The sequence below is a fragment of the Procambarus clarkii genome, chromosome 93 (assembly GCF_040958095.1).
Source record: "Procambarus clarkii isolate CNS0578487 chromosome 93, FALCON_Pclarkii_2.0, whole genome shotgun sequence".
In the NCBI taxonomy this organism is placed as follows: domain Eukaryota; kingdom Metazoa; phylum Arthropoda; class Malacostraca; order Decapoda; family Cambaridae; genus Procambarus; species Procambarus clarkii.
The window spans coordinates 4,557,799-4,627,450 of NC_091242.1; the positions used below are offsets into that span (position 1 = coordinate 4,557,799).

Sequence of the window (69,652 nt, forward strand, 5' to 3'; positions counted from 1 at the left end):
AATACATATGTGTATATATATGTGCTACCTCACTCCCTCTGTTTTGTGTGTAAATAATGAAAATTCTATACACAATCATAATTCATACACTGATCTGATGAGTTTTATAATATGGGACAATGTTTGAGGGATTGGAATGCTATTGATAAGATCTAATTGCCAGTTATGACATCGGGAGGTTGACGCTCTCTTGGGTAACAACACGAAATAATTTTTGCCAAATTAGCATCAAGATAGAGGAATGTTCCCAATTTTTGCGGGGGAGTGAATATTGGATGTGGATAAATATGGATATATAGGTAACTATATAATATAATATTGTTTTGTTAGCTATAGTGGGTGAATAAAGTGAATAGCAATATATGTAAACAGACGAGCAGATTTTCTAGCATTCCAGATCAAACAGGATCAGGTGATGTGATTAGTACAGAGTTGAGGCAATGATACGGACGAGGGTCACCGCCCCCTCCCACGCCTCAGCCACAAAGGTTCATACTGTCCGACAACTTTGGTGGATTCCTTCATAAGGTAGTCGTTGGTAGTAACCAAGCAGCACGTGACAAATTGTACAGGAGACCGGGACACCTCGAGCGTAGCTCTCGTCTTGTAACCACAGTTTGGTAATGAAAGGAGTTACTCCAATAAGGCTATCTCATCTCTCACAGCGCCAGCAGGAGGGCTTCAGCCTCCAGACAGCCGCTGTGGATCCCCTTCCGTAGGATCAACCTTCATGCCGTTACCAGCAGTTAGCTGAGAGACTGGGGCCAGATTCACGAAGCAGTTACGCACGAACTTACGAACCTGTACATCTTTTCTTGAACTTTGGTGGCTTTGTTTACAATTATTAAACAGTTAATGAGCTCCGAAGCACCAGGAGGCTGTTTATAACAATAACAAAAGTTGATTGGGAAGTTTTCATGCTTGTAAACTGTTTAATAAATGTAACCAAAGCCGTCAAAGACTGAGGAAAGATGTACACGTTCGTAAGTACTTGCGCAACTCCTTCGTGAATCCAGGTCCTTGTGTCTGGCGGGTACAGACCTGCGCAGACAAGACGGCCTCCAAGTGGCAAACTAGAGGCGACGATTGGGTTCCCTGAAAGAACATTATTTGGCTTCGTTTTATTTTTTTTAAGGGGAACCAACACGTGAATCGCTAACACTTCCCCAAGTGGCCTCCACGGAAGCATTCCCAGTATCTGGCACAACCATCAGCTTAACACTTCCCCAAGTGGCCTCCACGGAAGCATTCCCAGTATCTGGCACAACCATCAGCTTAACACTTCCCCAAGTGGCCTCCACGGAAGCATTCCCAGTATCTGGCACAACCATCAGCTTAACACTTCCCCAAGTGGCCTCCACGGAAGCATTCCCAGTATCTGGCACAACCATCAGCTTAACACTTCCCCAAGTGGCCTCCACGGAAGCATTCCCAGTATCTGGCACAACCATCAGCTTAACACTTCCCCAAGTGGCCTCCACGGAAGCATTCCCAGTATCTGGCACAACCATCAGCTTAAAACCAGTTATTAGCGTCTCATCAGATCTCTCTCATCAGATCTACTATCGTGATATTTTGTGTATTAAACTGTTTGGACATTCAGTGACTGACACTGAGTGTTTTCAGGGGCTGTAGAGGCTGGTGTTTGCTCACTTCCCCACAGTCTAGCTCCGGCACTCCTGCTAAACGGTGCCTCGGTTAACAGACTCCTGAAGGTACAAGTATAAGCCTTCGAGCCATCACAGCTTCCCCGCCATAATGAGGAATAAGGTAAACAAGTGCCTGTAGCTTTTTTCATGCCACAATAAAAAATTACCGGTAATTGACGACAGGTTGAACGTAGCTTTATTAACAATAAATTCGATGAGCAAGAATATGGGACCAGGATCTGGGTTCTCTGGAGAATATATCGCATAATATTTTGATATTGTTGGCTTAATGATAATTTTCAAGGATTTTTTTTAGGCTTTTAATATTTATATTTTAATTAAGATGATTATGGTATTGTGAACTATGTTGCTATAAGGCCGATTCATTGCATAGTTTCTTGCTAGCAAAAGAACTACATTTCATATAAAGTCAAGTAAGTCCTGTATACATTACTTAAATATATACAGAGAGAGGTATACCCGGCTTCTCGGTGTATATACACTAAAAGTTTACTTCAGTCCTGAACTATGTTCAGGACTAAATTATACTTGCTGGTTGGTTACTAAGGACTAGTGGAGGTCTGAATAACCCTCCAGAGGTTGATAGGCCTTACGCCCAACACCAAAGAATGTGATGCTGACAATACAATCTTTGTTGATTATTTCTCTCTGTCTCTCTCTCTCCTGTTGTAAGTAGTATGAGTGATAATACTTGTACTATTTTCTTAACCAAAAAAAAAAAAAATTATATATATATATATATATATATATATATATATATATATATATATATATATATATATATATATATATATATATATATATATTTATTCACACAGGTGTGGCCAGGAGGCTTGGTGGTGGTGCTGGCAGGTGAGCTGGTCACTAAAACTTCAACATCTTCACCAAAAACAAAGTTGAGAATAGAAACCCATTAATGAAAGACATGAATGTAAACCGATTGTTAAGGGGAAAACAAAATGTGGTTGCGGGATGTAAACATTACTTTTAAACGTTATAAGTTTAAATAACTTTTAAACCTTATATATGTTTAAATCTAAACATAGTCAAATTAGTTTTATGGGAAATAAGACAAAACTGAAATAAAATAAGGTACTTGAGTTGCCAGTCAACTGATCCTTGTGTCCCACTGTTAGCTTAATTATTCTACTGAGAACTCCCCCCTTCCCATACCCATGCTGTAAGGGGGAAAGTTACTGGACCCCAATGAACATTAAGTCAGGCAATTTACATTTGTGGTGAACGTGTAACATGTAATTTAAAATTTGGGTGTCGCAGCAATGTTTGGGACAGTGTTGACGGCCGACCAGCAGTCCAGCAGTGGTGACGGAGACCTGGTGGCTGACCAACTGGATATTCTTACTGAGTAAGCACACCCAGTAGATATATTCTCACTGTGGGGAACGACAGTGTAACACCTCATCTCAACTCATCCTATATGGTGTACAGAATGTAAACTTTGTTCTTGTTATTGACTTTCCTTTGCTTAGCCACGACAAAAAAACACACATAGACAGCTATACATATACTTACAGTATACCAAGAATATACTTGCATTATCAGAGATAGCAAAATCACCATTGTAAGCTCCTAAAGACCGCAAAAATACGTCAAATACAGGAGTGAAATTGATTTAAAAGTTATACAACCATACACTAATACAAGGGTATACCTTCCCACTCGTCGGACAGGAGACTTCATGGCCAAGAATCTCCTTCTGTCCAACTCACACTGGACAAAACAAATGTCTTCGTCGGGGAACAGTTTACTGCCAAGATCAAGGTGGGTCCTAGTCTTCATTCGTGCTTTGTGGGCATGACAGATATGGGCATGACACATGTGGGTATGACAGGTGTTGCTATGACAGATGTAGGCACGTTGGCACTACTGATGCCAACGTCTGATGTAGAGCCTTAAGCTTTAGCCAGTTTTAGACTTAAGTCTGAAGCTTAAGTCAATAGGAAGCTGATTCTGTTGTGTTTCAGATTCGAGGGGCAACGCCCAAAGGAATAGTATGGAAACTTAACTTCAGTGATGGGTCCAAGGAACTCAGGGGAGAGTTCGACGGTGAGTGTACCTACTCACCTGTTCATTCTGACCTGCATTTACTCATCTGTACTTACTCACCTACACTTACTCACATGTACTTACTCACCTGAACTTACTCGCCTGTACTTACTCACCTACACTTACTCACATGTACTTACTCACCTGTACATACTCACCTGCACATACCTACACTTACTCACCTGCACATACGCACCTACACTTACTCACCTGTACATACTCACCTGCACATACTCACCTACACTTACATGTACTTACTCACCTGCACTTACTCACCTGAAGTTATCTGCACTTATCCACCTACACTTACCTACACTCACTCACCTGTACATACTCACCTGCATATACATTAGCTTCTATACCTGCCTTCTGAACATATGGTAGTTCAAGAAAGTAACTCGGTTCTCTGTTCTTATACTTATCGTATTAACATATAATACTGTGCCCTGAGTTCAACCAATTGTTTAACCCATTCCACTTAATGACACACTAACACTTAAGTTGTATCTCACAATTATGTATCTCATTTGTTGCCAATTTCAATCCACTCCCCCTATCGTTCTACTGTGCCTCCCTTTGCACTTGGTTTATTTACCAATTTCTCTTGGAATCTTGCATGTCGTTGTCATGTCCCTCCTTAATTCCCCCCATGTCCCCCAGTATGGTGAGAACCAGTTTCCCCGGTATTGTGGCTTATTATTATTACTTGTATTAGTATTATTTCTAGTATTATTGCCCTGGTTTTCCCTGGTAGATAAGCGGAGCGTTACCCGTAGCCACCGGTACTCGGCCGCGGGTGTGTACCAGGTAGAGGCTCGGGTACAGGGACTCGGCAAGCCTCACCAGTACAGGCAGACCATCCACGTCTCCAAGCAGGAGTCGCCTGGAAATACACCGGCTGGTCAGGGGTCGACTGAGGCATCATCAGCGGATGACGACTGTAAGTCTCTCAGTGTGTTCGCTGGGCTTATAGGGTAAATAACTTTTCAAGAGACAGAGAGACAGAGAGAGAGAGACAGAGAGAGAGAGAGACAGAGAGAGAGAGACAGAGAGAGAGAGACAGAGAGAGAGACAGAGAGAGAGAGACAGAGAGAGAGACAGAGAGAGAGAGACAGAGAGAGAGAGACAGAGAGAGAGACAGAGAGAGAGAGACAGAGAGAGAGACAGAGAGAGAGAGAGACAGAGACAGAAAGAGAGACAGGCAGGCAGGCAGATAAGGTGGGTTGGAATGGAGAGACTAATACATCCTTATTTATTCTCGAAGCACTGACCCTTTGCTCTTCCTCAACAGGAGAGAGACCTTAACCCCAGGGGATAAAATTACATGTAATATACAATCTTTAACATCTTTTTTTTTTATCTTTAAAAGAAAGTCTTAATGAGCCGTTGCTTCTTTAATGTCGGTAAGCCTTTGTCCACCTTATGTTCTTATGTTCTTATTTGTCTTTTTTGTCTTTTGCCAAAAGCTAATTAAAATCCAATCATATTATTAGAAAAAATAACATTGACTGTTTCAAAACTTCAGCAATTTTTTTGAATATTTACTGTCATTCTTGGATTAAAAAAACAAAAGAAAGCTTTAATTTTCTTTGCCTCACGATTCAGTATACTCTGGCTTGTGTATACATATATGTGTATGTATATTATCTGCCTTGTGTATATCTTAGCCTTCCGTCCTGTAGTCAAGAAATGGGATTGTCTGCGATTGTTTCAGTGTTGACCATTGTTTGATATACACTATAAACAAGTAACGCTCCCACAGGTCAGGAGGACAGGAGGCAGCTGAAGCATTACTACATTGGCCTGTTGGCGTTAGTGTCGTTGGTGGCCGTCCAGTGCATGGCGTTTGCTTGGTTCATACACGCCGTTACCACCAAAATACGCAGATTCACCTGTCAGTAGAAGTTGTGTCATCACCTGCCTCCCCTAAATACTAGTAAATTACCTTTCCTCGAATTATGGGGAAAGGTAATTTATTGGGGTGTGTGTATCGAATTGTAGGTAATTATTCCCTAATCCCCCACCCAACCACTTGGGCTGGACGGTAGAGCGACGGTCTCGCTTCATGCAGGTCGCCGTTCAATCCCCGACCGTCCAAGTGGTTGGGCACCATTCCTTCCCTCCCGTCCCATCCCAAATCCTTATCCTGACCCCTTCCCAGTTGCTATATAGTTGTAATGGCTTGGCGGTTTCTCCTCATAATTTCCTCCTCCTCCTTCCTAACCCCCCCACCCCCACCCCCAGGAGTCAGTCATTTGTCTGCAGTTATGTAAACCTGGCATCTTGTCTCTGGATTTTATCGTAACTAGAAACCCTGTTATCTACTGCCAATTACCTTGCACCTAGTTACTATTCCTAGTTATTTACGTCTAGATGCCTTACTCTAGAGTCGTAGATCCTTTGTCACTAGTAAATGTAGGTGCTCCTGGAGTCATAGTCACGCGAGCCAAATGTGCTGCTGTAGTTCAGTAGTTATATACAAGTATTGTTAACATCTGATACGTGATTGGGAGATATATCTCCCAGGATACATAACATGAGTGTAAATGTTACTTGTAAATGTGTACGAGTTTATAGTGAATAAAGCTTGTAAACAACATGACTGTTTCCCTGTTGATTTCTTTACCTCAAAGTAGACTGCAATATTACCAGAAAAGTTTATTAAATAATTAGATCTTAATGTTAAAAAAATAATGTTTATAAAACTTGTAATAATAATAACGAAGATGAAGGGAAGACCCAGGAAATGTAAGTGTATTAAAAACTATTTTATTGGATGTAACCTACATACTTTCTGAAGAACAAATCCACAAGGGCCGTGACGAGGATTCGAACCTGCGACCGGGAGCATCCCAGACACTGCCTTAATCGACTGAGTTACGACAGGGTAAAAGGGTTGAAACCGAAGTTCTACTGAACTACTGAACTACATTCTCAAGGTCCTATATACAATGTTGTGAGCATTATATAGAGTACCTTGAGAAAGGATATAATAATAATAATATCAACAATCTAGGATAAAAACCTATTATAGTTTTATCACTCCTATAATAGACTATTATTTTATCAACCCTATAAGGGGCCTGACAGCTGAGTGAACAGCGCTCGGGATTCGCAGTCCTGAGGTTCCGAGTTCGATTCCCGGTAGAGACGTAAATAAATGGGCAGAGTTTGTTTCACCCTAATGGGCCTGTTCACCTAGCAGTAAATAGGTACCTGGGAGTTAGACAGCTGCTACAGGCTGCTTCCTGGGAATGTGTAACAAAAAGGTAGCCTGGTCGAGGACCGGGCCTCGAACAGGTAATTATGAACAACGGGTAATTATGAACAACGGGTAATTATGAACATTATAACGGGTATAATGGATAATAACATTATCGGGTAATTATAACGGGTAATTATGAACATACCCGGGGATGCTAAGACCCGAAATCATCTCAAGATAACCTCAAGATAGACACAAACTTATATATTCATTTTTTCTCATATTATTCTAATTCAGTTGACCAGACCACACACTAGAAGGTGAAGGGACGACGACGTTTCGACTTGAGAATGGTCCAGGACGGACCGAAACGTCGTCGTCCCTTCACCTTCTAGTGTATGGTCTGGTCAACTTACTTTAGCCACGTTATTGTGACTCATCGCCTGCATATTCTAATTCAGTTAAGCAAAATGTACTCACCGGTCGTTATCTACGAGCATACATGATTTGTGACCCGTCTTACCGAGAAGATGATCTTACATATATAAGAGTTTCATGGATTTAGGTTATCCTTCTTGGTTCATATGAACAAAATATAATACCGTAAAGCTAAAGGCATCCTTAATACTAAAACTGAAAGACACCTTTGAAATCCTGAAAAAAATACTGTTTAAATTGCCATAAAACCCTCTTTTAAGTAAACTGACTCGTAGCATAGCAGATACAAGACATAAAATCGTTTTCAATTATCCAAATACAATTAGGGAAAGGGTTTGTAGGAATAAAGTAGGAGAGGATAGTAATCCGGGAGGCGTTTTTATATATTATCTTGTTGAGAGTGTAAAGAAGTTTATGGGGGGGGGGGGAACAGGTCGAAAACTTGAGATAAGAACTGAAGAACATAAGAAAGCATGTAGAATCATGGCTGGTAACAGTGCTGTAGCTAACCATAGTTAGTACCATTTAGGGAAAATGGGTACCATTTAGGTACCAGTTAGTACCATTTAGGTTAGAACCATTTAGTGAAAATGATCACAATGTTATTTTCAAATAGTGTGAAATAAACTATAAAAGAAATAATATTAGAACTAGAAATGTAGTGGAAGGCGTTTTAATAAATACTCTGGATACTTCCGCTGGCAACAAAAGCTTTACTTCGGAGGACAGTTTTACTAGGAAAATGATTCTTAGTGAATTGAAAAAAGATCTCAATAAATGGATGAATTAAAGCAGTCCTATTAGCTGCGTTTCTTTGGGTATGGAGAGAGTTACGAGGGATAACATCCAGATGAACACCTCTATTAATACCAACTCCAGTTCTCAGAATAGCTGGATTACAGAAAGGACACCTGACCATAATTCCGTAGAAGACATGACCGCAGGTACATCGGCATTCGGGAATAGAGGTGACCTGGCCAGGGGGTCAAGAAGGATAACAGGACTATACCCAGGATAGCAGCTGACTTCCGGGCTCACCATAGCCCGTGCTACTTGCAAATTTTGTTCCAGTAGCTGAATCTAAAACAACAACAAGGGATAGCAGCTCTGGTATCAGCTATTTTTACTGGCAATGACTCGAAAGAGCCTTACGGGATCACCATAGCCCGTGCTACATGGACACCTCGTCCTGAGTAGCTAAATCTGAAACAACAACAATCGAAAGAACAAATCTACAAGGGCCGTGACGAGGATTCGAACCTGCGTCCGAAAGAGCCTCCACTTACAGCCTCTTCATGCCCGGGCCACCTTAAGGGAGGCTTAATCTTCATCCATCCTCATCTGCAGTTCTGCTCTTGGGTTGGATTGGCGAGTTCAAGGACCCCATTCCTAGATCTCCAGAATCAGCTATTGATACAGATAATGGCTCCAAAGAGCCTCCACTTACGGGCTCACCATAGCCCGTGCTACTTGGAACGTTTTGTTCTGAGTAGCTGTATCTAAAACAACAATAACAACAACAACATGACAGCCTCTTTAGACGTTGAGATGCGAGTCTCGCCCTAATCACACACTCAAACCTTGACAAGGCACTCAGGAGAGTGCGAAAGACTTGGTGTAAATGCTTTACACCAATTTCACATGGTTAAAACTAACGTAGAAATATAACCATACCTAACTTATCTTAACCTAATTCCTGAACATAACTAAGTCAGTAAGTCATGATCACTAAGAACTCTATATGACCCGACCAGGATTCGAACCCATGACGTCCAGGATCACCCCCAAACGTACACAGTACCTTAACCATCGCACTTATGGTCGTTTAAAAAATAGAGAATCAATAGTGTGGTGTAAAAACCAGACACATATATCCTCTCTCCACCCATTAGTGTAATTATGTTCCCTGTACTCTCTCAATCATCGCTAACCAAAAGGTTGAGCCCAGGATGCAAGTGTGTCATCTGAACATACGATTCAAATGTCAATATCTGTATGCTCCTTTTTTTATTAGCACAGTTAGGTTCATGTGCATTTGTGCAGCTGCCCTAGACTATATGCAGGGGAGTACAGAGTGTGTCAAAAAACTAGCTACGCGATGCTAAAATCCTCATCACACAGGATGGTTAGTCACACAGAGGCATGTGATCAGTTGTCAGTACTGGGAAACTCTGGGTACATTATGAGGATATCATCATGAACACAAGAGGGAATAAGTTACATAAAGCTAGCTAAAGTCGTCCCTTCAACTTCTAGTGTGTGGTCTGGTCAACTTACATAAAGCTTCGTTAACGTCTACAGACTCGTGGCAGAACATTTCACATCCACCAACTTCTTGAAAAGGGGTGTGCATAGGGGTCGACTTCCCTATGACACTCCCCATAAAATCACTAGTAATCCTACAAAATTCAATGAACGTGATTAGCTCCCGTGAATACATTCTTGAAACATATACTACTGTATTCTCAAACATATATTTATTTAAACTTCATAGAGACTTTGCGGCAGACCGACTGCGATATCAAATATCCATCACAACAAATATCAGTTCAAAATCCTGGCGTGTATTGGAGTCTTATTTGCATAAACTGTGGGAGAAATAGGATCAGCTTATCTTTGATCCGTCGCCGACCTGTGGTACACGAGGCTAACTGGTGCTGATTGTATCGTAGGTGTCCCAGTAGCTCAATAACATGGATTGATGAAGATAAAGCCACTCAAGAGGTGACCCTTTTGAGCCATTACCAGTATCAAAAGATGATACTGGAGATCTGTGGAGGCGCAACTGCACCCTGCGTGACGGAAGATGTCTCCCGGACCAAATGGTGACCAAATGGTCTCAATAACATGGGTCGAGCATCATTATGAGGGGTAGGTGGCAAGGGGAGGTAGAGATGAGGTGATAACGAAGTAGGTGGTGGGAGGGAAGGGTGATGGAGAGGGGGGGGGGGAGAGAAAGGTAGGAGGAGGAGAGGTAGGATGAGGGAGTGAGGGAAGGGGAAGCGTGATCAGTATGCCTGCAGAGTGCCTCCCTCCAGGTGTGTCTGTAGCTCGCAGAGAGTGCCAATTTGAGTGCCAACTGGTAGAGCTATCAGTACCTCTCAGTGAAAGGAAGAGGAGCAAGAGAAAGGAAGTAAAGGAAGATAAAAAAAAAGTGAAATAAGTAAAAGCACAAGCAACTGAAAGGTGGAAAGTACATCAAAATGGACAAGGTAATTATGAACACTAAAGTATTTACGATAAACTCAGATATTCAGAGTAAACTCAGATACTTGGAGTAATCTCAGATATTTGGCGTAAACTCAGTATTTTGAATTAAACTCAAAGTAAAGTGAACTCAGCTCTGTAAAATAAAGCTTTTACAAACTAGAATTAATCCCCCCTGTGATAAATTTGTTACTGATTAATGTTTACCTGTCTGACGTCTATCACACTCGTGTCACATTTATTTTCTGTTTCCAGGTGTGGAGATTAATGCTGTTTGCAGGTGAGTCTCATTTTGTTTATTGTGGTTGGAGTGCATGTCAATATTTACATGGTCTTATAGTCTGTTCTTTCACTCATTCTTGTAAGTTGTATTTCTTAGCTGTATATTCTCTTCAGATTCCTAACCCCGAGTCTCTTAGTGTGAGGTGTATATACATATTAAACCAGAGTTTTCATTCCATTTCCTCTTGTGGTATTATACTCTCTGAGGAATACTGTGTGTTGGAGAAGCTCTGTCATTTGTTATTCTATCACTGTGTTTTTGGATCGGGATTCCTCTCGGCTCTCTATATAAATTATATGGTGTAATGGATGTTTCCTCGGCGCCAGCGTATCGGACATTGAGATTTTTTTTGGTTATTCTGTTAAATTTTATATTAAGGTGTTGGAAGGGGTCAGGAGGATAAAAAGAAGGACGAGGACTCTGGCACATGATGAAGAGGAGGAGGAGAAGGGGAAGGCAGTAGAATAGAGAGTAGGAGAATGATGAAAGAAGAAGTAGAAGGGTTGGTTAGGAGACATGAACACTGGGTTGGCTTTGGGAGTGAATGAAGTAACTAAACACGGGGCTAGATTATAACAGTAGAAAGTGTGTGTGTGTGTGTGTGTGTGTGTGTGTGTGTGTGTGTGTGTGTGTGTGTGTGTGTGTGTGTGTGTGTGTGGGTGTGTGTGTGTGTGTGTGTGTGTGTGGGTGTGTGTGAATATGTGCGCTTGTATGCAGTTGTAGCCACATGTGAATATGTAGTGTCAAATACATAACTGTTTTCTACACCGTGTCTCACATTTCTACCAACAAAGCACATTGTCTCTAACCCAGCGGTCGGCTTTTGCAGGAGTATTGTGGCTGGTTGTTGGGATCAGTGATAGCGCCACGACTCTAACAAAACCCAATGGAAGCACCACTGCTTCTACAAAACCCGGAGAAAGTATCACTACAACAAAATCCAGTGAAAGTATCAATGCTTCTACAAAACCCGGAGAAAGTATCACTACAACAAAATCCAGTGAAAGTATCAATGCTTCTACAAAACCCAGAGAAAGTATCTCTGCTTCTACAAAACCCAGAGAAAGTATCTCTGCTTCTACAAAACCCAGAGAAAGTATCACTACAACAAAACCCAGAGAAAGTATCAATGCTTCTACAAAACCCAGAGAAAGTATCTCTGCTTCTACAAAACCCAGAGAAAGTATCTCTGCTTCTACAAAACCCAGAGAAAGTATCAATGCTTCTACAAAACCAAGAGAAAGTATCTCTGCTTCTACAAAACCAAGAGAAAGTATCACTACAACAAAACCCAGAGAAAGTGTCAATGCTTCTACAAAATCCAGAGAAAGTATCACTACAACAAAACCCAGAGAAAGTGTCAATGCTTCTACAAAATCCAGAGAAAGTATCACTACAACAAAACCCAGAGAAAGTGTCAATGCTTCTACAAAATCCAGAGAAAGTATCACTACAACAAAACCTAGTGAAAGAACGACTGCGTCTAGAAAACCAAGAGAAAGTATCAATGCTTCTACAAAACCAAGAGAAAGTATCACTACAACAAAACCCAGAGAAAGTATCTCTGCTTCTACAAAACTCAGAGAAAGTATCTCTGCTTCTACAAAACCCAGAGAAAGTATCAGTGCTTCAACAAAACCCAGTGAAAGCACCACTGCTTCTAGAAAACCCAGTGAAAGCACCACTGCTTCTAGAAAACCCAGTGAAAGCTCCACTGCTTCTAGAAAACCCAGTGAAAGCACCACTGCTTCTAGAAAACCCAGTGAAAGCACCACTGCTTCTACAAAGCCCAGTGAAAGCACCACTGCTTCAACAAAACCCAGCGATAATAAAAGAAGGGATTCCTTAGATGTGTCGGCGGCGCTGCCCAAGAAAGACACTGTGTCAGGAGAAAGCACTGTGCCAGAGAAAGGCACTACATTCGAGTCTGTGGCACTGGTGTTTCGAGAAGGGTAAGTATTGCCCTAAAAGTCTTTTAGTGATGACGATAATGGCCTTCAATGTGATAATAATATTATTAGTAGAGTGACAAAGATCAACAATGATTAAAAATAATTGTTAAACAAAATATATAATAGATAAAACGTTAACAAAAGGGTAGATTAAAACATGTTAATAAATCTTTTTCTTGGGCCTCTTCAAACAAGTCATTAAACTTGAGTAATATAGAATTGTCACGCGATTTATGGACCCTTTTTTCCAGCAAAAATCTAATTTTGGGGTAAAGTTTGGCATTATCGTGACTCTAGTTATTCAGATTTAAACGAGATCATATCATGCTTGTGTACGTTACTGTGGAGAGCGATGTACGATACCCTCCAAGCAACGGACGCTTGCTCAAATAATAATTATTGGTTATACTATGTTCTTATAAATTGTGGCAACTATTTCAACGTTATTAATATATGTACTACAGATGATAAGGTATTGATCTATTTCACTAACGATTGATCCTTTTTCCTTTTGATCGACATTTCTCTTACTTTGCCCCCCTGTGTGTGTGTGTGTGTGTGTGTGTGTGTGTGTGTGTGTGTGTGTGTGTGTGTGTGTGTGTGTGTGTGTGTGGGTGTGTGTGTGTGTGTGTGTGGCAGCGAGGAGGAGAGGGCAGCGCCCCTGGGGCTCCGGGTTCACCCTCGTCAAGCCACCGTGGGGGAGGAGGTCCTGGTCACCCTTAAGGTAACTCCTGCCAGATTTCTGTTGAACTTATTGATATGTAACATTTACCTGTGTACGTGAATACTTTATTTTTTACTGTTTACAGCATTAAAAACAGTTTTACTATATTCACAATATGTTTACTGTTTCAGTTTTCTTTTGTTAATACTTTTTTAGCTTTCTCGCTATAAAAGCTTAAAAAAGATAGGTGCTTTAAGTTATAAAATATATATTGATGTTCAAAGTTTTTTGATATGGAAATATTTATGCTATAATACTTACATGTTAAGGAACATATATATTTTAAACCTCTGATTTTGAGTTAAATATATTTTGCTAATATCTAATTTACTTTCTCCAATTTCTTTGTTATTCAAGTGAGCTTAACATTTTTTGGGGTTGATTTTTGTGAAGCGAGTATGAGGTTATATTGAGAATGAGGGAGGGAAGTGAGGTAGGAGACAAGGAGAGGGGGAAGGGGGGGGGTTGTGGATCTGGGGGGAGGTAAGTAGATATTATAGAAGGGTAAGATATCTGCTTACCTTTCCTCCTGTATTCCTCGTGGTTATATTTCAGTAAGTTAACAGCTCTTAACTTACAATTTCTCTCAATCAACAGTAGATTCTTAACTTTTCAAGTTTGGGCAAAAATACAGATACGTTTCTTATCAGGTAAAGTTTCCTTGCAAGCCAAGTATCGTTCAACTGCACTAGTGTTTTGTTTTTGTGTTTCCCTTCCATGGTGTCTCGCTTAATATCTGCGTGTTTTTGTAACTGCAAATTGCCAAACTGTGTAGTTGTTCTTTTCATTTAACTGTATGATTTTGACGTGTTTGTCTGTAGAGGGCTTTCGTTGCCATACTTTTGTAGGTTTTCATACTTGCGGAAGTTGTCATACTTGCGAAAGTTGCCATACTTGGGAAAGTTGCCATACTTGGGAAAATTGCCATACTTGGGAAAGTTGCCATACTTGGGAAAGTTGCCATACTTGGGAAAGTTGCCATACTTGGGAAAGTTGCCATACTTGGGAAAGTTGCCATACTTGGGAAAGTTGCCATACTTGGGAAAGTTGCCATACTTGGGAAAGTTGCCATACTTGGGAAAGTTGCCATACTTGGGAAAGTTGTCATACTTGGGAAAGTTTCTATACAACTTCAAGCTTGTCCAAGTTGCCATACTTGGGAAAGTTGTCATATTTGTGTGTTTGGTGTTCCAGGAAGCGAGTGAAACAGGCGCAGGAGGCCGATGGCAACTGGAATTCGGTGATGGATCTCCCAAGGTTACTGGCGTGTTCTGTGAGTTGATTGACATGTTCTGTGAGTTGATTGACATGTTCTGTGAGTTGATTGACGTGTTTGGTGAGTTGATTGACATGTTCTGTGAGTTGAATCACATGTTCTGCATGTTAACTGACATATTCTGTAAGTTGAGTGATGTGTTCTGTAAGTTAAGTGACGTGTTCAATAAAATGAGTGACGTGTTCAACAAAATGAGTGACGTGTTCAACATAATGAGTGACGTGTTCTATAAAATGAGTGACGTGTTCTCTTGTTTGGTTCCTCCTCATCTTGATGATCTTCTCATTAATTCAATCAATATGAATAATTTCGAATTTCTTCACCTCATATTTGCACTTTTTTTGCTTTGCAAGAATTGTCGTATGTGGGTTCTAAGCCTCTGGCTGTCCCACTGAGTGTTACTCATCTCTCATGTGTTACTCAGGCTGTGGATGAGTATTTATAACTTGTCTTGGCTTCAAGAAGAGTGCAGGTTTCAGTAGGACGGTGACTTGTAAAAAAAGGACTTGTTTACAAGTCCACTGTTGTAAACAGACTTCTTTTGTCCTGTTTACTCTCACTGGGATCTTATTTAGTTTGCAAGTCTGTTCTGTTTTAACAAATGTTCCAAAGGTCTATTTTCTGGCGTTGCTAGGCAATGGTAACATTTTCTCTCTTCTTCTGGTAGCTGTAGAACTTATTTCCGTGTACATGGGTACACCAAGCTTGATGCGGCCTAAGTACACTTTTGTTCTTCTATTGTTCCCTTTCAACAAGTTGTTCATAGTTGGTTACATCATTGTACCAACCCACAGACGCTGCCGCTGCTGCTGTGTTGTGGTTGCTGTAAACCTTCTGCATTCCTGAGTCTGTAATTATTTTCTTAATTCCTGTAAAATCCTCTTAATTGTTTGCGTTTGTGTGTTTACTGTTGTGTGGATGTGTGCATCCTTGGATATACTCGTTGTGTCAATACATGTGTTTTAGTATGAGTGTGAGTACGTGTGTTTTAGTATGAGTGTAAGTACGTGCGTTTTAGTATGAGAGTGTGTGAGTACGAGCGTTTTAGTATGAGAGTGTGAGTGTGTTTAGTATGAGAGTGTGAGTGTGTTTAGTATGAGAGTGTGAGTGTGTTTAGTATGAGAGTGTGAGTATACATGGGTCACGCAGGCTCTAGGGTTCCCTGGTGTTGTTACAGCCTCCAGCGTGGTGACCCGGGGTCACACCTACTCACAGGAGGGCGTGTACGAGGTCAAGGCGGCGGTCAGAGACCAATATGGATGGAAGACGTCTTCCAAGACGGTGACTGTCGTGTCAGGCACCTCCTCCAGGGGCAACACACGCTGTAAGGCCCACTGGAGCCCCTAAAGGCTTTATTCAATTACTTGCGAAACCTGTACATCTCTCATTATTCATAGCGGTTTTGTTTGCATTTAATAAACAGTTGACAAGCTTGGGAACTTCACAACTTAAAGTTACTATTGATATTATAATCGTCGTGGTATGTAAACTATTTAATAAATGTAAACAAAGCCGCAATGATTAGCGAAAGATGTACAGGTTTCGTATGTGACTGAGCAAATGAGGATTGAGTCTCACACTTGAAATAGTACTCATGAGCATTGAACTGTATTGAAATACTGGTAACATGTATAATAAAATCATATTAGCTTGAACTATTTATGAAACAATCTGATGAAGCAATGAGATGGACTCGAACTTGCGTCCCGAGTCACCTAGAAGAGTGACCCCGAGACGTGAGTTCGGATCCATCACATTTCTCCAGAAGATGGTAAAGTGTATTTGCGGCATATTCTAACTAGAGAACATTGCTATTCTCTCTGCCTAGTACCCAAGGGCGCCTACGTATTCCTGCTGGTGTTCCTGGCGATCACCGCCGCCTCCTGCCTCCTCCTGCCGTTCCCTATGTACATGACGGTCACAGCCTTGTCCGAGGCGAGAAATAAGTCGAAGCAGAATTGGACTTCAGACCTGGAGAAGACTGGACGTCCTACTGAAGCAGAGATTCCTAAACCTGCTAGAGTTGGTCAGATAACGAAACCGACGCATCTTGTTCTTCCCGGAATGCCTATAGTTAATATGTAGTGTGTCGGTGTTAATGGTGCCTAGGGCGATAATGACTGCCATGAAATGGTGCCACCATGGCAGAGGCAACATTAGGGAGGCACCACCATGGGAGGAGCAAGATGAGGGAGGCTGCACCATGGGATGTAGCCAGTTAATAATATTTAACATTTAACATCTAATTCCTCAACTTTCTTTTAATTTCTCTTCCTCACTACTGTGTGAAGAAATGTGTTTTGCATTGATAATTCTTAAAAACTATTTGAATATATATATTTTATGCCCATACAAGATTTTTTTTAGAGCATATAGCATATTAATTCCTGAGTATAAGCACCTTGTATCAGTGTTGTGATCTCAATAAGCATTGCAAGATGCATCCCACAACAGCATGTTATGCCATAAGACAAGGATGAAAGGGTACCCATACCTCCAGACACCTTAGTGGTACTCCATGGAAAGTTTTTTAAAGTCTCAGTTGGGTACCAGTTAGGTACTTCCGAGATTCTTCCTTATTATTAGCATCAATGGCACGATTGGTAGTACAATGGGTTCGAGTCCACGAGGACTCTAGTGAATTTAATTAGTCATGGTACTCCTTTAACCCATTTTGTTATAATGATTTTAAAATATATCCCTGTAAAGCCTGCGACCAAGTGGTCGACAGTGGTTTGAATAATATGATAAAAAAACAAAATGAATAAGTTATGTTAATTATGTTCTTCATTTTGACTCTCTTAATAACTTTATGAACATGATATTTATAACTATTTGGAACTATAATTATAGTTCTATATTTATAATTATATCTATAATTATGTGGAATGAACCATCGTTCACGCTAGAGAGTCATTCTAGTGTCTCTGACTTTTTCCATAATCTTGACTTTCCCAAGTAACTTTAGACGTTAAAAACCCTACAACACCTGACATTTTAAGTTTTGCACTCTCTCTCTGACCTTTGACCTCGTCCCAAAGATGTTAGTCGAGTCTGGCTGTGAACCATTTCCACGAGAACCAATCACTCGAGGATCCAAGCAGGTTTGATTACCTGTATTTCCTCTCTTTTTGAGTTCCATTGTAAATGTTTAATTCATTTCCAGGAAATTAGAATTAGAGGACTTTATTCCTAACAACTTATATGCAAATGGTCACGATTCTGGCTCTTCTAAGCAATGTAAACTAAACTTCAATCATTTTATATAGATTAAAAGTTACAATTAGTTCACAATTTCTCGTGCTTTGGACACTCTTGTTTTCAGCTCATTCGAGTCTTTAAGATTTTTTTTTCTCGAGTTCTCGTGTGCAAATTTTTCGGCTTTATATAATCAATGTTTTTATAAAGCTGTTTGGCTGACGCCATCTTTTACTGCAATATACATGTGCATTTTTTCAATTAAATGTTGTTTCATTTACCCTACAACCGTTAGTAAATTGTCTTTCACTTCTCCTTAGTTTGCTATTTAATTAACTGTTAGTTTACCATTGGCTGTTAGTTTACCGTCAGCTAATGATTAGTTTACATATAATTGTTAATTTACATTTATTGTTAATATATATTGTTAGTTATATTAATTGTAAGTTCATTTTTGTATGGATTATTAGCAAATACATAATAAATGAACGCAAAATAATAGCCTTATTATTATGCTCTGTTTGTACTGTCAAGTCAGATAATCAATCATGAAGTCACCTGTCAAGCTTATCGTGAGTCTCCTGTCAATCATGGCATACGTCACCTGTCAAGCGATGAGTCACAATAACGTGGCTGAAGTATGTTGACCAGACCACACACTAAAAGACACACTAAAAGACCACACATTCTCAAGACAATCGACTTGAGAATGGTCCAGGACGGACCGAAACGTCGTCGTCCCTTCAACTTTTAGTGTGTGGTCTGGTCCACGTCACCTGTCAACGATGACGCGAGTCATTTGTTTACTGTAACGAGGCAATCTTACCCTCACAGCTAGTCACACGCAGTAAGTACTCAAACCCCACAAGTAGCGCGATCAATATATTACTCCTATCAATTGATTAATTTAGACGTGGCACGTGAGGACTCAGATTAATGACCCCCCCCCCCCCACAACAACAACAATAATATTGGCCCCTGTCTTGAGTGACGTGTGAGTCTGTTTAATTAACACGGAGTGACGGATAATCTCTGTCAAGTTACCTTGAATTATCTTGAAATGTTTCCGGGGCTTAGCGTCCCCGTGGCCCGGTGTTGTAATCCACAAGTTAGGAGGGATTATTAGCTAGAGGATCATTACTACAACACTTAACGAATGATGATTGGAAGTACATGTTAAGTAGACAGACTATGGATCACATATCTAAGAAAGGTCAATGGATTAAGACCGCAGCTGCTTAGCCAAATTAATAATTCCTGGAAAGAGGACTCAGGCTTCTAGGAACAAGGTTACCGCTCTAGGGATAAGGTTAATCGGATTATACCTTCCTTGAGAGGCGGGGTGAAATGTTTGAGGCCATGGTTGGCTAAAGTCAGTCTGATTGTGGGAGTTGAACTGAGAAGTCCTCTGGATCCCCGTTTGTGGCAGCAGCGAAGTGTAGCAGACAGCTATGCGAGAACCTGATGTGATCTTAGTGACCAAGTTAAGTCTGCAGTATGTGAGTATTGAATGAAAGACTAACCGGGTGTGGAGCGTTGTAGTAATCATTCCGTATTAGGAACTTAGGCGGAAGTTACGAGTGTGGGTGGTGATCGCGGAGGTCAAGTGGTCTATGGGTATTGGAAGTGTATTGACCTAATAGAGTATGTTAATATGTTATTATTTGTCAGAGTCTATTCTTTGTAATTAAATGACAAAACCCGACGGCCTTTAAATACCTTCCATATGTTCACTCATTGTGTTCCAGTACAAACCTAGTGGTACGCCTCAAGGGTCTGGTGTGTGTAGGAGTACACGGTGGTAGTAACGGTTGCTGAGGCAAGGTGTTGTGTAATCGCTGTGTTCGGAATGAACCGGGGTTCAGCGTCACGACACCCGGTCGTCGACCAGGCCTGAATCTTTTCAGGAGCACGTTAGGGGCACATCTTTTCAGGCAAGTTAGCCTGAATCTTTTCAAGGGCAGCAAGATGGTTGTTAGAGCAGGCGGTCAAGACACTCAGGTGGACCACAAAGTGAAGATGTTACAGACTGTCCAAGTGCAAGCAGATAGCATTGATAGACAGTAGACAGTGAGAGATAGTAGACAGTGAGGGGCTAATAGGGAAGGAGACAGCAGACCTGTTGACCAGACCACACACTAGAAGGTGAAGGGACGACGACGTTTTGGTCCGTCCTGGACCAATCCCATCCTGGGATTGGGTGGTTATAAATAGGAGCTGCCTCGTATGGGCCAATAGGCCTTCTGCAGTTGCCTTTGTTCTTATGTTCTTATTCTCAAGTCGACAATCGACTTGAGAATGGCCAAGGACGGACCGAAACGTCGTCGTCGTCCCTTTGCCTTCTAGTGTGTGGTCTGGTCAACATACTTTAGCCACGTTATTGTGACTCATCGCCGACAGTAGTCATGTTAAGTGCAAGCTTGAAGGAGTAACTTGAATAGAGACATAGAAGCCATTGAAAGTAGCAGTCAGGGAGGAAGTACCGCCCTAACTCTTCCCCTCCCTCCCCCCCCCTCCCCGAGAGTACGTGGCTATAAGTTAATAGTTCCATTTTCCTGCTCTTTCTCCAAAACCATTCATCCTCCTTCTCTCTCTCTCTCTATTCCCTCCTCTCTTCTCCTCTCCTCCTTCTACTTTAAATTCTCAAAACAAATGTTTAGAACGTAGTAACTATGTTCAGGTCGACATACTCTCCACACCAGGGGTTCAGGGGGCCCAAGACTGGTGCGTCGAGGTCGACGTCGACACGCTGGACCAAGCCAGGATTACAGTTGGGGTTTTCCTGTTGTGTGGCAGTTCAGGTCGTGTTGTTCCTCGCAAGCGGACGGGTGAGGCTGATCGTCAACCCTCACGCCTAGTTCCCTGCAACCTTTATGTCTATTGTTTGCAACGTGTTTTGGTGATTAGCAGTGTGTAAAGTGTCCTTGTAATGTCAAGTGTGTAAATACACACACTCACAAACACACACACACACACACGTGCTTGCAAACGCAAACACATACACACACGCGTGCATGGAGCGGAAGGCCCAATTGTCTCGGTAATTATAATCTCCAGCCTTTGTTTTTAACTTGTGTGTTTTATGTCCGTGTTTTAAAGTTTTATGAGATCACCTTCGTCACCACCACTATCATCTTCACCGTCATCTTCATCTCATCACATTTGTCACATCATTTTAATAATAATTACTAACAATAGTTTTCCCTTATTCGCTCTCTCTGTTTTTTTTATTATTTTATCCTTCCATTAAATTTATTCCCTTCATTGTCTCTCTTTTTCCACCCCGTTCCATCGAACACCCGTTTAATTATCCGTCTCTTTTTCACCCTACCAGCCGTGAAAGAGACGGACCCTGTGGCAGACTATCAGGCAGGGTGGTGTTGGTAGCGGTGGTGGTAGTGGTTGTGGTGGTGTGTGTGGTGGTGACTGTGGTGGTCTGTCTCCCCAGCGCCTCGCCACACACTCACGAGGACTGTGGCATCCCTACAGGTGAGTCGTTGGGTCTCTCTTGCTCTTCGTTACAGGACAATTGAAGCTATGAAGGTTGGTAACTTGGGGACGAACTGTTAACTGCTTGAAACGTTATATCAGTGTTAGTGGCTTTGTACGAATGTAAGAACGTCAATGTTATGTACTCTCACAACTCAGTGTATCTTTTTTATATATATAAATAAATAAATAACGAATAAACTCTTGCATTCCTATACACGAGTCGGTTGGTTCTTTATTTTACAATTCAATTTATGTCATAGTTTGGAAATTCTGGGTAGAATTGGTTGTGTTTGTCGTACTTGATTTGTTGATCGGAGTTGTTTTCGAATATATGTTTGTTGCTGCCAGTTTATTTGTTCGTGTTACGATATAGTAATTAACCCGAGTCGGTTATGTCTCACATATACGACTCATAGTTCATATATAAAGACGTGTGCCACGTATGCATATTATAGCTTACAAATACAGATTATACAGTTCACGTATACAGCTTATATATAAAGTTCGTAGTTGGCATTTCCTGATCATAGATCAAGCGTGCAAATTGTAACGAGAAAGTACTAAGCCAGAATGACTATGCGGCATTTGGAAGGTGTGTGAGGACAAGGAGCTGGGATACGAGGAAAAGGAGCTGGGACATGAGGACAAGGAGCTGAGATATGAAGACAAGGAGCTGGGATACGAGGACAAGGAGCTGGGATACGAGGACAAGGAGCTGGGATACGAGGACAAGGAGCTGGGATATGAGGACAAGGAGCTGGGATATGAGGACAAGGAGCTGGGATATGAGGACAAGGAGCTGGGATACGAGGACAAGGAGCTGGGATACGAGGACAAGGAGCTAGTATATGAGGACAAGGTCCTGGGATAGTTCCAGGGAAGGAACGGTGCCCACTTACCTGAACCATCGGGGATCGAACGCCGACTCTGCAAGAAGCGAGATCGTCGCTGCACCGACCCAGCAGTCTCACCTGTAAAAGACAAACTACTGTTGATATCTTCGTTGTTCACTCAGTTTACCTATCAAGACCATCATTTTAAATTACTAATATTTTAGCTGAAATATGTTTTATTTATTGTGATTGCTAATAACATTGCAATTTGTTGCAGAAGATGACTGTCTTGAGGAGATGTTGCTGGGTTCCCCCATGTGGGACGACCCCCAGCTATTGCAGGTGGTGAAGGAGGAGTTCCTGAGACCACCTGAGGCAGCCTCCCCCACAACACCTGTCTCGGAGGACCACCTGACTAAGGACGACCTGGAGATTGTGCGGAAGGTAACAGCAATGGTGAGTCTTGGTTTACATTAATTGGCGATTTTGCCTAAACTATATACATTACTGGCTTCACTTGTTTAAAGTCTTTAAGTCTTCTTGAAGAGTTTCAAAGACCGCCCAATTTGATTTCCTTCAAAATCAGATTTTTTATATTTATTTTTGTTTGGCATCAGCTTCAGTTGCGAAGATACTAAGAAAAATGTCATATTTGATCTCTTATTTAATATATAAGTTGCAGAAACGTCGTGTGGTTAGCTGTGGTCCATGTGGAACTTCATTTGACTTATAAATATAAATAGTATTTCTTCAGTTCCTCCTGTGTTGTAATTTTCATATTAGTTGAATATATGTGTGTAAATGAATCAGCGGAGGAAATACAGTGTGATTGGTTGACAAACTGACAGACTGACTGACATTGCTAGTGAGAGAGAGAGAGAGAGAGAGAGAGAGAGAGAGAGAGAGAGAGAGAGAGAGAGAGAGAGAGAGAGAGAGAGAGAGAGAGAGAGAGAGACAGAGACAGAGACAGAGACAGAGACAGAGACAGAGACTGAGAGAGAGAGAGAGAGAGAGAGAGAGAGAGAGAGAGACAGAGACAGAGACAGAGACAGAGAGAGACAGACAGAGACAGAGACAGAGACAGAGAGAGAGAGAGAGAGAGAGAGACAGAGACAGAGACAGAGACAGAGAGAGACAGACAGAGACAGAGACAGAGACAGAGAGAGAGAGAGAGAGAGACAGAGACAGAGACAGAGACAGAGAGAGACAGACAGAGACAGAGACAGAGAAAGAGAGAGAGAGAGACAGAGAGAGACAGAGAGAGTGTTTGAGGGGAGAAAAGATTATTCATTATTTATTTTTAATTCAGCAATAACATTACAGATAGGAGAGGTGGAATTTATTGTGGCGGCGACGGGGGAGTCCCCAGCACTGGTGGGGATGCTGGGGAAGACGGGACTGTGGCTCGACCCCAGACCAGAGGACCAGCCAGGTCATTCTCCTGTCCCCCACCTCTGGTATTCACACGCTTGCCTCTCCGATACCGTCCCCTACCTAGTGAGTCCTCTTTTACGGTTTCAGACTTGATATATTCAGTGTCAATAAAATTATCTGGAGAATTTAAACATTGAATAAAAAATCATTGTTTTTGAAGAAGAAATGACATTTTTGAGCTGTTCATAATTCTTAATCTGTCCTTATATACTAGCTCTTAGTCTATCCTATATCCCAGCTCTTAGTTTATCCCATATCCTAGCTCGCCATTGCGATATATGACTACATCGGCCTCTGACCTCTGACCTCTGACCTCAGAACAAGCAGAAGCAGCAGTGTATCAGCCTAGCGTCCCTACTGGTCGCCCTGGGGCGTCCCTCCGTTGACCTGGTCCTCGCTCACGCCCTCAAGCCCTCCAGTGTCTTCCACGCCCTGTGTACTCAGTACACCCATCCTGTCAAGGTGAGTACGGGTATTCATCGTGTTGACTACAAGGCCCCACCCCCTCCTCCATGGTGGGTATGAGGACATATGTTCTTCATCACGTCACGGTAGATTTATATACATGTACACTCGTGTATACAGTGTCATGTATAATCATACAAGTATACTCATGTATACAGGTAATCATACAAAAGGGAGGAGAAAGTGGGTGTAGAGAAAATACCAAGAATGTGAACGGTTGACAAAAAATACAATAGATTCCAAATAACTTTATAGCAGAGTTTAAGCTGTCATCTCTCTCTCTCTGTCTCTCTCTCTCTCTCTCTCTTTCTCTCTCTTTCAAGAGGTTAGCACCAGTAACATGAGCTTGTATTTCCTTCCGGCAGGCGGTGATGATGAATCAGATGAGTCTCCAAGACCTGCTCCTGGACCAGTACCGAGACTGTTTCGTCAATCAGTACGGCCTCGGCAACAGTACCATCATCTTCCTCAAACAGTAGCCAATAGTTCCTGGTCTAACAACATCACTATTGGTTCTCCCTCTTCCTGATTCTCATGCTCTGCTGTAAGCTCTTCCTAGTACTGGGTGCACCTATAAGACTTCCTCATGTACTGGGTGGACCCATAAGTCTTTCTTAAGTACTGGGAGGACCCACAAGTCTTCGTCAAGTACTGGGTGGACCCACAAGTCTTGTTCAAGTACTGGGTGGACCCACAAGTCTTGTTCAAGTACTGGGTGGACTCACAAGTCTTGTTCAAGTACTGGGTGGACCCACAAGTCTTGTTAAAGTACTGGGTGGATCCACAAGTCTTTTTCAAGTACTGGGTGGACCCACAAGTCTTTTTCAAGTACTGGGTGGACTCACAAGTCTTCCCCAAGTACTGGGTGGACTCACAAGTCTTTTTCAAGTACTGGGTGGACCCACAAGTCTTGTTCAAGTACTGGGTGGACTCACAAGTCTTTTTCAAGTACTGGGTGGACCCACAAGTCTTGTTCAAGTACTTGGTGGACCCACAAATCTTCCTCATGCACTGGATGGACTCACAAGTCTTCCCCAAGTACTGGGTGGACCCACAAGTCTTGTTCAAGTACTGGGTGGACCCACAAGTCTTCCTCATGTACTGGGTGGATCCACAAGTCTTCGTCAAGTACTGGGTGGACCCACAAGTCTTTTTCAAGTACTGGGTGGACCCACAAGTCTTTTTCAAGTACTGGGTGGACCCACAAGTCTTTTTCAAGTACTGGGTGGACCCAAAAGTCTTCCGCAAGTACTGGGTGGACCCACAAGTCTTGTTCAAGTACTGGGTGGACCCACAAGTCTTGTTCAAGTACTGGTGGACTCACAAGTCTTGTTCAAGTACTGGGTGGACCCACAAGTCTTATTCAAGTACTGGGTGGATCCACAAGTCTTTTTCAAGTACTGGGTGGACCCACAAGTCTTTTTCAAGTACTGGGTGGACCCACAAGTCTTTTTCAAGTACTGGGTGGACCCGCAAGTCTTTTTCAAGTACTGGGTGGACCCAAAAGTCTTCCGCAAGTACTGGGTGGACCCACAAGTCTTGTTCAAGTACTGGGTGGACCCACAAGTCTTGTTCAAGTACTGGGTGGACCCACAAGTCTTTTTCAAGTACTGGGTGGACCCACAAGTCTTTTTCAAGTACTGGGTGGACCCACAAGTCTTTTTCAAGTCCTGGGTGGACCCAAAAGTCTTCCGCAAGTACTGGGTGGACCCACAAGTCTTGTTCAAGTACTGGGTTGACTCACAAGTCTTGTTCAAGTACTGGGTGGATCCACAAGTCTTCGTCAAGTACTGGGTGGACCCACAAGTCTTGTTCAAGTACTGGGTGGATCCACAAGTCTTGTTCAAGTACTGGGTGGATCCACAAGTCTTGTTCAAGTACTGGGTGGATCCACAAGTCTTCGTCAAGTACTGGGTAGATCCACAAGTCTTGTTCAAGTACTGGGCGGATCCACAAGTCTTCCCCAAGTACTGGGTGGACCCACAAGTCTTCGTCAAGTACTGGGGTAGACCCACAAGTCTTCGTCAAGTACTGGGTGGACCAACAAGTCTTCCGCAAGTACTATGTCGACCCACAAGTCCTCCCAAATCACAAGAACTTAAAACTGAGCAACCAATAAATACTAAGCAAGGACATTGACTTCATTAACCTCTAACATGTTAACCTGTTACACTCAGGTGAACTGCTGGGATGTGGTGGTTAGGTTGTTGGAACACCGGACTCTATTCCCATTGGGTCGAGGATGCTATTAAACCCTTAGGTGCTATTATATTTAATAAAAATAAATCTCTGTAGTCCCGTAACTGCAAGGTTAGAATCCCTATATGTTTGAGTTCGTTCACGCAGTTTGAGTTAGTGGTGGTTGTGGCTCAAGAGAGTTTGTTGTTATAGACTTGGCGTGTAGGAGAAACTACTTGGCGTGTAGGAGAGACTATATGGTGTGTAGGAGAGAAACTTCGTGGCGTGTAGGAGAGACTACGAGAGATGTTGTCTCACCTGGTGTGGGATTACCGTCATGTCTCAGGCCCCCGGGGGCGTTGACACGATTTTCCTCAGAGGAGGCCAGAAGGTGAAGTGTGAGGTGGCCAGAAAGACTACTCAAATGGTCTTGATGATGTCAGAAATAAAATGTCTCCTATGGTCATTATACAGTAGATAGGATAGAGGAAAATATGAAGGGAGTCAGTACATTAGACAACTATATCGGTTAGAAAGGCGGGGTCCAAGAGCTGTGTCTTGGTAGCACAAGCAGTACACACAGACACACACACACACATAACCTGTTGTTTAATGAACAACTGGGGAAATACTCAAGGATATATATTTTCAACTCTTGAGAATTCCCAAGCTAGGATCATTAACTGAGAACACCTGGATGTACTCCCTCGACAGACAGGTATCCGTCCCGTAGCGACACAGATATCCCTCGCGACATGGGTAACCCCTCACGATACAGGTACCCCTCATAACACAAGTGTATCCCTCACAACACAGGTACCTCACTCGACAAAGACATTCCTCACCTATTTTTGTATCGTCCGCAAATTTGCAAACGTTGCCGTTCAATCCTGAAGCTGACTCGTTCGTGTACGTAGTAAACACTACAGGTTTCAGAACGAGCCCCGGGGGTACTCCCCCTAAAATGGTTCCCCCACTCCGCCTACTATTGCCCGAAGTCTCTCTTGTGTATGAAATAACCACGAGCTAATCTAACGAAGTATAATGCCTCCAATATCTTGCCCCTCTAACTAACTAGCAGCGAGGAACAGTATCAAAGGCTTTGCTAAATTCAAGGTATAAAATGCTGCAATCCTTTCCATTGTCAACTGTTTGAAATATACTTGAAAAGAATGAGAGTAAATTTGTTAAACATGGGTGGCTCTAAATAAAGGCATTTTGAGAATCCTATAGTTAATTTATGTTTGTTCAACATGCAAACGAATGGCTTTTGCAGTTATCGATTCTAACAATATTCCTGCAATTGAGAGTAACGTAATTGGATGATATGTTGATGCAACTTATCTCCCTTCTTCAATATCGGCGCAACATCAATATGCAAGACCAGTGGTTCACTAAGCTTGTCTTGGCATTCCTCAAGTACCCTGGCAGACGCTTTGTCTGGCTCTTGGGGGTGACTTGTTGGGCTCTAATGTTTATATTTCATAACTTCCTCCCTGGTAACAACTAAACTAGACAATTTAACCTCTCCAACCATTTACAGATTTGTTCGGCTGCAGTTTGTTCAAAAACAGTATTAAAGTTCCCCTCTTAAAAGTACAAATAACTTATTTAAAATAACACTCATTAATTCATGATTATCAGTTATCTGTCTCATATATAGACATCTGTGTGTTGGAGACACGTGTCTTGCCGAGGCCGGAAACCCCCCCGTTCCCCCCCTTCCCCTAATTCTATACCCCCTCCCCCCATTCTATACCCCATCCCCCCATCCAGTACCCCTCCACTCCCCCCAATACCCCATCCCCAAGATCATGCCCGTCAGTAACACTGGGCGGCGCAGGCTTCAAAAACCTGTTTTACCTGCCGGAGTCTGAAAGCAAACTGGATGCAGCCGGACTCTGGCCGAGAACGTGTAGACGCAGGGGGCGTGTAGACGCAGGGGGCGTTTAGACGTAGGGGTCTTGTAGACGCAGGGGTCTTGTAGACGCAGGAGTCTTGTAGACGCAGGGGGCGTTTAGACGCAGGGGTCTTGTAGACGCAGGGGTCTTGTAGACGCAGGGGGCTTGTAGACGCAGGGGGCTTGTAGACGCAGGGGTCTTGTAAACGCAGGGGGCGTGCAGGCGCTGAGGGGGGGGGGGCGTGTAGGGGCAGGGGACGTATATGGATACGAAGGCGTGTGGTCTCAGGGGAGTGTAGGCTCTTGAGGCGTGTGAACGCGGGGGCGTGTGAATGGCGGGATTGAGAAGGATTCCTGAAAGCGAATCAAGGGGATTGTTTACCCAGAGCGTCTCACGAATCTTAAAACTGGTCCTGTGATCGGGTTTTGTAACCTTGCATGTGCGGGCGTGCGTATGCGTGTGTGCCTACCTAGATTTGTTGTCAGGGTCGAGCTTAAGTTCCTAAGCAACGCCTTTCGAATTATTTTTATACAACCACTCTCTTCACTGAGTCCAATTACTTGGGCTGGACGGTAGAGGGACGGACTCGCTCTAATGAGGCTCTGAGTGAATACTAGTGAGTCTCTGGCTCTGCCAATCCTCCCAGGAGTGTCTGATGTTAACAAACGCACACAGCGAGGCCTAAATTACCTCTGCAGCCATTGCGGGTTGTTAACAATACATAACTTGCCCACTCGACTACATAATGCGATATATTAATATATATTATATATATATATATATATATATATATATATATATATATATATATATATATATATATATATATATATACATATATACATATATACATATATATATATACAAAACTTTTGGTAAGTATTAAGTTTCGTTTCCCCGTCAAATTAGTACATTTACTTTACATTTCGAAAAGTAGTGAATTCAAGTTCAGTTAAGTTTATGGAGATAATACAAAAGAAAAGGACAGAGTAGCTTAGGCTGTTTCTATCCATCACGAGAACATATCCCAATCAATATTAATTACCGCAAAATCTCTTTATAAAATTTAAAATTTTTGCCATAATATATTTCCAATAACTTCACTACAGCAAAGTTCATATATAACACTAAAAGCAATCTAGCTTAACTCCCAAATAATCTGTATTTACACTAACCTCGTCACTTAAATCTACATTTCCGTCCTTACACTTACAAATTACAAAATAGCAAGTTATATGTCATTACATACATATATATATATACACTACAGAATTACCTTCAGTGACACACAAGCCTTACCCCAAATATGTCCTCCTATGTGACTCTCTCGGCTGTGGAAGCTTCCCCATTCTTTGTGTAATCCACAGGAGGGAGGGAGGGATGTATGAGGTGGAGCTGGTCCACTCTCCTCGCTGGAACCCTTCCTCATAGCTTATACACTTCTCCTGGTGGTCACCGTCCTCCATATGTGTCGATGAATACCAAGATATCAAATGACTATGTGTCCAGGTCTTGCGCACTTTGACCATAAAAGTTCTGCCTGGTCTCACACTTGGCTAGATAATGACTCCTGCTGATTACACAGTCTTCCTGATATCGCTTTCATGTCTGCTCGTTGATGACACCGGAACCACTGACTTCATTTATTACCAAACAACACTTCAGGTTGTCGCTATCGCTTCAACTGGCATTTCTCGTAGAATTCCGATTGACCACAGTCCACTCACGACTTCACAAACAGTCAGCTACAGTCTGAATGTTTCGTTCTCGTTTAGCATCTTCAGGTTTTTATTGCTAGCCTGAAACAATATATTTTTCACTCGACGAATCAACCTGATACGACAATAAGTAGGGAAATATAAAAAACGTAAACATTAGCAGGAAAAACATCCAGATGTACGATGACTTCAGGAACACTGGGGTACATAGGGGTTAAATAGTAGCTTTCAGCGTGGCAACTGGAGTGGGACAAGGGGTATATGGGTATTTACAGTGCCAGCCACAAGGTATATACATATATATCCGGCGAGGAGCTCTTCTGACACTTACACACACAAGCGCACCCATTCCTAGGCGTCAGCTCTGCCACATCTATCCAGGTATGAAGTCACAGCCGCTTTTGTCTGTTCCTAGGTACAAGGTTAAGTTTTAATGCATAGTATATAATATATGTTCTGTTGACAGTTTACCTTGTATTCCTTGGTAAGTTTAAACATAGTAATAATAATAAAAATATAATTTTTTTTGTATAAAAAATATAGCCTAGGGTGTGCTAACAATGGTAACTTCAGTAGATAATTTTATATATTTAAAAAAACTCTGATCAAGTGCAGCGTTTTGGATCAACGATCATGTTATCTTCATCGTCTCGTTGAGCTTGTCAAAGTGATCTTTAATGGATCTAAGTTATGGGTCGGGTAATGTATTGCACATTTGCAATAATCAATGGAAGGTACTTTTTATTGTTAATGTATATTGAAAATTTGATCTTGTTTTCTGTACGGGTTTATAGTTTGCTTGCAGGCTGAACTAAGATCGATTGTGGTGTTGAGGAGTCGATAGATGTAGCCTCGCACCTGATCTCAAGTGTCTCCGTCTCTTACATTCCAGCATGCGTCACTTCGTGGTCTTGGCCGCTCTGGTGTTGGCTGTCTGCGTCCTGGCTCCGTCACACGCCCACCGTCCCTATGGCGGCTACGGTGGTGGCTTTGGCAAGGGACCAGCACTGGGACTGAGTTTGGTTGGACACAAGTTTGGACACGGATTTTTCACCCAACATAACTTCCCAAACTACGTGCCAGGCTTCAGCCAGCTCTTCCTCGTCAACCCCGGTGATGGCTACTTAGGGTGTAGGTACTGGTGCCGAAGCTTATATCAAAACCAGTACTACTGCTGCTCCTCCAGGAGGTCTTTCGGTTACCATGGGTAGGCCGATAAGGACATTGGTGGATCACCGGCCTGCTGACCAAACATAAACTTTGCGGATCAATTGGCATACCTGGAGAATTCGACATGTTTACAAACCAAAAGACAAACAATATATGCCTGTCTTAAAGTGTTGCTTATACACTAATAAAATGATCTCTTCAAATACTTTTAATGTGGTGGATTTTATAATAATGTTTTGGGTTTGGAGTCACTGTAACTTAATCAGATACCAAGAATGAAGATTTCCTTATGAACACTTAAGAGAAAATATTTGAAATTTTCCTTGCATGTTAACCCGCATTTCAATTTGTTTTCCTTGTAGCAAATATGAAGAAATAAAATTTTAATTTAACATGAATTTTATTTAAACTTTAATATGGAGAATTGCATAACTGTTGAAACACACACACACACACACACACACACACACACACACACACACACACACACACACACACACACACACACACACACACACACACACACACACATACACACACACACACACACACACACACACACACACACACACACACACACACACACACACACACACAAAAGCTACAGGAATGGTCGAACAAATGGTTGTTAGAGTTTAACCCAAGCAAATGTAATGTAATGAAGATAGGGGTAGGGAGCAGGAGACCAGATACAAGGTATCATTTGGGAGATGAAATACTTCAAGATTCAGAGAGAGAGAAAGACCTGGGGGTTGATATCACGCCAGACCTGTTCCCTGAAGCCCATATCAAGAGGATAACATCAGCGGCATATGCCAGGTTGGCTAACATAAGAACGGCCTTTAGAAACTTGTGTAAGGAATCTTTCAGAACATTATATACCACATATGTCAGACCAATCCTGGAGTATGCGGCTCCAGTATGGAGTCCATATCTAGTCAAGCATAAGACTGAACTGGAATAGGCTCAAAGGTTTACCACAAGACTAGTACCCGAGCTGAGAGGTATGAGCTACGAAGAGAGACTACGGGAATTAAACCTCACTTCGTTGGAAGACAGAAGAATTAGGAGAGACATGATCACCACATTCAAGATTCTCAGGGGAATCGATAGGGTAGATAAAGACAGGCTATTTAACACAAGGGGCACACCCACTAGGGGACACAGGTGGAAGCTGAGTGCCCAAATGAGCCACAGAGATATTAGAAAGAACTTTATTAGTGTCAGAGTGGTTGACAAATGGAATGCATTAGGCAGTGATGTGGTGGAGGCTGACTCCATACACAGTTTCAAGTGTAGATATGATAGAGCCCAAAAGGCTCAGGAACCTGTACACCTGTTGATTGTCGGTCTTGCTACTTAAAGGTTGCAAGAAGGTTGCAAGAAGGTTGCAAGAAGGTTGCAAGAAGGTTGCTCATTAAGGTCAATGACTTTATACAACATTTACATCAGCTAATTTAACAAGCTATTCTTAGACTTGATAACATTACAGCGCTTCTTAAAATATTACAAAAGTTAGGAACTATTTTGTTTCTGATTTAGTGAGTCCAACATCTTGTTCAGTGAGTCAAGGAAATTGATTAAGCGTTCACCAGTATTAACGTGACATTATCAAAAATACTTACCTATCTTGCCTTATAAAGTCTCTCTCAAACTGTTCCACAATTTGTTAATGGTCCAGGATGGACCGAAACGTTAGATTAGGGTCCAGGATGGACCGAAACGTTAGATTAGGGTCCAGGATGGACCGAAACGTTAGATTAGGGTCCAGGACGGACCGAAACGTTAGATAAGGGTCCAGGACGGACCGAAACGTTAGATTTGGGTCCAGGACAGACCGAAACGTTAGATAAGGGTCCAAGACGGACCGAAACGTTAGATTTGGGTCCAGGACAGACCGAAACGTTAGATAAGGGTCCAAGACGGACCGAAACGTTAGATTAGGGTCCAGGACGGACCGAAACGTTAGATTTGGGTCCAGGACGGACCGAAACGTTAGATAAGGGTCCAGGATGGACCAAAACGTTAGATTAGGGTCCAGGACGGACCGAAACGTCAGATTAGGGTCCAGGACGGACCGAAACGTTAGATAATGGTCCAGGACGGACCGAAACGTTAGATAATGGTCCAGGACGGACCGAAACGTTAGATAATGGTCCAGGACGGACCGAAACGTTAGATAAAGGTCCAGTACGGATCGAAACGTTAGATAAGGGTCCAGGATGGACCAAAACGTTAGATTAGGGTCCAGGCCGGACCGAAACGTTAGATTAGGGTCCAGGACGGACCGAAACGTTAGATAAGGGTCCAGGACGGACCGAAACGGTAGATAAGAGTCCAGGACGGACCGAAACGTCAGATTAGGGTCCAGGACGGACCGAAACGTTAGATAAGTGTCCAGGACGGACCGAAACGTTACATTAGGGCCCAGGACGGACCGAAACGTTACATTAGGGCCCAGGACGGACCGAAACGTTAGATAAGGGTCCAGGACGGACCGAAACGTTAGATTAGGGTCCAGGACGGTCCGAAACGTTAGATAGTGATCCAGGACGGACCGAAATGTTAGATAATGGACCACGCCACCAGGCATAAATGATAATAAAATTTGGACCCTAAAAACATTTTCCAAGACCCTTATAATGACTCCCTTTTGGTCGAATGGAAAATTGCAGACGAATTGAATAGCAAGAAGCTTATAGTCTGAAGCCTTGATGCTCCATATTACACCAAAGAAACTGTCTGTTCTACAGTCTTAGAACCGAAGACCATATCAGCTTCTACATGTGTTCTATGTTCCCTTCATTACATCTATTCCTCTTTCGGCTGCCTATTTTCTTACAAATTATCAAGTCATCAATGCGTCTTAATAAGACAATTTGACCAAATTTGTTTCAGTTCTATATTTAGCTGAGATAACTTGCCCTGAGGATGTGATGATTAGGGGGTAGGAGAGGACTACTGGAATGGGGCTTTAAGGGTAAGGGGGGGAGGGGGGAGGGGAGGGCTACTGGAATGGGGCTTTAAGGGTAAGGGGGGGGGGGGTAGGGGAGGGCTACTGGAATGGGGCCTTAAGGGTAAGGAGGTGGGAGGGGGGGGGGTTAGGGAGGGCGACGGGAAGGGGGCCTTAAAGGGGGGGGGGGTAGGAAATGGCTATGGGAAGGGGGAACCGTCAGGGGAAGGGTGGGGGGGGGGGGAGGTCTTGGTCACTATATATACCGGGGTCAGAGGCACACCGACTCACTCATCTTCCAGCTGCCGTACTCACACGTCGCCAGGTAAGGCTCTTCACCTGTTGCTCTCACCTGTTGCTCTCACCTGTTGCTCTCACCTGTGCTCTCACCTGTTGCTCTCACCTGTTGCTCTCACCTGTTGCTCTCACCTGTGCTCTCACCTGTTGCTCTCACCTGTGCTCTCACCTGTTGCTCTCACCTGTTGCTCTCACCTGTTGCTCTCACCTTGTTGCTCTCACCTGTGCTCTCACCTGTGCTCTCACCTGTGCTCTCACCTGTGCTCTCACCTGTGCTCTCACCTGTGCTCTCACCTGTGCTCTCACCTAGGTGCCGTGTTAAGTGCTCATCCACTTCACACTGTCGGTACAGCGACGGCCTCGCTTCATGCAGGGGTCGGCGTTCAAGACCCCGATGAGCCAAGTGTCTGGGCAAGGATCCTTTACTTAGTTCTCATATCCCAAGTTCCCAGTCCTTGTATGTTTTCATATCCCCAGTTCATAGTCCTAGTATGTGGTCATATCCCAAGTTCCTAGTCCTTGTATGTGGTTATATCCCCAGTTCCTAATCCTACTCTCCCTTCATATCCAAGTTCCCATATCCAGGAGCAACTGAGTCCTTCTGCCTTTCAACTTCCTCCTGTTAATAATCTATCTATCTATCTATCTATCTAGAGAGAGAGAGAGAGAGAGAGAGAGAGAGAGAGAGAGAGAGAGAGAGAGAGAGAGAGAGAGAGAGAGAGAGAGAGAGAGAGAGATTTTGTTTTTTCCTGCTTTTAAGACCTAAATCTTCATCTGCTACTTGAGTGACCAGTATGATGTATTGCTTCCTTCATGAGAAATTTATATTAAGACTTATTTGATTTTGAAATGAAATCTTTAACGAATGTATTTTATTGTATATACCTATATATTACTTATATTGTTAACTATAATTGTCAACAAGTAAGTAAGTTAACTTACTTATGTCTGTGTTGACAGTAAGACAGTAATATCAAGGTCACTATAACCTCAAGTGTGTTTGTGTTGACAGTAAGACAGTAATATCAAGGTCACCGTCTCAAGTGTCTCCGTCTCTTACATTCCAGCATGCGTCACTTCGTGGTCTTGGCCGCTCTGGTGTTGGCTGTCTGCGTCCTGGCTCCGGCACACGCCCACCGTCCCTATGGTGGTAGTAAAGGAGGCATCGGTGGTGGCCATTTGGGTGGCAGTGGTGGCTTTGGAGGCGGTGGTGGTGGGTTTGGTGGAGGCGGTAGTGGCTTTGGAGGAGGAGGAGGAATTGGTAAGCCAAGTGTAGGAGGCGGAGGTGGCTTTGGAGGAGGTGGTATTGGAGGTGGTAAGCCCATTGGCATTGGTGGTGGTGGTGGTTTTGGAGGAGGAGGTGGTTTTGGAGGAGGAAGTGGCTTTGGAGGAGGTGTAGGTCTCAAGCCCAATGTAGGAGGCGGTGGTGGCTTTGGAGGAGGCGGTGGTGGCTTTGGAGGAGGCGGTGGTGGCTTTGGAGGTGGTAAGCTCACTGGCGGTGGAATTGGAGGAGGCGGTGGTGGCTTTGGCGGAAGCAAAGGCTACGGAAAGTAAACCCCTATAGCACTTACCCCCTTACTCCACCCTGCACAAGACCAAGTTTACAGTTCTATATTCCACGAGAAGAAACAGCTCAGAGGATTTACTCGAGAACCACAACAGTTGGGCGGATCACCGATGCCTCTGACCTGCTCTACAACGTCTGTTTGTATCGAAGAAATATCTCCATCATTGAAATGAAAATAAGTTGAAATGAGGTGTAAATACACACACAAAGGGATGAGGCAGTTCAAGCTATTCTCACCTCGTTCGAACCTCTTATCATGTACTTGCTCTCTCGTTATTGATGAGGAGAAAAACGTGGTCATATTTTTTGTCATTCAGTATTATTCAAGAATATTTATATGAAATCTCTTAGATGGAAAATGTTAAAAAAATTTATGTTTCAATTTGTTTTGTGATGCATAAAAAAAAATTATGTATTTTTATTTTACTGTGAAATATTTGAATGTGTGAAGATAAACTTGTCATTTTTCCTTTGATTTTTTATACTCCTTAAATACAATACACTGAGAGGTATATGTATCACTGTGTATGCACTGAGAGTGTATTTTAATCTTTATTAGGATTATTACTTAAAATATATAAATAATTTAGATATAGAGCAAATTATTTAAAAACTTAAAAAAAAATTATTTTCAAAAAAGATTTTTGTTTTTCTTTTGTTGAAAAGAAGTTTTCCAAAACTCGAAGATCATTTTATGTGTAATGAAAATTTGCATACACAATGTCTTATTCAATGAATAATTACATATATAAATATGTAAAATTACATACATAAAAAAATAACAATAATATGGAACATATGTTAATTAACATATAACATAAAATTTAGGAAAATATCACTGAAGAAAAGCGTAGAAGGTTTATTAACCCATTCAAAGCCTCCACCGAAACTAACTCATATTTTGTCTAACCTACGCTTGAAACAACTGAGTTTTCATCAACAATTACACATCATCACTGACATCACCAGGACTTTTGTAGTGCACAGGAACTTTGCATTTGTTCAGATCCAACCAAATGCCTGTAGCTCAGTACCGCAGGGTAATGACCCAAAACATATTACTAAAGCAAGCAAAGAATAAGTTCATGACAAAGACAAAGACAATCACTCAGCCTGAAGACAAATGAAGTCAAGTTTAACTTCGTGAAGACAATACCGATGGCAGTATGAACGCGGAACAAACAGGAAGAGAAGAAGGTTACAGTGAGGTCCAAGGTATTGCCTCACCAAGGAACATACCCAGCGTCTGGTGGCGTCTATAGGACGTTGACCTCTTGCAGGCGTTGCAAGCAAAGGGTTTGCAACCAAATACTAAAAATGACGACTTAATTTGCGAGTATGTTTGCTTTAATCCCCATGACATGAAAGGCTAACTGTAAAAAAAGACTAATTTTTAATCGGTTCACCTAATTTGATTGTAAATTCTCTAGTCACAATAGACACACACACACACAACGCTCGGGAGACATTGTCCTAAGGGCCCGGGTTCGGTTCCCAGCCGAGACAGAACAAAATGAGCAAAGTTGATTTCATCATGTGGCTTTATTCACCTAGTAATAAATAGGTACCTGGGAGTTAGAAAGCTGCTACGGGCTACTTCCTGGGGATGTGTGTGAGAGATAACTATGTGTAGTAGATATGATGGAGAAAAATAAGTCGAAAGTCAGTACATTAGTACTGACTTTCTAATCGTCAGTAGACAACCGACGAATTAGAAAGGCGGGATTTGAGAACTAACAGCTCGAATCCTACGGGCACAAGTAGTAAATAAACACACACAACAAACTACGGTATTGGGCGAACAAATGGGTGCTAGAGTTCAATCATAACAAGTGTAAGGTAATGAAAATGGGAGAGGGGAAAATGTAGTGCACAAGGTATCCGTACCATAAGGAGTAGGAGAGAGAAAGAGATTTGGGAGTGAATATAATTCCAACACCATCTCCAGAGACACACATAAACAGGGTGACATCGGCAGCATATGAGACGCTGGCATGCATTAAAACGTCGTTGAGAAACCTAAATCAGGACTTTTTTCAAGGCAATCGTACCAGCTTTTGTCAGATCAATACTGGAATATGCAGAACCGACCTGAAATCCGTACATTTTCAAGCATAAATCTAATATAACAAAATGAGAGAGTATTGCAAGATTTGCCCCAGAGGTGAGCATCTCCGCGGAACCCCAAGGTAATTAGGGGTTCCCCAAGAGATACTGATAAATAAGCTAATTCTAATCATATGTAAAATGTATTTTTGAGCAATTTTTGTGTTTAATTTTTGGCTTAATGGCTTGGCGCTTTCTCCTGATAGTTCTACAGCCCCCCTATTATCTAGGCCTACGTCATACCTACAGCCTACACACCGTTCTGTAGGTCTGCGCCACTCCTTCATCTCCACCATGCTACAGGACTATGTCGCTCCGACAACTCTACTATGCTGTAGAACTAATGTTTACATCATTTACATGAAGGAGGGCGGCTTGGGGAGTGGGGAGGGGGTGCAGGAAGGGAGCTTTGAGAGAAGGGAAAGGAGGGGGGGGAATGGAGGGGGGGGGGAATGGAGGGGGGGGGGAAAGGAGGGGGGAGTGGATTCCCAGAGATTTTATATTTAACAGGTGAGATGCACTTCTGGCTCACACACTTCTCACCAGCATCCGTCATCAGCTGCCCCTCACACGTCGCCAGGTACGGACTTTCCCCTGCTGCTCTCACCTGTACCTGGTAGTCAAGATGACTATCCCAGCATGCAGCTGAGTAGTCATCTTGTTCCCTGTAACTTGTACTGGTCGTCACAGCGACGGCCTTGTTTCATGGCAAGGTCGGCGTTCGAATCCCAGTGGCTGGGAGTAGGTCCTTCACGTCTTTCTCGTAACCCAAACTAGTTTGTCTCCCCTACCACCTACTAAGTGATATATACAGTCATTCTGACTTTGTACTCCCTCCTCTTAACTACCTCGTTGAGGGGTGATAATTATATGTAATTCAGTAATTATCATGATGTGAGATTCTATCACTGCATCAAAGGAGGAGGTAATGTATCAGGGGTTTGATAGGGCTGGTTAGAGCCCGAAGTGGGCTGGAAGACACAGATATAACCCCAAGTGTGTTTGTGTTGTCAGTAAGACAGTAATATCAAGGTCACTATAACCTCAAGTGTGTTTGTGTTGACAGTAATATCAAGGTCACTATAACCTCAAGTGTGTTTGTGTTGACAGTAAGACAGTAATATCAAGGTCACCGTCTCAAGTGTCTCCGTCTCTTACATTCCAGCATGCGTCACTTCGTGGTCTTGGCCGCTCTGGTGTTGGCTGTCTGCTTCCTGGCTCCGTCACACGCCCACCGTCCCTATGGTGGTGGTAAAGGAGGCATCGGTGGTGGCTTTGGGGGTGGCAGTGGTGGCGTTGGAAGGGGTGGTGGGTTTGGAGGAGATGGCTTTGGACTAGGGAAGCCCATTAGCGGTGGAATTGGAGGAGGCGTTGGTGGCTTTGGACTAGGTAAGCCCATTAGCGGTGGAATTGGAGGAGGCGTTGGTGCCTTTGGACTAGGGAAGCCCATTAGCGGTGGAATTGGAGGAGGCGTTGGTGCCTTTGGACTAGGTAAGCCCATTAGCGGTGGAATTGGAGGAGGCTTTGGTGGCTTTGGACTAGGTAAGCCCATTAGCGGTTGAATTGGAGGAGGCTTTGGTGGAAACAAAAACTACGGAAAGTAAACCACTATAGCACTTACCCCTTACTCCACCCTGCACAAGACCAAGTTTACAGTTCTATATTCCACGAGAAGAAACAGCTCAGAGGATTTACTCGAGAACCACAACAGTTGGGCGGATCACCGATGCCTCTGACCTGCTCTACAACGTCTGTTTGTATCGAAGAAATATCTCCATCACTGAAATGGAAATAAGTTGAAATGAGGTGTAAATACACACAAAGGGATGAGGCAGTTCAAGCTATTCTCACCTCGTTCGAACCTCTTATCATGTACTTGCTCTCTCGTTATTGATGAGGAGAAAAACGTGGTCACATTATTTGTCATTCAGTATTATCCATAAATATTTATATGAAATCTCTTAGATGGAAAATATTAAACATAATTTATGTTTCAATTTGTTTTGTGATGCATGAAAAAATTATGTATTTTTATTTTACTGTGAAATATTTAAATGTGTGAAGATAAACTTGTCATTTTTCCCTTGATTTTTTATACTCCTTTAAATACAATACACTGAGAGGTATATGTATCACTGTGTATGCACTGAGAGTGTATTTTAATTCTTGTTAGGATTATTATTTAAAATATACATTTAATTTAGATATAAAGTATATTATTTAAAAACTTGAAAACAAAACTTTTCAAAAAATATTTTTCTTTTTCTTTTTTTGAAAAGAAGTTTTCCAAAACTCGAAGATCATTTTATGTGTAATGAAAATTTGCATACACAATGTCTTCTTCAATGAATAATTACATATATAAACATGTAAAATTACATACATAAAAAAATAATAATAATATGTAACATTATATTAACATATAACATAAAATTTAGGAAAATATAACTAATTATGTAGTTACCACCATGAGAATAATAGCCATTTGTTATTACTTAAGAAAATATCACTGAAGAAAAACGTAGAAGGTTTATTGACCCATGCAAAGCCTCCACCGAAACTAGTATTTTGTCTATCCTACGCTTGAAACAACTGAGTTTTCATCATCACTGACATCACGAGGACTTTTGTAGTGCACAGAAACAAGATCATTCTCTTTAAATAGAGAAAAGACAGGACGAGGTAATATAAGAGGAAGATGGAAACGCAAATATATCGTCCAAAAAATGTAAGATAATACTTGTACCCTGTTCGGACGATCAATAAGTGAAAAACACCCAAAGAAGAAGTTGTGGAAGCCACCTCCATCCACACCTTTAAAGTCAGAACGCCAGAATTGTTCAGTTGTAACGCAACTGGTACAATAAGTCTAATAGCCGGGGCATAAATAGGCGGTTACCTCGACTGTAGTCTCCTTGGCGCAGAGGTAACACACTCATCCCGCGCTTCAAAAGCGATTTGGCGTGGGTTCGTATCCCGGCCGGGGAGGATTGACTAGGCGTCAATCCTTAACTGTAGCCCTCTGTTCACCCAGCAGTGACTGGGTACCTGGTTGTTAATTAAACGATTTAGCGGGTCGTATTCCAGGGAAAACTATCAGGGTTAGGCTTCCCATTAGCTAAGGGAAGGGAAAGTTTACATCCTGTTGAGAGGAGTCAGAAGGTAGCTACTCCTGTTCCCTCCTGTGTGCTTCTCTCCAACATCCCCAACCACTTGAGCTGGACGGTAGAACGACGGTCTCGCGTCATGCAAGTCGGCGTTCAATCTCCGACCGTCCAAGTGATTGGGCACCATTATTTCCCCCCGTCCTATCCCATACCCTTATCCTGACCCCTTCCAAGTGCTATATAGTCGTAATGCCTTGGCGCTTTCTCCTGATAGTTTAACAGCCCCACTATTATGTAGGCCTACGTCACACCACAGCCTACACACCGTTCTGTAGGTCTACGCAACTCCTTCATCTCCACCATTCTACAGGACTATGTCGCTCCGACAGCTCTACTATGCTGTAGAACTAATGTTTACATCATTTACATCAAAGAGGGAGGGCTTAGGGAGTGGGGAGGGGGGCAGGAAGGGGGCTTTGGGAGCGGGGAGGGATGAAGGAGGGGGACTTTGAGAGTGAGGAAAGGAGGGGGGAGTGGTTTCCCAGGGATTTTATATATATAACAGGTGAGATGCACTCCTGGCTCACTCACCTCTCACCAGCATCCGTCATCAGCTGCCCCTCACACGTCGCCAGGTACGGTCTTTCACCTGCTGCTCTCACTTGTAACTGGTAGTCAAGATGACTTCCCAGCATGCAGCTGGGTAGTCATCTTGTTCACTGTAAGTTGTACTGGTCGTCACAGCGACGGCCTTGTTTCATGGCAAGGTCGGTGTTCGAATCCCAGTGGCTGGGAGTAGGTCCTTTGAGTCATTCTCGTAACCCAACTAGTTTGTCCCCCTACCACCTACTAAGTGATATATACAGGCATTGTAACTTTGTACTTCCTCCTCTTAACTACCTCGTTGAAGGGTGATAATTATATGTAATTCAGTAATTATCATGGTGTGAGATTCTATCACTGCATCAAAGGAAGAGGTAATGTATCGGAGGTTTGATAGGGTTGGTAAGAGCCCGACGAGGGCTGGAAGACACACATATGCTTTATTTCTCTCTCTTATTTCCCTTAGCTTTCATTCTCAGCCGTACATGTACATTTACTTATACAGTAGAGTGAAGGGGAAGGCACACTGGGAAGCGTGTCAAGGAAAAACCCAGTTCAAGACGCCGCCAGAGTAGCAGGCGCCGGCCCTGTCAGCGAGAGGAAGTGTCTTCGCCTGCTCTCTGTCTCTGTCTCTGTCTCTGTCTCTGTCTCTCTCTCTCTCTCTCTCTCTCTCTCTCTCTCTCTCTCTCTCTCTCTCTCTCTCTCTCTCTCTCTCTCTCTCTCTCTCTCTCTCTCTCTCTCTCTCTCTCTCTGGGTACCGAAACCCACTGAGCGACCGAGGACAAGAAGTTTTCGGAGGCTGCGCATGCGACACAGAGATTCGAATGCAAGTCCGGTCACAGGCTTGTCACCTGCGCCGGACTGACTTACTTAACCCTACAGCAGTTGTTGCCTCCACTTTTCACCCCTTTTCCACAGCAATTGGGTGCGGCTCCCAAGGCTACTCTTTCCTTGTTTCTTCTTCGTATTGAAGAATACTCGAGCGCAGATGACGACGAGTCGATGGTTGCAGCTCTCGCGTCACAAACTGTAATGATCCTTCCGAAGGTTCACCTACGGAAACCTTGTTACGACTTTTACTTGCGTCTCGGCGGCCCTCGAGTCGAACATTCAAGAGCGCCAGTCCGATGGCCTCACTAAGTCATTCAATCGGTAGTAGCGACGGGCGGTGTGTACAAAAGGAAGGGACGTAATCAGCGCAAGCTGATGATTTGCAATTAATGGGAATTCTTCGCTCATGGGAAACAATTGCAAGCCCCAGTCCCTATCATGAGGGGGGATGGGACGGGTTACCCGCTCCACATGGAGGGGGAAGAACACGTTGATCTCTTAAGTGCAGCGCACGTGCGGCCCTTGTTCAATCTAAGGGCATCACGGACCTGTTATTGCTCAATCTCGAGCGGCTAGAATTTGCCGCTAATCCCTCTAAGAAAAAGTTGCAAATTGGACACGAATTGCTGGAGATCCGTCGACTAGTTAATAGGCCAGAGTCTATTTAATGCAGGCCCTGAGATCAATTTAATGCAGGCTTTGTAAAATCCTGAAAATAGGATTTGTATTTCATTTGACCTTCACGGGGGTCTCAATGGGAGCCGATCCTTATTAACTGGAAGCAATAGGGCCGACCCAGACTCGCATATGACAGTCCCATACCACTCCTGAGTCACCCCACAAGACTGGGTATGGCTAGCCTGAAGCGTCTGTCCTTCATCCTTGGGAAGACATTTCCAAGGGTGAAGACATTTCCATTTATTAACATTATTTACACAGGCATTTCCATTTATTGATATATTTATATTCTTAACCAAAGTAAGTCTTAAATACTGTCAGTAAGACCGTAATATCAAGGTCACTATAACCTCAAGTGTGTTTGTGTTGACAGTAAGTGTGTTTGTGTTGACAGTAAGACAGTAATATCAAGGTCCCCGTCTCAAGTGTCTCCGTCTCTTACATTCCAGCATGCGTCACTTCGTGGTCTTGGCTGCTCTGGTGTTGGCTGTCTGCGTCCTGGCCCCGTCACACGCCCAGCGGCCCTATGGCGGCTATGGTGGTGGCTTTAAAGGCGGTATCAAGGGCGGAGGCTTTAAAGGAGGCAGCGGAGGTGGGTTTGGAGGCGGCGGCAGTGGCGACAAATTAATTGGCAAGCCCGGTGGCGGTGGCGGCGGTGGTGGTTTTGGAGGTGGTGGTGGCATTGGAGGCGGTGGTAAAGACCACATTGGAGGCGGCGGTGGCGGCATTGGAGGCGGTGGCGGCATTGGAGGCGGCGGCGGCATTGGAGGCGGTGGTGGTTTTGGAGGTGGTGGTGGCATTGGAGGCGGTGGTAAAGACCACATTGGAGGCGGCGGTGGCGGCATTGGAGGTGGTGGCGGCATTGGAGGCGGCGGCGGCATTGGAGGCGGCGGCGGCGGTGGTGGTTTTGGAGGTGGTGGTGGCATTGGAGGCGGTGGTAAAGACCACATTGGAGGCGGCGGCGGCGGTGGTGGTTTTGGAGGTGGTGGTGGCATTGGAGGCGGTGGTAAAGACCACATTGGAGGCGGCGGTGGCGGCATTGGAGGCGGCGGCGGCATTGGAGGCGGCGGCGGCGGTGGGTTTGGAGGCGGTGGTAAAGACCACATTGGAGGCGGCGGCATCGGAGGCGGCGGCGGCATTGGAGGTGGCATTGGTGGAGGTAAAGGTGAAATTGGAGGTGGCGGCGGTGGCTTTGGTGGAGGCAAAGGTGAAATTGGAGGCGGTGGCATTGGAGGTGGCTTTGGAGGAGGCAAAGGCGAAATTGGAGGCGGCGGCGGCGGCATTGGAGGTGGTTTTGGTGGAGGCAAAGGTGAAATTGGAGGCGGCGGCGGCATTGGAGGAGGCGGCGGCGGCGGCGGCATTGGAGGAGGCGGCGGCGGCGGCATTGGAGGTGGCTTTGGAGGAGGCGGCGGCGGCATTGGAGGTGGCTTTGGAGGAGGCAAAGGCGAAATTGGAGGCGGTGGCGGCGGCATTGGAGGTGGTTTTGGTGGAGGCAAAGGTGAAATTGGAGGCGGGGGCATTGGAGGCGGCGGCGGCTTTGGAGGAGGCGGCGGCGGCATTGGAGGAGGCAAAGGCGAAATTGGAGGCGGTGGTATTGGAGGTGGCGGCGGAATTGGAGGTGGTGGCGGCGGCGGCGGTATTGGAGGAGGTGGCTTTGGGGGAGGTAAAGGCGAAATTGGCGGCGGCGGCATTGGAGGTGGCATTGGAGGAGGTAAAGGCGAAATTGGAGGTGGCATTGGAGGCGGCGGCATTGGAGGCGGCGGCATTGGAGGTGGCATTGGAGGCGGCGGCATTGGAGGTGGCATTGGAGGCGGCGGCATTGGAGGCGGCGGCATTGGAGGCGGCGGCGGCTACGGTGGAAGCAAAGGGGGTGGAGGTGGAAGGAAAGGCTACGGAAGGTAAACTACTCCAACTTTACCGCGTACTCTACCCTCCACAGGACCAAGTTTACACTATTATATTCCAGGAGAAGAATCAGTTCAGAGATATACTTGAGAACCACAACAGTCTTGCGGATCACAGATGCCCAAACCTGCTCTACAGCGCCTGATTATATTTTAACAATGTCTTCAAATACTTCACCACATTAACTTGTCACTCAGTAAAATTCATTCAAAATTTTCTTTTAAATATTTTGGTGAAAAATCTCAGATGTGCTTTTCATGTTTCAATTTGTTTGAGCTTCCAAGAAATGTTGTAAATTTTTACAATGACGTATTGAAATGTGTGAAAATAAATTTGTACATTTTTTCTTCAACTTTTTTAATTTTCTTGAACTTATTATTAATTGTTAAATATATTGAATCAAGAGGTATACTTCTCCCTGTATATATATATATATATATATATATATATATATATATATATATATATATATATATATATATATATATATATATATATATATATATATATATATATATATATATACATATATATATATATATATATATATATATATATATATATATATATATATATATATATATTTATATATATTTATATATATATTTATATATATATACCAAGAGTTGATTTTTATCCATATTTCTGTTATCACTTAAAGAATACATTGAATTAAGACATAAAGTACATTAAGACCTTTATGAAACTACCAAGTGATAAGGTTTATCTCTTAACTTAACTAAAGCTTATATTACAATATACAAAAGCTCATATACACACGACGAAAATGTCACCTCTTTAAGAACTTAAAGATAAGTTTTTCGTGAAAATTAAAATATTTTACACAAATATTGAGACTTAAAATTTCATTTAGGAATATGTTAATGAGTTCAAGTATTTTCTGGCCCAAAAATCTGTGGAGATTATGTATTAAATAGGCTGTAATTCCTTCACTATTCTCGCGACATGAATGTAAATGCTCTCAGAGTAAATATAAAAGACTGAGCTTTAACCTCATTGACATCGTTTCATTTCAAACCTAATGTACACAGCTTTACTGTGAACAGAAAGTTGAAAAACATTATTTGCAAGACACCGTTGTCGGACATTGTATGGAACAGCAGTGTACATTCTATGACACCTTCATGGGGGGCATTCTATGCAACAGCAGCAGACATTCTAAGACACCGTAGTGGGCATTACGACAAGGCGCTGCTCAAGACCATTACTCGGAAATTCCACGTGTCAACAGCTTCTGGATTGTTATGCTCTTCTGAAATTAGTTTATTTAAAATAAAGTGGATAGTTTTTGAATCAATGTTATTCTTATTGGATTAAAACTTTCAAAGCTGTCTATATTTATTTCTGAAATATTTGTTGTTCGTTGGTTACTTCGACTGAGTTTATGTTCGGTGGTTTTGGGCTACTGATAGTTAGGGGGGGTGGAGGGGGGTTGAGGGGAGGGGGACTGGAGAAGATATATAGGACAGGAAGTTGTCTTGGCTCTCATTCTTACGGCGTCGTCCGTAGGTGTCACACGTCGTCAGGTATGGACTACTCTCACTGTCTGTCTGTCTGTCTCTCTCTCTGAATGGCAAAAACGTTTATGAAACATGTTTTAACACATTTCATGAATATGCTAATGAAATAAATTTGATTTCAATTATTATCTTGTTAGTAATGTCGAGAGAGAATAGTTAGAGTGGAGCTCCTTGACGTCCTGGGCGAACTATAGCTGGAGAGAGACTGACTGTGGTCGGCCTATAGCCAGGTCAACCACTGTATTATGGTTGACCTGGTACAACCACAACCACAACAATACAACCAGATACTATATTGTTGACACAGACAGTATCATATTACACTCACTCTCACTACAGGTCCTAGGAACACTCCATACACTTTCTCTGGTGGTAATGCTTACCTATTGGTACTCTAACATAAAAAACCTATTAGTACTTTTACCTATTAGTACTCTAACATACCAAACGTGCTCGCACTAGCACGCACACACACACGCACACACACACGCACACACACACACACACACACACACACACACACACACACACACACACACACACACACACACACACACACACACACACACACACACACACACACCTGGGGAGAGCCTGGTGGATAGCGCGCAGGACTCGTAATTCTGTGGCGCGGGTTCGATTCCCGCGCCAGGCAGAAACAAATGGACAAAGTTTCTTTCACCCTGAATGCCCCTGTTACCTAGCAGTAAATAGGTACCCGGGAGTTAGTCAGCTGTCACGGGCTGCTTTCTGGTGTGTGTGTGTATGTGAGTGTAGAAAAAATAAGTAGTTACTAAACAGTTGATTGACAGTTGAGAGGTGGGCCGAAAAAGCAAAGCTCAACCCCCGCACATACAACTAAGTGAATACAAGTAGGTGAATACACACACACACACACACAACTGTGCCTTACTGTGCCTTACGACACTAGACAGAAGAAGGGAGAGGGGGGACATGATAGGAACGTATAAGATACTCAGAGGGATTGACAGAGTGGACATAGACGAAATGTTCACACGGAATAGTAACAGAACGAGGGGACATGGATGGAAGCTTGAAACTCAGATGAGTCACAGAGATGTTAGGAAGTTTTCTTTTAGCGTGAGAGTAGTGGGAAAATGGAATGCACTTCAGGAACAGGTTGTGGAAGCAAATACTATTCATAAATTTAAAACCAGGTATGATAGGGAAGTGGGACAGGAATCATTGCTGTAAGCAACCGATGCTCGAAAGGCGGGATCCAAGAGTCAATGCTCGATCCTGCAGACACAACTAGGTGAGTACAACTAGGTGAGTACACACACACACACACACACACACACACACACACACACACACACACACACACACACACACACACACACACACACAGTTGTACTAGGTGAGTACACACACACACACACACACACACACACACAGTTGTACTAGGTGAGTACACACACACACACACACACACACACGCACGCAGTGGATAAGGTGCTCCAGTGGATGAGGGAGTATCTAAGCAACAGGAAACAGCGAGTAACTGTGAGGGGGGGGGGAAGGGGAGGGGGCTGGGATGACATCAGAGTGGCGAGATGTCACCAGCGAAGTCCCACATGGCTCTGTATTTGGACCCATTATATTTCTAATATATGTAAATGGTCTTCCAGAAGGTATAGACTCATTCCTTTCAATGTTTGCTGATGATGCAAAAATTATGAGAAGAATCAAGACAGATGAAGATAGACAGAGACGACCAGGACAAACTGGAGGAATGGTCTAAAAAATGGCTTCTAAAGTTCAACTCAGGAAAGTGTAAAGTAATGAAAATAGGCGAAGGGCGCAGGAGGACAAGGCACCATCTGGGAGGTGAAATCTTTCAAGAACCAAAAAGAGAGAAAGATCTGGGGGTTGATATCACACCGAACCTGTCCCCCAGAGGCCCACATCAAAAGTATATCATCAGCGGCATATGCTAGATTGGCCAACATAAGAACTGCCTTTAGAAACTTATGTATGGAATCGTTCAAGGCTTTGTATACCACTTATGTAAGACTAGTCCTAGAGTATGCAGCTCAAGCCTGGAATCCATACCTAGTTAAACACAAATAGGTACCTGAAACATAAATAGGTACCTGGGAGTTAGTTAGCTGTCACGGGCTGCTTCCTGGGGTGTGTGTGTGTGGTGTGGAAAAAAAAGAAAAAAAAATAGTAGTTAGTAAACAGTTGATTGACAGTTGAGAGGCGGGCCGAAAGAGCAAAGCTCAACCCCCGCAAAAACACAACTAGTAAACACAAGACAAAGTTAGAAAAGATGCAGAGGTATGACACCAGACTAGCACCAGAACTGAGAGATATGACCTACGAGGAAAGGCTAAGGGAGCTAAACCTCACATCCCTGGAAGACAGAAGAGTAAGGGGAGTTATGATAACCACATACAAAATTCTCAAAGGAATGGATAGGGTAGATAAAGACAGGCTATTTAACACAAGGGGCACACGCACAAGGGGACACAGGTGGAAACTGAGAGCAAAAATGAGCCACAAAGATATTAGAAAGAACTTGTTTTAGTGTCAGCTTAGTTGACAAATGGAATGCATTAGGAAGTGATGTGGTGGAGGCTGACTCCATACACAGTTTCAAGTGTAGATATGATAGAGCCCAACAGGCCCAGGCACCTGTACATGAGGTAATTGACAGTTCAAAGGCGGGACCAAAGAGCCAGAGCTGAACCCCCGCAAGTACAACTAGGTAAGAACTAGGTAAGTACACATACACACACACACACACACACACACACAGAGACAAAGTATCACCGTGGATACTAAAAGAAGCAGCACAGGCCCTCAGCGTGCCTCTGGCAATGATCTTTAATGAGTCACTTATGTCAGGAGAATTGCCCAGTTGCTGGAAGAAGGCAAATGTCGTGCCGATCTTCAAGAAAGGAGATAGGGAGGAGGCACTTAACTACAGACCTGTATCACTGACAAGCATCCCCTGTAAAATACTGGAAAGAATAATTAGGCTGCGACTGGTTGCACACCTGGAGAACATTAGGTTTGTGAACAAACATCAACATGGGTTCTGGACAGGGAAATCGTGCCTAACAAACCTTCTGGAATTCTATGATAAAATAACGAGGATAAGACAGGACAGAGATGGTTGGGCAGACTGCATATTTCTGGACTGCCAAAAAGCCTTTGATACAGTACCGCACATGAGACTGCTGTTCAAGCTCGAGAGGCAGGCGGGGGTGGGGGGAAAGGTCCTAGAATGGATAAGGAACTACCTAACAGGAAGGAGCCAAAGAGTTACGGTAAGGGGCGAGAAGTCGGACTGGCGAACAGTAACAAGTGGAGTACCACAAGGATCGGTGCTGGGACCAATTCTATTTCTTGTATATGTTAACGACATGTTTACAGGCGTAGAGTCCTACATGTCGATGTTTGCGGATGATGCAAAGTTGATGAGAAGAGTTGTGACAGATGAGGATTGCAGGATCCTCCAAGAGGACCTGAACAGATTGCAGAGATGGTCAGAGAAATGGCTACTAGAATTCAACACGAGCAAATGTAAAGTTATGGAAATGGGACTAGGAGATAGGAGACCAAAGGGACAGTACACAATGAAGGGGAACAGCCTACCTGTAACGACGCGTGAAAGAGACCTGGGGGTGGACGTAACACCTAATCTATCTCCTGAGGCACATATTAATAGGATAACGACAGCAGCGTACTCTACACTGGCAAAAGTTAGAACATCATTCAGAAACCTAAGTAAGGAGGCATTTAGGGCGCTTTACACTGCCTACGTAAGGCCAGTCTTAGAGTATGCCGCCTCATCATGGAGTCCCCATCTGAAGAAGCATATAATGAAACTGGAAAAGGCTCAGAGGTTTGCAACGAGACTCGTCCCAGAGCTACGAGGGATGGGGTATGAAGAGCGCCTGAGGGAACTGTGCCTTACGACACTAGAAAGAAGAAGGGAGAGGGGGGACATGATAGGAACGTATAAGATACTCAGAGGAATTGACAGAGTGGACATAGACGAAATGTTCACACGGAATAGTAACAGAACGAGAGGACATGGATGGAAGCTTGAAACTCAGATGAGTCACAGAGATGTTAGGAAGTTTTCTTTTAGCGTGAGAGTAGTGGGGAAATGGAATGCACTTCAGGAACAGGTTGTGGAAGCAAATACTATTCATAATTTTAAAACCAGGTATGATAGGGAAATAGGACAGGAGTCATTGCTGTAAACAACCGATGCTCGAAAGGCGGGATCCAAGAGTCAATGCTCGATCCTGCAGACACAACTAGGTGAGTACAACTAGGTGAGTACACACACACACACAGATACATGTACTCATACACACACACACACACACACACACACACACACACACACACACACACACACACACACACACACACACACACACACACACACACACACACACACACACACACAGGTGTCAACTGAGGAAACTGAGGTGGAAACAGGTGCCCAAATGAGCCACAGAGATATTAGAAAGAACTTTTTTAGTGTCAGAGTGGTTGACAAATGGAATGCATTAGGGGGTGATGTGGTGGAGGCTCACTCCATACACAGTTTCAAGTGTAGATATGACAGAGCCCGATAGGCTCAGGAATCTGTACACCTGTTGATTGACGGTTGAGAGGCGGGACCAAAGAGCCAGAGCTCAACCCCCGCAAACACAACTAGGTGAGTACAACTAGGTGAGTACACACACACACACACACACACACACACACACACAAAGATACACACACTCACACACGTACTCTCACTGGCTCAATATCTGTCCCACTTACGTTAAACAGGGAAGGAAAATGACCGAGGGACACCACCGCACGCAGGGACGGGGAGAATGGTGGATACTACCTGTGACTGGATCACCCAGGTATTAGGGGGATTGAGCAGAGATCTGTAGGAAATAAATGCAATAATACAGAGCCAACGGAGTGAGCTGAGGGAAGCCAGGGAAGAGATAAGGAGACTCAGGGAAAATCAAAATTCAAGCCAGTACGAGACTGGTACTACCTGGAAACAGGGGATGAAGCTAATGCAGGGTTCCTTCCAGGGAGATCCTCATTTGCAAGAATGCTGCAAAACAACTCAATTGCCAAGGCCGCTTTAGAGGAAGCAGCTATGAAAGCAGCTATTTCCCAGGAAGCTGCAAACTGAGAGAACAAATGCTGGAAAGAAAAACAACAGTTATAGTTGTTAGAGTACAGGAACCAGAACGATCCAACCAGGAGGAATGGAGAAGAGCAACTATGACAAAGATCTTGGAGGGTCTGGATATGGAAGGGGCTAATGGCACCCTAGAGAAGGTTGTCAGGCTGGGCGGCAAGAAGAAGGAACACGCACACACATGTGTTACATCGGTCGATGTTGTTGTAGAATGATTAGGTTGTGGGCAGGAATTGGAGTACCAAACGTCTACTGCTCTTTCTTAGTTTTATTATAAATATATATATCTTCTATCTTCTACACGGGCAACGAACTAGCTTGTAGCGTGTGTAAGAGAGCGCGTGTAGACGCTCTGATGCCCGGGGTGTGTCTGAGACCGAAGTGGGTGTCACAGTGGTAGGGTCACACGGTACGTTGTCAGGGACAGGAGTCGGGGTGTCATCGTCGACAGTCAGACGGGCTAATTTCATGTGGTTGAGATGCTCATGTACTTGTTCTCCAGTGGCTAGGTTTTCCAGCTTATACTTATTACCTGTGATATGTTCAAGAACTCTGTAGGGACCAAGAAACTTCTCAGTCAGTTTGTACATGGGACCATCTCGTCGCTGGTTGAGGATCATTACTAAAGATCCAAGTCCTATTCTCGTAGGTTTAGCATGAGCGTTTTGTAACCGCGTGAAATCGTCAGTAGCTTTAGAGAGATGTTCCTTGACCCTCTGGAACACCAGTTGAGTGTCTCTCCGTTTGACCTTAACATAGTCGTCATAGTTGTAGAGTGGCGCGGGCGGCGCGGAGATGATGGCATTAGGAAATCTCATGTCTGTCCCAAATAGCACAAAGTGAGGTGTGTCTCCTATGGAGGAGTTGACAGAGGAGTTTATCGAACATTGGACGATTGGCATAAGTTCATCCCAGGACGTTTGGTACTCCAATTCCTGCCCACAACCTAATCATTCTATAACAACATCGACCGATGTAACACATGCACATACACATACACACACACACAAGTGATGTGGTGGAGGCTGATTCCATACACAGTTTCATATGTAGATTTGATAGAGCCCAATAGGCTCAGTAATTTGTACACTGGTTGATTGACAGTTGAGAGAGCGGAACCAAAGGGCCAGAGCTCAACCCCTGCAAGCTCAACTAGGTGGGTACAACTAGGTGAGTACACACACATTAAGTGTCTCAAATACTTTGGTTAAGTATTTGAACTTTATTTTGGTTAAGTATTTGAACTTAATTTAAATTAGAAACGTATTAAAATGACAGTTGTACCTTTGCAACAAAAGTCTACGATTTGAGTGACTGAAATTAACGTATTTTATACGTTAAAAAGACGACTTTATATAAATAGTTAGTGTCATCTTTCTGCCACCAATTAAAAACGTCAAAAAAGCAATTTGTGTTTGCTGGGCTAGTAGTAAATAGGTCACTGGGTGTTAGACAGCTGCAGCGGACTGCAGTCTGAGGATGTGAGTGAGAGATAGCTTAGTGAAGTAGATATAATGGACAAAAATCGAAGGGAGTGGGAGGGCAGGGTGGGGGGGGTGTTCCTGTGGATTTTATATATATCAGGTGTGATGCAAGCCAGGTGTCCGTACCAAATAAGGTATTGGATAATGTATTCACACCAAATAAGGAGTCGAATGATGTATCCGCACCATGAGGCGAAGGCTACTGCAGGCGCTTGGGGACCAGGGAGGGGAGGTGGGAACTGTTTCCCGTGCATTTCATATATAAGAGGTGAGATGCACTCCTGGCTTACACACCTCTCACCAGTCTTTGTCATCAGCTGTCCTCACACGTCGCCAGGTAAGGACTTTCACCTGCTATACTCTCACTGGTAGTCAAGATGACTACCCAGCATGCAGCTGGGTAGTTATCATGTTCACTGTAACTTGTACTGGTCGTCACAGCGACGGTGTCGCTTCATGGAAAGGTCGGGGTTCGAATCCCAGTGCTTTATTCGAATCATTTCATTTTATTTAACCTTCACGGGGGGTCTCAATGGGAGCCGATCCTTTTTAACTGGAGGCAATAGGGCCGACCCAGACTCGCATATGACAGTCCCATACCACTCCTGAGTCACCCCACAAGACTGGGTATGGCTAGCCTGAAGCGTCTGTCCTTCATCCTTGGGAAGACAGACAAACACAGACATTTCCATTTATTGATATACTTATATTCTTAACCAAATTAAGTCTTAAGTACTGTCAGTAAGACAGTAATATCAAGGTCACTATAACCTCAAGTGTTTGTGTTGACAGTAAGACAGTAATATCAAGGTCACCGTCTCAAGTGTCTCCGTCTCTTACATTCTAGCATGCGTCACTTCGTGGTCTTGGCCGCTCTGGTGTTGGCTGTCTGCGTCCTGGCTCCGTCACACGCCTACCGTCCCTATGGCGGTTATGGCTACGGTAGTGAATACAACATTGGAGGTGGCGGTGGCGGCGTTGGAGGCGGTGGCGGCCTTGCAGGCGGCGGCGGCGGTAGGATTGTAGGCGGCGGTGGTAGATACAACATTGGAGGCGGCGGTGGCGGCCTTGGAGGCGGTGGCGGCCTTGGAGGCCACGGCGGCGGCAGCATTCGAGGCCGCCGTGATATTTGAGGTGGCGGTGGCGGCGTTGGAGGCGGCGGCGGCTACGGTGGAAGCAAAGGTGGCGAAGGTGGAAGAAAAGCCTACGGAAGGTAAACTACTCCAACTTTACCGCGTACTCTACCCTCCACAGGACCAAGTTTACACTATTATATTCCAGGAAAAGAAAGAATTCAGAGGTTTACTTGAGAACCACAACAGCTTTGCGGATCACAGATGCCCAAACCTGCTCTACAGCGCCTGATTATATTTTAACTGTATTCAAATACTTCATCACATAATTTGTCACTCAGTAAAATATATCCAAAATGTTATTTTTAAATTTTTGATAAAAAATATCAGACGTGCTTTCTTTGTTTCTATTTGTTTTAGCTTCCAAGAAATTTTTTAATTTGTTATAATGTAGTATTGCAATGTGTGAAAATAAACTTTTTACTGCACTGAACTTTTTATTCATTTTTAAATATATTAAATCAAGAGGTATTCTTCTCGCTGTATATATATACTAAGAGTTGATTTTTATCCATATTTCGGTTATTATTTAAACAATACATTCAAGACTTAAAGTGCATGAAGACTTTCGTGAGGCTACCAAGTAAAGCTTTGACTCTTAACCTAATTAAAGCTAATATTACAATATACAAAATCTTATATACACACGACGAAAATGTCGCCCCATTTAGAACTTTAGGTTAAGTTTTTCGTGAAACTGAAAATGTTTTACAAAAAAAATTGGGACATAAAACTTTATTTACGAATATGTTAATGAGTTCAATTACTTTCTGACCCAAAAATCTGGGGAGATTATGTATTAAATAGGCTGTAATTCCTTCACTATTCTCGCGACATGAATGTAAATGCTCTCAGAGTAAATAAAAAAAAGTCTGAGCTTTAACCTCATTGACATTGTTTCATTTCAATCCCAATGTACATAGCTTTACTGTGAACAAAAATTTCTTAAACATTGCTTGCTTTTTATCTACTTTAATTGGACAGGTTTTGCTGTAGGTGCTGAGATTTCTGGTTGATGTTCTTGAAGACACCGTAGTCGGACATTCGATGGAACAGCAGTGGACATTCTAAGACATCGTAATGGGACTTTCTACGACACCGTAGTGGGGCATTCTGTGCAACAGCAGCAGACATTCTAAGACACCGTAGTGGGCATTACCGCAAGACGCTGCTCAAGACCATTACTCGGAAAATCCACGTGTCAACAGCTTCTGGATTGTTATGCTCTTCAGAAATTAGTTTATTTAAAATAAAGTGATAGTTTTTGAATCAATGTTATTCTTATTGAATTAAAATTTCCAAATCTTTCAATATTCATTTCTGAAACATTTGTTGTTCCATGGTTAGTTTGACTGAGTTTATGTGCGGTACTTTTGAGCTACTGAATTTAAGGGGTGGTGGAAGGGGGGGGGGACTGGAGAAGATATATAGGACAGGAAGTTGTCTTGGCTCTCATTCTTACGGCGTCGTCCGTAGGTGTCACACGTCGTCAGGTATGGACTTCTCTCTCTCTCTCTCTCTCTCTCTCTGTCTCTCTCTCTCTCTCTCTCTCTCTCTCTCTCTCTCTCTCTCTCTCTCTCTCTCTCTCTCTCTCTCTCTCTCTCTCTCTCAATCTCTCTCTCTCTCTCTCTGTCTCTGTCTCTCTCTCTCTCTGTCTCTCTCTCTCTCTCTCTCTCTCTCTCTCTCTCTCTCTACCTCTCTCTCTCTCTCTCTCTCTCTGTCTCTCTCTCTCTCTCTCTCTCTCTCTCTCTCTCTCTCTCTCTCTCTCTCTCTCTCTCTCTCTCTCTCTCTCTCTCTCTCTCTCTCTCTCTCTCTCTCTGTCTCTGTCTCTCTCTCTCTCTCTCTCTCTCTCTCTCAATCTCTCTCTCTCTCTCTCTCTCTCTCTCTCTCTGTACGGTAAAAAGGTTTATGAAACATGTTTTAACACATTTCATGAATATGCTAATGAAATTAATTTGATTTCAATTATTATCTTGTTAGTAATGTCGAGAGAGAATAGTTAGAGTGAAGCTCCTTGACGTCCTGGGCGAACTATAGCTGGAGAGAGACTGACTGTGGTCGGCATATAGCCAGGTCAACCACTGTATTATGGTTGACCTGGTACAACCACAACAATACAACCAGATACTGTATTGTTGACACAGACAGTATCATATTACACTCATTCTCACTACAGGTCACAGGAACACCTTCATACACTTTCTGTGGTAATGCTTACCTATTGGTACTCTAACATGAAAAACCTATTAGTACTTTTACCTATTAGTAGGTAAAAGCACACACACACACACACACACACACACACACACACACACACACACATACACACACACACACACACACACACACACACACACACACACACATGCACACACACACACACACACACACACATGCACACACACACACACACACACACACACACACACACACACACACACACACACACACACACACACACATGCACTCACACACACACACACACGCACACACACATGCACTCACATACACACACACACACACACACGCACACATGCACTCACACACACACACACACACACACACACACACACACACACACACACACACACACACACACACACACACACACACACACACACACACACACACACACACACACACACACACACACACACACACACCATCTGAAGAAGCATATAATGAAACTGGAAAAGGTTCAGAGGTTTGCAACGAGACTCGTCCCAGAGCTACGAGGGATGGGGTATGAGGAGCGCCTGAGGGAACTGTGCCGTACGACACTAGAAAGAAGAAGGGAGAGGGGGGACATGATAAGAACGTATAAAATACTCAGAGGGATTGACAGAGTGGACATAGACGAAATGTTCACACGGAATAGTAACAGAACGAGGGGACATGGATGGAAGCTTGAAACTCAGATGAGTCACAGAGATGTTAGGAAGTTTTCTTTTAGCGTGAGAGTAGTGGGAAAATGGAATGCACTTCAGGAACAGGTTGTGGAAGCAAATACTATTCATAATTTTAAAACCAGGTATGATAGGGAAATGGGACAGGAGTCATTGCTGTAAACAACCGATGCTCGAAAGGCTGGATCCAAGAGTCAATGCTCGATCCTGCAGACACAACTAGGTGAGTACAACTAGGTGAGTACACACACACACACACACACAGATACATGTACTCACACACACACACACACACACACACACACACACACACACACACACACACACACACACACACACACACAGACACACACACACACGGCCATACCACGGCCATACCACGTTGAGAACACCGCTTCTCGTCCGATCAGCGAAGTTAAGCAACGTTGGGTTTGGTTAGTACTTGGATGGGTGACCGCCTGGGAACACCAAATGCTGTTGGCAATAATGTTTAATCCTGGAGTATGCGGCCCCAGCATGGAGCCCGTACCTTGTCAAGCACAAGACGAAGCTGGAAAAAGTCCAAAGGTATGCCACTAGACTAGTCCCAGAACTAAGAGGCATGAGTTACGAGGAAAGGCTGCGGGAAATGCACCTTACGACACTGGAAGACAGAAGAGTAAGGGGAGACATGATCACAACCTACAAAATCCTCAGAGGAATCGACCGGGTAAACAAGGATAAACTATTCAACACTGGTGGGACGCGAACAAGGGGACACAGGTGGAAACTGAGTACTCACATGAGCCACAGAGACGTTAGAAGGAACTTTTTCAGTGTCAGAGTAGTTAACGGATGGAATGCATTAGGCAGTGATGTGGTGGAGGCTGACTCCATACACAGTTTTAAATGTAGATATGATAGAGCCCAGTAGGCTCAGGAATCTGTACACCAGTTGATTGACAGTTGAGAGGCGGGACCAAAGAGCCAAAGCTCAACCCCCGCAAGCACAAATAGGTGAGTACAAATAGGTGAGTACAATCGGAGGTGAGACCTCCGATTGGCGTGAAGTCACCAGTGGAGTCCCACAGGGCTCTGTACTCAGTCCTATCTTGTTTCTGATATACGTAAATGATCTCCTGCAGGGTATAGATTCATTTCTCTCAATGTTTGCGGACGATGCCAAAATTATGAAAAGGATTAAGACAGAAGAGGACTGTTTGAGGCTTCAAGAAGACCTAGACAAACTGCAGGAATGGTCGAACAAGTGGTTGTTAGAGTTTAACCCAACCAAATGTAATACAGTGAAGATAGGTGCAGGGAGCAGGAGGCCAAATACGAGGTATTATCTGGGAGAGGAAATTCTTCAGGAGTCAGAGAAAGAAAAAGACTTGGGAGTTGATATCACGCCAGACCTGTCTCCTGCAGCACATATCAAGAGGATAACATCAGCGGCATATGCCAGGCTGGCCAACATACGAACGGCATTCAGAAATTTGTGTAAAGAATCATTCAGAACTTTGTATACCACATATGTCAGGCCCATCCTGGAGTATGCAGCCCCAGCATGGTGTCCATATCTAGTCAAGGATAAGACTAAACTGGAAAAGGTTCAAAGATTTGCCACCAGACTAGTACCCGAGCTGAGAGGTATGAGCTACGAGGAGAGACTACGGGAATTAAACCTCACTTCGCTGGAAGACAGAAGAGTTAGGGGGGACATGATCACCACATTCAAGATTCTCAAGGGAATTGATAGGGTAGATAAAGACAGGCTATTTAACACAAGGGGCACACGCACAAGGGGACACAGGTGGAAACTGAGCGCCCAAATGAGCCACAGAGATATTAGAAAGAACTTTTTTAGTGTCAGAGTGGTTGACAAATGGAATGTATTAGGAAGTGATGTGGTGGAGGCTGACTCCATACACAAATGTTATCCATGTAGTCACTGATAGCTAACCACACATAAGGCACATATTTGCTTGCTCTGCGCTAACCCGGAGAGGATCGACTGGGACACAGTCCAAAAATATTCACTCCTGATCACCCGGCAGCAAATGGGGACCTGAGATTAAATAGATTTTCGGGTAGTTTTCTAAGGAAAGCTATCAAGGTAAGGCTTCCCATGAGCTATGTGAAGGGAAAGTTTTCATCCTGGTGAGAGGAGTCAGAAGGTAGCTACTCCTGTACCCTCCTGTGTTCTTCTCTCCAACATCCCCAACCACTTGGGCTGGACGGTAGAACGACGGTCTCGCGTCATGCAAGTCGGCGTTCAATCCCCGACCGTCCAAGTGGTTGGGCACCATTATTTCCCCCCGTCCTATCCCAAACCCTTATCCTGACCCCTTCCAAGTGCTATATAGTCGTAATGGCTTGGCGCTTTCTCCTGATAGTTCAACAGCGCCACTATTATGAAGGCCTACGTCACACCTACAGCCTACACACCGTTCTGTAGGTCTACGCCACTCCTTCATCTCCACCATGCTACAGGACTATGTTGCTCCGACAAGTCTACTATGCTGTAGAACTAATGTTTACATCATTTACGTGAAGGAGGGCGGCTTGGGGAGTGGGGAGGGGGTGCAGAAAGGGGGCTTTGGGAGTGAGGAAATGAGGGGGGGAGTGGTTTCCCAGGGATTTTATATATATATAACAAGTGAGATGCACTCCTTGCTCACTCACCTCTTACCAGCATCCGTCATCAGCCGCCCTCACACGTCGCCAGGTACGGTCTTTAACCTGCTATACTCTCACTGGTAGTCAAGATGATTACCCAGCATGCAGCTGAGTAGTCACCTTGTTCACTGTAACTTGTACTGGTCGTCACAGCGACGGTGTCGCTTCATGGAAAGGTCGACGTTCGAATCCCAGTGGCTGGGAGTAGGTCCTTCACGTCATTCTCGTAACCCAAACTAGTTTGTCCCCCTACCACCAACTAAGTGATATATACAGTAATTCTGACTTTGTACTTCCTCCTCTTAACTACCTCGTTGAGGGGTGATAATTATATGTAATTCAGTGATTATCATGTTGCGTGCCCCGAGATCAATTAAATGAAGACTTGTAAAATCTTCATTAAATCTTCATTAAAAAAAAAATGTAATTCAATGATTATTATGGTGCGAAATTCTATCACTCCATCAAAGGAAGAGGTAATGTATGAGAGGTTTGATAGGGTTGGTAAGAGCCCGACGAGGGCTGGAAGACACACATATGCTTTATTTCTCTCTCTTATTTCCCTTAGCTTTCATTCTCAGCCGTACATGTACATTTACGTATACAGTAGAGTGAAGGGGAAGGCACAATGGGAAGCGTGTCATGGAAAAACCCAGTTCAAGACGCCGCCAGAGTAGCAGGCGCCGGCCCTGTCAGCGAGAGGAACAGTGTCTTCGCCTGCTCTCTCCGTCTCTGTCTGTCTCTCTCTCTCTCTGTCTCTCTCTCTCTCTCTCTCTCTCTCTCTCTCTCTCTCTCTCTCTCTCTCTCTCTCTCTCTCTCTCTCTCTCTCTCTCTCTCTCTCTCTCTCTCTCTCTCTCTCTCTCTCTCTCTCTCTCTCTTTCTCTCTCTCGTTAATAGGCCAGAGTCTATTTAATGCACGTCCCAAGATCAAGTTAATGCAGGCTGTGTAAAATCCTGAAAATAGGATTTATATTTTATTTAACCTTCACGGGGGGTCTCAATGGGAGCCGATCCTAATTAACTGGAGGTAATAGGGCCGACCCAGACTCGCATATGACAGTCCCATACCACTCCTGAGTCACCCCACAAGACTGGGTATGGCTAGCTGAAGCGTCTGTCCTTCATCCTTGGGAAGACAGACAAACACAGACATTTCCATTTATAGATATACTTATATTCTTAACCAAATTAAGTCTTAAGAACTGTCAGTAAGACAGTAATATCAAGGTCACTATAACCTCAAGTGTGTTTGTGTTGACAGTAAGACAGTAATATCAAGGTCACTATAACCTCAGGTGTGTTTGTGTTGTCAGTAAGACAGTAATATCAAGGTCACCGTCTCAAGTGTCTCCGTCTCTTACATTCCAGCATGCGTCACTTCGTGGTCTTGGCCGCCCTGGTGTTGGCTGTCTGCTTCCTGGCTCCGTCACACGCCCACCGTCGCTATGGCTACGGTGGTGAATACAACATTGGAGGTGGCGGTGGCGGCGTTGGAGGCGGTGGCGGCCTTGGAGGCGGCGGCGGCGGTGAGATTGTAGGCGGCGGTGGTAAATACTACATTGGAGGTGGCGGTGGCGGCGTTGGAGGCGGTGGCGGCCTTGGAGGCGGCGGCGGCGGTGAGATTATAGGCGGCGGTGGTAAATACTACATTGGAGGTGGCGGTGGCGGCGTTGGAGGCGGTGGCGGCATTGGAGGCGGCGGCGGCGGTGGTGGTGGCATTGGAGGCCGCGGTGGCGGCATTGGAGGCCGCGGTGGCGGCATTGGAGGCGGCGGCGGCATTGGAGGCGGCGGCAGCATTGGAAGCGGCGGCGGCGGTTGGTTTGGAGGCGGTGGTGGCGTTAGAGGCGGCGGTGGTGGCATTGGAGGCGGCGGCGGTGGCGGCGGCGGCGGTTGGTTTGCAGGCCGTGGTGGCGTTAGAGGCGGCGGAGGAGGCGGCGGCGGTTGGTTTGGAGGCCGTGGTGGTGTTAGAGGCGGCGGTGGTGGCATTGGAGGCGGCGGTGGCGGTTGGTTTGGAGGCCGTGGTGGCGTTAGAGGCGGCGGTGGTGGCATTGGAGGCGGCGGTGGCGGCATTGGAGGCGGCGGTGGCGGTTGGTTTGGAGGCCGTGGTGGCGTTAGAGGCGGCGGCGGCGGCGGCGGTTGGTTTGGAGGCGGTGGTGGCGTTAGAGGCGGCGGTGGTGGCATTGGAGGCGGCGGTGGCGGCATTAGAGGCGGCGGTGGCGGTTGGTTTGGAGGCGGTGGTGGCGTTAGAGGCGGCGGAGGCGGCGGTGGCGTTAGAGGCGGCGGAGGCGGCGGTGGCGGCATTGGAGGCGGCGGTGGTGGCATTGGAGGCGGCGGTGGTGGCATTGGAGGCGGCGGAGGCGGCGGCGGCATTGGTGGAGGCAAAAGTGAAATTGGAAGCGTTGGTATTGGAGGTGGCTTTCGTGGAGGCAAAGGCAACATTGGAGGAGGTGGCATTGGAGGCGGCTTTGGTGGAGGTAAAGGCGAAATTGGAGGCAGCATTGGAGGCGGTGGCGGGATTGGAGGTGGCATTGTAGGAGGTAAAGGCGAAATTGGAGGCGGCGGCGGCAATGGAGGTGGCATTGGAGGCGGCAGCGTCATCATTGGAGGTGGCGGCGGCATTGGAGGCGGCGGCGGCATTGGAGGCGGCGGCGGCATTGGAGGCGGCGGCGGCGGCTGTATTATAGGAGGTGGCATTGTAGATGGCTTTGAGGAAGGTAAAGGCGAAATTGGAGGCAGCATTGGAGGCGGTGGCAGGATTGGAGGTGGCATTGTAGGAGGTAAAGGCGAAATTGGAGGCGGCGGCGGCAATGGAGGTGGCATTGGAGGCGGCAGCGTCATCATTGGAGGTGGCGGCGGCATTGAAGGCGGCGGCGGCATTGGAGGCGGCGGCGGCATTGGAGGCGGCGGCGGCATTGGAGGCGGCGGCGGCGGCTGTATTATAGGAGGTGGCATTGTAGGTGGCTTTGAGGAAGGTAAAGGCGAAATTGGAAGCAGCATTGGAGGCGGCGGCGGCAATGGAGGTGGCATTGGAGGCGGAGGCGGCAGCGTCATCATTGGAGGTGGCGGCGGCATTGGAGGCGGCGGCGGCATTGGAGGCGGCGGCGGCATTGGAGGCGGCAGCGGCATTGGAGGCGGCGGCGGCATTGGAGGCGGCAGCGGCATTGGAGGCGGCGGCGGCGGCATTGGAGGCGGCGGCGCCATTGGAGGCGGCGGCGGCTACGCTGGAAGCAAAGGTGGTGGAGGTGGAAGAAAAGGCTACGGTAGGTAAACTACTCCAACTTTACCGCGTACTCTACCCTCCACAGGACCAAGTTTACACTACTATATTCCAGGAGAAGAATCAGTTCAGAGATTTACTTGAGAACCACAACAGCCTTGTGGATCACAGATGCCCAAACCTGCTCTACAGCGCCTGATTATATTTTAACAATGTCTTCAAATACTTCACCACATTAACTTGTCACTCAGTAAAATTCATTCAAAATTCTCGTTTAAATATTTTGGTGAAAAATCTCAGATGTGCTTTTCATGTTTCAATTTGTTTGAGCTTCCAAGAAATGTTGTAAATTTTTACAATGACGTATTGAAATGTGTGAAAATAAACTTGTACATTTTTCTTGATCTTTTTATTAATTGTTAAATATATTAAATGAAGAGGTATACTTCTCCCTGTATATATATATATATATATATATATATATATATATATATATATATATATATATATATATATATATATATATATATATATATATATATATATATATATATATATATTCTTTAAGTAATACACTTAATATATACACTTAATTAAGACATAAAGTACATTAAGACATTCGTGAAACTACTAAGTGATAAGTTTTGTCTCTTAACTTAACTAAAGCTTATACTACAATATACAAAAGCTTATATACACACAACGGAAATGTTGCCGCTTTAAGAACTTAAAGATAAGTTTTTCGTGAAACTAAAAATGTTTTACATAAATATTGAGATAAAACTTTATTTACGAATATGTTAATGAGTTCAATTACTTTCTGACTCAAAAATCTGTGGAGATTATGTATTAAATAAGCTGTAATTCCTACACTATTCTCGCGACATGAATGTAAATGCTCTCAGAGTAAATAAAAAAGTCTGACCTCTAACCTTATTGACATTGTTTCATTTCAAACCCAATGTACATATCATTATTGTGAACAGAAATTTCTAAACCATTGCTTGCTTTTTATCTTTCATTTGTCAAGTTTTGCTATAGGTGCTGAGATTTCTGGGTGATGTTCTTGAAGACACCGTAGTCGGACATTCGATGGAACAGCAGTGGACATTCTAAGACATCGTAATGGGACTTTCTGCGACACCGTAGTGGAGCATTCTGTGCAACAGCAGCAGACATTCTAAGACACCGTAGTGGGCATTACCGCAAGACGCTGCTCAAGACCATTACTCGGAAAATCCACGTGTCAACAGCTTCTGGATTGTTATGCTCTTCAGAAATTAGTTTATTTAAAATAAAGTGATAGTTTTTGAATCAATGTTATTCTTATTGGATTAAAATTTTCAAATCTTTCAATATTCATTTCTGAAACATTTGTTGTTCCATGGTTAGTTCGACTGAGTTTATGTGCGGTACTTTTGAGCTACTGAATTTAAGGGGTGGTGGAAGGGGGGGGGGGGGACCGGAGAAGATATATAGGACAGGAAGCTGTCTTGGCTCTCATTCTTACGGCGTCGTCCGTAGGTGTTACACGTCGTCAGGTATGGACTACTCTCTCTCTCTCTCTCTCTCTCTCTCTCTCTCTCTCTCTCTCTCTCTCTCTCTCTCTCTCTCTCTCTCTCTCTCTCTCTCTCTCTCTCTCTCTCTCTCTCTACGGCAAAAACGTTTATGAAACATATTTTTACACATTTCATGAATTATGTTAATGAAATTAATTTGATTTCAATTATTATCTTGTTAGTAATGTCGAGAGAGAATAGTTAGAGTGAAGCTCCTTGACGTCCTGGGTGAACAATAGCTGGAGAGAGACTGACTGTGGTCGGCCTATAGCCAGGTCAACCACTGTATTATAAGCATTACCACTAACTCTGGTGGTAATGCTTACCTATTGGTACTCTAACATATAAAGCCTATTAGTACTTTTACCTATTAGTACTCTAACATACCAAACGTGCTCGCACTTGCGCACACACACACACACACACACACACACACACACACACACACACACACACACACACACCTGGGGGGGGGGGGCCTGGTAGCCTGGTGGATAGCGCGCAGGACTCGTAATTCTGTGGCGCAGGTTCGATTCAGGCACCAGGCAGAAACAAATGGACAAATTTTCTTTCACCTTGAATGCCCCTGTTACCTAGGAGTAAATAGGTACCTGGGAGTTAGTCAGCTGTTACGGGCTGCTTCCTGGGGTGTGTGTGTGTGTGGTGTGAAAAAAGTTGTTAGTAAACAGTTGATTGACAGTTGAGAGGCGGGCCGAGAAAGGAAAGCTCAACCCCCGCACACACAACTAGGTGAATACAACTAGGTGAATACACACACACACACACACACACACACACACACACACACACACACACACAGTGGATAAGGTGCTCCAGTGGATAAGGGAGTATCTAAGCAACAGGAAACAGCGAGTAACTGTGAGAGGGGAGAGGGGGGCTGGGATGACATCAGAGTGGCGAGATGTCACCAGCAAAGTCCCACATGGCTCTGTACTTGGACCCATCCTGTTTCTAATATATGTAAACGGTCTTCCAGAAGGTATAGACTCATTCCTTTCAATGTTTGCTGATGATGCAAAAATTATGAGAAGAATACAGATGAAGATAGACAGAAACGACCATGACAAACTGGAGGAATGGTCTAGAAAAGGGCTACTAAAGTTCAACTCGGGAAAGTGTAAAGTAATGAAAATAGGCGAAGGGCGCAGGAGGACAAGGCACCATCTGGGAGGTGAAATCTTTAAAGAACCAAAAATAGAAAAAGATTTGGGGGTTGATATCACACTGAACCTGTCCCCCAAAAGCCCACATCAAAAGTATATCATCAACGGCATATGGTAGATTGGCCAACGTAAGAACTTCATTTAGAAACTTGTGTATGGAATTGTTCAGAACCTTGTATACCACTTATGTAAGAAAAGTCCTGGAGTATGCAGCTCAAGCCTGGAGTCCATACCCAGTTAAACACAGGATAAAGTTAGAAAAGATTCAGAGGTATGCCACCAGACTAGCACCAGAACTGAGAGGTATGACCTACGAGGAAAGGCTGAGGGAGCTAAACCTTACGTCCATGGAAGACAGAAGAGTAAGGGGAGACACCTACAAAAATCTCAAAGGAATTGATAGGGTAGATAAAGACAGGCTATTTAACACAAGGAGACACATGTATAAATTGACTGCTCAAATGAGCCACAGAGATATTAGAAAGATATTTTTTTGTGTGTCAGAGAGGTTGACAAATGGAATGCTTTAAGAAATGATGTGGTGGAGGCTGACTCCGTACACAGTTTCAAGTGTAGATATGATAGGGCCCAATAGGCTCAGACACCTATACATCGGATAATTGACAGTTGAGAGAGAGGACCAAAAAGCCAGAGCTCAACCCCGCAAGCTTAACTAGGTAAGAACTAGGTAAGTACACAAACACACACACACACACACACACACACACACATGGTACAGTTGAGAGGCGGGACGAAAGAGCCAAAGCTCAACCCCCGCAAGCACAAATAGGTGAGTACACACACTCTTCCCGGAACTAAGAGGTATGAGCTACGAGGAAAGGCTAAAGGAGCTGAAACTCACGTCCCTGGAAAACACAAGAGTAAGGGGAGACGATAACCACCTACAAAATTTTCTGGGGAAATGACAGGGTGGACAAAGACAAACTCTTTAGCGCGAGTGGAACACGAACAAGGACACAGGTGGAAACTGAGTACCCAAATCAGCCACAGAGACATTAGAAAGAACTTTTTCAGTGTCAGCATAGTTAACAAATGGAATCCATTAGGCAGTGATGTGGTGGAGGCTGACTCCATACACAGTTTCAAATGTAAATTTGATAGAGCCCAGTAGGCTCAGGAATCTGTACACCGGTTGATTGACAGTTGAGAGGCGGGACCTAAGAGCCACAGCTCAACCCTCGCAAGCACAACTAGGTGAGTACACATACATTAGGTGTGTCTGATACATTGGTTAAGTATTTGTACTTAATTTAAATTAGAAACGTAATAAAACGACAGTTGTACGTTTGCAACAAAGGTTTTCGATTTGAGTGACTGAAATTAACGTATTTTATACGTTAAAAAGACGACTTCATATATAAATAGTTAGTGTCTTCTTTCTGCCACCAATTAAAAACGTCAAAAAAACAAATTGTGTTTGCTGGGCTAGTAGTAAATAGGTCACTGGGTGTTAGACAGCTGCAGCGGACTGCAGTCTGAGGATGTGAGTGAGAGATAGCTTAGTGAAGTAGATATAATGGACAAAAATCGAAGGGAGTGGGAGGGCAGGGTGGGGGGGGGTGTTCCTGTGGATTTTATATATATCAGGTGTGATACAAGCCAGGTGTCCGTACCAAATAAGGTATTGGATAATGCATTCACACCAAATAAGGAGTCGAATGATGTATCCGCACCATGAGGCGAAGGCTACTGCAGGCGCTTGGGGACCAGGGAGGGGAGGAGGGAACTGTTTCCCGTGCATTTCATATATAAGAGGTGAGATGCACTCCTGGCTTACACACCTCTCACCAGTATTCGTCATCAGCTGTCCTCACACGTCGCCAGGTAAGGACTTTCACCTGCTATACTCTCACTGGTAGTCAAGATGACTACCCAGCATGCAGCTGAGTAGTTATCATGTTCACTGTAACTTGTACTGGTCGTCACAGCGACGGTGTTGCTTCATGGAAAGGTCGGGGTTCGAATCCCAGTGCTTTATTCGAATCATTTCATTTTATTTAACCTTCACGGGGGGTCTCAATGGGAGCCGATCCTTATTAGCTGGAGGCAATAGGGCCGACCCAGACTCGCATATGACAGTCCCATACCACTCCTGAGTCACCCCACAAGACTGGGTATGGCTAGCCTGAAGCGTCTGTCCTTCATCCTTGGGAAGACAGACAAACACAGACATTTCCATTTATAGATATACTTATATTCTTAACCAAATTAAGTCTTAAGTAATGTCAGTAAAACAGTAATATCAAGGTCACTATAACCTCAAGTGTGTTTGTGTTGACAGTAATATCAAGGTCACCGTCTCAAGTGTCTCCGTCTCTTACATTCCAGCATGCGTCACTTCGTGGTCTTGGCCGCCCTGGTGTTGGCTGTCTGCGTCCTGGCTCCGTCACACGCCTACCGTCCCTATGGCGGTTATGGCTACGGTGGTAAATACAACATTGGAGGTGGCGGTGGCGGCGTTGGAGGCGGTGGCGGCCTTGGAGGCGGCGGCGGCGGTAAGATTGAAGGCGGAGGTGGTGGTGAATACAACATTGGAGGTGGCGGTGGCGGCGTTGGAGGCGGTGGCGGCCTCTTAGGCGGCGGCTACGGTGAGATTGTAGGCGGTGGTGGTGGTGAATACAACATTGGAGGTGGCGGTGGTGGCGTTGGAGGCGGTGGCGGCCTCTTAGGCGGCGGCTACGGTGAGATTGTAGGCGGCGGTGGTAAATACAACATTGGAGGCGGCGGTGGCGGCCTTGGAGGCGGTGGCGGCCTTGGAGGCCGCGGCGGCGGCCGCTTTCGAGGCCGCCGTGACATTTGAGGTGGCGGTGGCGGCGTTGGAGGCGGTGGCGGCATTGGAGGCGGCATTTGAGGCGGCGGCGGCTACGGTGGAAGCAAAGGTGGCGAAGGTGGAAGAAAAGCCTACGGAAGGTAAACTACTCCAACTTTACCGCGTACTCTACCCTCCACAGGACCAAGTTTACACTACTATATTCCAGGAAAAGAAAGAATTCAGAGGTTTACTTGAGAACCACAACAGCTTTGCGGATCACAGATGCCCAAACCTGCTCTACAGCGCCTGATTATATTTTAACTGTATTCAAATACTTCATCACATAACTTGTCACTCAGTAAAATATATCCAAAATGTTATTTTTAAATTTTTGATAAAAAATATCAGACGTGCTTTCTTTGTTTCTATTTGTTTTAGCTTCCAAGAAATTTTTTAATTTGTTATAATGTAGTATTGCAGTGTGTGAAAATAAACTTTTTACTGCACTGAACTTTTTATTCATTTTTAAATATATTAAATCAAGAGGTATTCTTCTCGCTGTATATATATACTAAGAGTTGATTTTTATCCATATTTCGGTTATTATTTAAACAATACATTCAAGACTTAAAGTGCATGAAGACTTTCGTGAGGCTACCAAGTAAAGCTTTGACTCTTAACCTAATTAAAGCTAATATTACAATATACAAAATCTTATATACACACGACGAAAATGTCG

The 69,652-nt window shown here is 44.1% G+C and overlaps 9 protein-coding genes, 2 long non-coding RNA genes and 1 other non-coding gene across 14 annotated transcripts in view; 9 read left to right on the forward strand and 3 right to left on the reverse strand.

The window, feature by feature from the left end:
- LOC123746756 (uncharacterized) overlaps positions 1-126 on the reverse strand; it is a 3,489-nt gene extending 3,363 nt beyond the window's left edge. The window contains exon 1 of the mRNA XM_045728508.2: positions 1-126. This exon is cut by the window's left edge and continues 329 nt beyond it. The gene's annotated coding sequence lies outside the window, so the exon portion shown is untranslated.
- A 1,385-nt stretch (positions 127-1,511) lies between these two features.
- LOC123746757 (uncharacterized) lies at positions 1,512-6,336 on the forward strand. The gene is made up of 7 exons (XM_045728509.2): positions 1,512-1,770; positions 2,489-2,522; positions 2,949-3,036; positions 3,362-3,452; positions 3,656-3,737; positions 4,492-4,677; positions 5,500-6,336. Exons 1-7 carry the CDS (start codon positions 1,759-1,761, stop codon positions 5,637-5,639), a joined length of 633 nt encoding a protein of 210 aa, XP_045584465.2. The 5' UTR covers positions 1,512-1,758; the 3' UTR covers positions 5,640-6,336.
- Positions 6,337-10,413: 4,077 nt separating this feature from the next.
- On the forward strand, positions 10,414-18,231 carry LOC138359810 (mucin-22-like). Its single transcript, XM_069319516.1, has 7 exons — positions 10,414-10,592; positions 10,843-10,867; positions 11,700-12,822; positions 13,462-13,546; positions 14,741-14,819; positions 16,000-16,146; positions 16,651-18,231. The coding sequence occupies exons 1-7, from the start codon at positions 10,584-10,586 to the stop codon at positions 16,905-16,907; spliced, it is 1,725 nt and encodes a 574-aa protein (XP_069175617.1). The 5' UTR covers positions 10,414-10,583; the 3' UTR covers positions 16,908-18,231.
- A 2,571-nt stretch (positions 18,232-20,802) lies between these two features.
- Positions 20,803-31,603, forward strand: LOC123746885 (uncharacterized). 2 transcript variants are annotated; one of them, XM_045728736.2, is made up of 7 exons: positions 20,803-21,060; positions 21,355-21,509; positions 22,623-22,801; positions 23,669-23,842; positions 24,098-24,241; positions 24,610-24,788; positions 30,934-31,603. In XM_045728736.2, the coding sequence occupies exons 1-6, from the start codon at positions 21,035-21,037 to the stop codon at positions 24,721-24,723; spliced, it is 792 nt and encodes a 263-aa protein (XP_045584692.2). In that variant the 5' UTR covers positions 20,803-21,034; the 3' UTR covers positions 24,724-24,788; positions 30,934-31,603. The 2 variants fall into 2 exon arrangements, with proteins under 2 accessions (XP_045584692.2, XP_069175669.1); XM_069319568.1 differs by having other exon boundaries at positions 22,626-22,801.
- On the reverse strand, positions 24,800-25,342 carry LOC138359811 (keratin-associated protein 9-1-like). Its single transcript, XM_069319517.1, has one exon. The coding sequence runs from the start codon at positions 25,340-25,342 to the stop codon at positions 24,800-24,802; it is 543 nt and encodes a 180-aa protein (XP_069175618.1).
- Positions 31,604-34,421: 2,818 nt separating the features above from the next.
- On the forward strand, positions 34,422-36,497 carry LOC123746886 (acanthoscurrin-1). The gene is made up of 2 exons (XM_045728737.2): positions 34,422-34,489; positions 35,529-36,497. Exon 2 carries the CDS (start codon positions 35,530-35,532, stop codon positions 36,013-36,015), a length of 486 nt encoding a protein of 161 aa, XP_045584693.2. The 5' UTR covers positions 34,422-34,489; position 35,529; the 3' UTR covers positions 36,016-36,497.
- Positions 36,498-38,644: 2,147 nt separating this feature from the next.
- On the forward strand, positions 38,645-40,216 carry LOC138359763 (uncharacterized). Its single transcript, XR_011226062.1, has 2 exons — positions 38,645-38,714; positions 39,300-40,216. It is a non-coding gene; the product is annotated as an uncharacterized lncRNA (long non-coding RNA).
- Positions 40,217-41,818: 1,602 nt separating this feature from the next.
- LOC123746890 (uncharacterized) lies at positions 41,819-45,390 on the forward strand. The gene is made up of 4 exons (XM_069319426.1): positions 41,819-41,876; positions 43,803-44,941; positions 45,110-45,151; positions 45,194-45,390. The coding sequence occupies exons 2-4, from the start codon at positions 43,804-43,806 to the stop codon at positions 45,253-45,255; spliced, it is 1,242 nt and encodes a 413-aa protein (XP_069175527.1). The 5' UTR covers positions 41,819-41,876; position 43,803; the 3' UTR covers positions 45,256-45,390.
- Positions 45,391-53,291: 7,901 nt separating this feature from the next.
- Positions 53,292-55,044, forward strand: LOC123746891 (uncharacterized). Its single transcript, XR_011226063.1, has 2 exons — positions 53,292-53,820; positions 54,331-55,044. It is a non-coding gene; the product is annotated as an uncharacterized lncRNA (long non-coding RNA).
- Positions 55,045-57,886: 2,842 nt separating this feature from the next.
- LOC138359887 (5S ribosomal RNA) lies at positions 57,887-58,005 on the forward strand. The gene has a single exon (XR_011226114.1). It is a non-coding gene; the product is annotated as a 5S ribosomal RNA (ribosomal RNA).
- A 3,601-nt stretch (positions 58,006-61,606) lies between these two features.
- LOC138359812 (ice-structuring glycoprotein-like) lies at positions 61,607-64,576 on the reverse strand. The gene is made up of 2 exons (XM_069319518.1): positions 64,474-64,576; positions 61,607-63,435 (listed from the first exon to the last, which is right to left on the reverse strand). The coding sequence occupies exons 1-2, from the start codon at positions 64,574-64,576 to the stop codon at positions 61,607-61,609; spliced, it is 1,932 nt and encodes a 643-aa protein (XP_069175619.1).
- A 3,275-nt stretch (positions 64,577-67,851) lies between these two features.
- The window catches only part of LOC138359764 (ctenidin-3-like), a 2,028-nt gene continuing 227 nt past the window's right edge, over positions 67,852-69,652 (forward strand). The window contains exons 1-3 of one of the 2 annotated variants that reach the window (XM_069319428.1): positions 67,852-67,985; positions 68,490-68,962; positions 69,014-69,652. The exon at positions 69,014-69,652 is cut by the window's right edge and continues 227 nt beyond it. In XM_069319428.1, the coding sequence (XP_069175529.1) occupies positions 68,491-68,961 (471 nt within the window). In that variant the 5' untranslated portion in view covers positions 67,852-67,985; position 68,490 and the 3' untranslated portion in view covers position 68,962; positions 69,014-69,652. Of the gene's footprint in view, positions 67,986-68,489 lie in introns of both variants that reach the window. The other variant, XM_069319427.1, reaches the window with a different exon arrangement.

Coding starts and splice junctions, on each gene's coding strand:
- LOC123746890 (XM_069319426.1), top strand. CDS start 43,804: ATGCGTCACTTCGTGGTCTTGGCTGCTCTGGTGTTGGCTGTCTGCGTC. Junction 44,942..45,109: donor CAAAGGCGAAATTGGAGGCG/GTGGTATTGGAG, acceptor GCGGCATTGGAG/GCGGCGGCATTGGAGGTGGC. Junction 45,152..45,193: donor TGGAGGCGGCGGCATTGGAG/GTGGCATTGGAG, acceptor GCGGCATTGGAG/GCGGCGGCGGCTACGGTGGA.
- LOC138359810 (XM_069319516.1), top strand. Junction 14,820..15,999: donor CAAGGTTACTGGCGTGTTCT/GTGAGTTGATTG, acceptor GTGTTGTTACAG/CCTCCAGCGTGGTGACCCGG. Junction 16,147..16,650: donor CTCCAGGGGCAACACACGCT/GTAAGGCCCACT, acceptor CTCTCTGCCTAG/TACCCAAGGGCGCCTACGTA.
- LOC123746757 (XM_045728509.2), top strand. Junction 2,523..2,948: donor CTTGGTGGTGGTGCTGGCAG/GTGAGCTGGTCA, acceptor TGGGTGTCGCAG/CAATGTTTGGGACAGTGTTG. Junction 3,037..3,361: donor CAACTGGATATTCTTACTGA/GTAAGCACACCC, acceptor CTCGTCGGACAG/GAGACTTCATGGCCAAGAAT.
- LOC123746885 (XM_045728736.2), top strand. CDS start 21,035: ATGGAGCGGAAGGCCCAATTGTCTCG. Junction 21,510..22,622: donor GGACTGTGGCATCCCTACAG/GTGAGTCGTTGG, acceptor AATTTGTTGCAG/AAGATGACTGTCTTGAGGAG. Junction 22,802..23,668: donor TGCGGAAGGTAACAGCAATG/GTGAGTCTTGGT, acceptor ATAACATTACAG/ATAGGAGAGGTGGAATTTAT.
- LOC138359812 (XM_069319518.1), bottom strand. CDS start 64,576: ATGTCTGCTGCTGTTGCACAGAATGCTCCACTACGGTGTCGCAGAAAG. Junction 63,436..64,473: donor CCATCGAATGTCCGACTACG/GTGTCTTCAAGA, acceptor TACCTACCGTAG/CCTTTTCTTCCACCTCCACC.
- LOC123746886 (XM_045728737.2), top strand. CDS start 35,530: ATGCGTCACTTCGTGGTCTTGGCCGCTCTGGTGTTGGCTGTCTGCGTC.
- LOC138359811 (XM_069319517.1), bottom strand. CDS start 25,342: ATGAGGAAGACTTGTGGGTCCACCCAGTACTTGAACAAGACTTGTGGG.